This window comes from Nymphaea colorata, chromosome 6 (assembly GCF_008831285.2).
Source record: "Nymphaea colorata isolate Beijing-Zhang1983 chromosome 6, ASM883128v2, whole genome shotgun sequence".
Taxonomy (NCBI): Eukaryota; Viridiplantae; Streptophyta; class Magnoliopsida; order Nymphaeales; family Nymphaeaceae; genus Nymphaea; species Nymphaea colorata.
In genome coordinates, this window is record NC_045143.1 from 22,781,310 (window position 1) to 22,853,398 (window position 72,089).

The window sequence follows — 72,089 nt, forward strand, 5'->3', positions numbered from 1 at the left end:
ATAAAAAATAACATGGCATGATATAAAGACTCTTCTTCTTTTGAGATTGAGGAAAAAGTATACATGATGCTTTGGAGCATAACCTAGAAATATGCATTTTTCAGATTTATGCTCAAATTTATTTTTCATGTATGTTCGTAGGCATGGGAAACATGTGCATCCAAAATTTTTTTAAAAATTGTAGTCTGGTTTGGTTTTGAACATAACTTCAAGCGGGCTAAGTCCTTCAAAATTTTGGGTGTAAACTCTATTTATAAGATATGTAGCTGTGTGAAAAGCATAAGACCAATACTTGTTTGGTACACTAGCATCGGCCAACATAGTGAGACCTGTTTCAACATGCCAATGACGTCTTTCAACTGCCCCATTTTGTTCTGGAGTGTGAGGACAAGAAATCATATGTCCAATCCCAATTGATTCAAGAAAAGCAGTAAGACCTTGATATTCTTCACCCCAATCTGAATGCAGAAATTTAGTTTTTGCACCTGTGACAAGCTCAACATGCGATTTAAACTTTTGAAAAACTTCATATAAGTCTGATTTGTTCTTGAGAATATATATCCAAGAATATTTTGAATAGGGATCAACAAATAAAGCATAGTATCTATATCGATCAATACTATTTATGCGCAGCCACAAACAAACAATAACCAAGAATCCATGCACTGGTGTAGAAGTCTTGTTAAAGGGTAGACGATGACTCTTACCCTTTTGACAGGTTTCACACACTTTATGTTACAGGAAATAATCATAAGGCAAACCAAAATTATTCAATATGTTCATAATAGTTTTAAGGAGGGATGGCCAAAGCATCTATGCCAAGTGTCAACCAAGTCCTTGACACCAACATCTCTAGTGGTAAAGAAGGTATGTTTTTTCTTGTTCAACATCAACTTGTATAAACATTCCTCACTTCGTCCTTGGAGCAACACTTTCTTCGAGGTCCAAGTCCTTGACACCAACATCTCTAGTGGTAAAGAAGGTATGTTTTTTCTTGTTCAACATCAACTTGTATAAACATTCCTCACTTCGTCCTTAGTGCAACACTTTCTTCGAGGTAAGATCCTTAACATAACAACAAGAAGGGTGAAAATCGAAGAAAATAGTATTATCCTTAGCAAATTTGTGCATTGACATGAGGTTCTTAGAAATGTCAGGCATGTGGAGAATATCACTCATGACGAGGTTTTTCATTGATTTGGCAAGTACTACGAAGGTCTATCATTTTGAGATTTGCCTCCATGACTTCTAAAATTACTATGATTTCCTCTTCCACCATGATAAAGTGATCCTTCACAATTTTGATTTTGAGAAGTGAAATTAGTCTTGTTTGTCAAATTAATCGAAGCATTCAGTTGATCGGATTCAACACCAGACCTTTCTATTATGTTACGTTCTTGAGTCAAGAGCATACCATGAAGCTCTTCCAACATCACTGGTGTAGATCGGGTCCCCATTGAAACCCTGAAGGCATGTCATTTGGCAATCCTTTCAACAAATGCATGATAAGATCATCCTCATCAACAAATTTAGAGACAATAATTAATTGATATGCAATAGATTTTGCATACTAAAAATATTCGTCTACTGTATTGTTTCCCTTTTTCAGATCCTAAAGTTGGCCTCTAAGATGAATTATGTGTGAACGAGAATGAGAAGTATATGATCTCTTTAAGGATGACCAGACTTCAAATGCAGTTTCCAAACCAATAACTTAACTCGAGACATTTTCACTCAACGAGGTAATAATCCAACTCAAAACAAGCTTATCATGCTTCAACCATAAAATGTAATCAAGATTAACATCATCAGATTTTCCAACAGTTTTGGACAGACAATTGTTTGTTCTATCAATATATTCCATGAACTCATAAGTAATCAAGATGGGTATGAATTGAGCATCCCAAAGTATATAATTATCTGCTATAAATTTGATTGAGAGAAACTAAAAAAGCTTGATGGCACCTGTTTAAAGTTGAAGTTGGTGCTCAGAAATCTATTCGACATTAAAGAGTCGATGATGAAGAAGATGCTGCCATAGTTGCCAATGGATGAAGCTAGATGTTCAACCGTGTTGCCATAGATGCTAATGGATGAAATTAGATGATCAACCATGCAGCTCTGATACCATAATAAAAAACAAACAAGAAAACAAATTAATGAGGTTCGGTGCTGAAATCACCTACGTCTTCAATCCTCTCTATTCTCTTCTCAACTTGATAACAAGAGATAGAGATTCCACTATTTAAAGAATATTAATTACAACTTGAACTCTTAAAATGATGGAGTTGATTTTTACAATTTGTTTCATTCAAGAAATCACCTCCACTTGTAATGTCTATTTTATCTCTTTCCTTAGATAAAGAGATTTGATGACATTCTTTTCTTCTGATTTTACATCTGAATTCTTGGCATAGATTTTACCTTTTTCGTATGACCATCCTTCACCACATGAGTTGGTTCTCTAACAGTCTTTTGAAATAAGACTATTGTTATACCTGTCTACGGGGGAAGTCCTTGCTCTGGCTTTATACTATTGAATACGCTTCCTCTTCCACACCCCTCTTTTGCTCTCCAAAATTTGTTAGAAAACTCCTTTTCTCAATCTACCTATAATATATTGTGTAACTCCCCAAAAGTTTAGTCATGTATCTAAAATTGTAAAGAATCTTAGAGGTCTTACAACCTTTTCTTGAGTTTGGAATTAAAGTTACTAAGGGGTGGGTTGAGATCCTCAAACTAGATTGTAATAGTGGTATTAGAGTCAGTTCAACACTCAATTTGAGGTCTCACATGCACAGACGTGTTTGCCTTAAGGAGGGTGGATTGTAACATAACAAAAGTTTAGTCTTGATTGCAAAAAATCTTAAAGACTTACAAAGGGGGGTTTTTGAGAAATTAATTTTTAGTTTCTAGCTTTTTATGGTTGGAATGGAAGCTACTGAGTTTAGGTTGGGATCCGTGAAATTGGGTCCTTACATATTTCGGCCAATATCAAGCAATTGCTCCAAACTGTTTCATATTGAAGTGGACATTTTCAGTTGATGGTTCCTGAGCCCAGCTATGGTAGGTTCTTAAATGTAACAACAATATTTCTAGGTGAACAAGAATTTAACAACCCACAATGCAAGGTGGCCCAAAGGCCCCTCATTCCCCTTGCCTATGGGGTTACGCTGCAGTGGTGTATCCTTTGACTTAAGTATTGTGTTCCTTCACCTTAAGATGTAGAGGCATAATGCTTATGTGAATCAAACTAGAGAAAGTATGTCTAATTCTTATCTATTCATTTATCGTATAGATCTTTCCACTTACAATGTCTCATCACATCTACTAAATGAACATCAAGATTTTTGACATCTGAAAGGTGCCAAGTTTTTTTTTTCTCGACGACTGTGTTCTATTGAAGGGTTCCAGAGCTAATACTCTTCAGTTGGATCCATACTTCAACAAGTAGTGTCTCGGTTGCTGGAAGACATGCTGAGCATCAATTTTTTGTCATTATATTTTTCAGAATATAATTGTTTCTCAAGTAAATTTCTTCTTTTACTTTCATTAGATAAATGATCCTCATTCTATAGTCAACCGTGCACAAGACAGGATAGCAATGACCACTGACAACCCCATTTATGGGTGGCCCACATACATCAAAATGCAAGAGTTGGAAGAATGAACTTCTCGACTCACCATGAGGGAATGCGGTTTTTCCATGCTTGAACTTTGCGATAAAATACAACTCATTTAGTTCAAAATTGTTCCATTTAGAATTACTCTACCGCATTCTGACTTACAGGAAAATAAAAGCATATTGAATGTATGCTATCATAGTCTTTACTCTTTAATTCACCACTTAATGTAAATTACCATTTAAGCAGATAAGAGTGAGGATGATTGCAAAGTGGGTAACTGTTAACCTCTCCTTTGGATGGTTCTTTCGTTTCTCCTTTAATATGGATTGCATTGAAAATCTAGATGGTTGAATAATAGTGTGGTATATCTGAATGATATAAAGGCTGTTGATTCTTAGACTAAGTTTCTACTTTGCACACTAAAAAATGGGAAAAATATGGTAAATTTTTAAAAAATTAAGAAGAAACTAAGAATGGGGAAAACATAAAATAAGTGAAAAACTAATAACAGAAACGTCAAGTATATTTGCAACAAATAATAAATAGAAAATGAAAAAACAAACTGTTTGGCATTAAAAAATGAAAAAAAAAAGTGAAAAAAAAAACGAATTAAAAACGCGTTCAAAACGTTTTTTTCATTTTTTATGTTTTTCCAAAAAACACATTTTTTAAGTTTTAAACGGCAATTTAATTTATCACATTTTTCGAAAAAAATGCTTTTTTGTGACTAACTGTACATGTACCCTTGTTTGTCAGAGTAGTAGAGCTGTCAGCCAGTCTTACAGGTGTGTTGGGTCAAGGGAATGAACTGAAAGAAGCACCTATGATCCGATCATTAATTGTTGCTTGCTGAAATATAGAATTCATCCAAAGAGAAGTTTAAAGTTGATTAGCTTGAGCGACATTAGAGGTATGAGTATACTTCCTCATCCAGGTCTCAACTTGGATTCTTGGAGCTCATATCTGCTGCTATCCAACAGTAAATTTGGAAAAAGAAAAAACCACTGAAATGTTTGACAGCCACAGGAAGCAATTGGTAGATGGTAGCTGATACAGAAACAACAGCCCAGAGTGTGCTTTCTTTTAAGTATGTCATGAATAGAAAGACAAATGAACTCAGAATATGTCCCTTAAGGACATGAAAAGTATAAACGAGCTTCACCAGCAGCTCATATTGTGCACCCAAAGTGATTTCAGCATGTTCAGCATTCAACCACTTCTCCAAACAACAGAAATTTGAGACCTCAAAACGCTTCAACAGATTTAAGATAACCAAGACGCTCAATTTTCAGAGAAAAGGGGTAAGTATGCAAAAACAGGGAGAAAAATGAGGAGAGGTACAAATTTAATCCAATCTTCATAAACTTTGTTTCTTATTAAACTAAAGATGGTCCACAGCAAATTCTAGTTCAAGATGATATCCTGAATGTCCAGAGAAAGAGACGCACAAACAGAATGAACTGTTCAATTACGTCAGCTTATATTTGCCATTTTTTTTTCTTGATAAATTTTTTTTCTTATCCTTCTCAAATGGCTCTAGTGCCATGTTCAAATTTTCATATTACGTACACAAAGAACACGTTGGAAAAGGGTCTCTCTAAGTGTTTACAACCTCAGCCCTAAACGGTAACAATAGATGCAGGCTTAAAAAGTTTTGAATTGTTATATGCCTTATGCATAAACCTGTTAAATGCTTAAAGAGAAGTACCATTTCATTATTAACCCTCATCAAAGTCTTAATATACTATTTCGTGGTACAATGGTTTAACTTTAAACTGATACAGTTGTCTTTTGGTTAAAGACTAGCTGCAAATATTCACTTGTTTTGTCTCCCGTGATTGACTGCGTATAGGTACAAGAAGGCCCCAGCTGATTCTGCTGGATCATGGTTCTGTAGGCTCTTATATTTGCAGATATAAATGGAATAAAATTAAACAGTGTTAAACTGGGTGCTGGAGAGGATTTGTACACCCTTTTTGCAGGAATTTTGATGATGCGACTGTGGAATAGAGTCATTGATCGAGCAGTTGATCATTTGTTTTTGAAGGGGAATGCTAGCGACCCTGAAGAACTCCAGGTTAGTAATTTTTGGTTGTAGCATGTGATCATAAATATTGACTAGATTTTTAACATTCTACCTTTGAAACTGTAAAAAAATGGGTAATAGCTGGAGATTCTTCCATCTGAGCTACATATTTGAAAGTTCGTGAAATAATTCAATTATCTTCTAAAGGAGAGTCAATAAGAAGAAAATAACCTTCATAACAATACCCAATACAGAAAGCTTCACAAGATTAAATGCATCAAACATGCAGAAAACACATGCCAAACACAGAGAGACTGAATATGAAAGAGGACCTTTATTAGGAAAAAGCCATGTGAGAAATGGGGCCAAAGTCTCCAACAAATATATAAAGGATAAGGTGGATCTAGTTGCTGGGCTAGCTTCTAGGTTTATAATTCAAGCTGTTGGGGCTGTCAGATTACAGTAGAGCTTGTCAACAGATGGGAAAGAGAAAACACAAAGATGTGGGCTCAATCTCATCACAATTTCCAAAATGGGTCATGGCTCATGATCTATATGTTGTGAATGTATTGCTTCATTGCTAATTCAGCTAAGAAAATCATTGTCAACTAACTGACGGGACTCTTTCAAGTACAAGGCTGCAATAATGGTTATTAGAGGGACTCACAAGCTTGAAATGGAATACCCATCAATTTTATGTTGTTACCTATTCCAAGTAATTGCATGTGCCTTCAATAGGTGTACTCCAGAATTGATTAAACAGGTTCATATTTGTATACATCTTTTCCATAATAACAAAACTGACTGCACATATGATGTTTCAAACACAAGTCACTTTCAATTGTGTAGTCCCCATAGCTGGTTTGACGTTCAACAGTTACTTTCTGGATGTATACTCAGCTCAATTTAACAGGTGAGGTTAATGCAATAAATGCGAGAACCAAGGTGCTCTACCTTTAACCCACAAGCTTCACAGCATGAAAAAAATAATGACTCATCTTCCCTCCCAATCCTGCGTTTCCAACTCATCAAGAATGATGGCTTTGGCAGTTGGACTTCCGTACCTGCAACATGCAGCACATTTGATTCATAAACCTGATCAACCTTCGTATTTCCAACTTGCAATTGAGTATTACCTGAAGATTTGTCATCCTTTGGCTTGTACGATTTAAGAAGAAATGATAGCGTCTTTACCAAATTGGGGTATTGCTTTACATCTGCAGCAAATGTCACAATAGAGCAACTTAAAAATAACTTAGATGATGCATAAAGATCACTTAATGGTAAGTCATGTAGCCTTACAAAGTAGTATGTCATTCGCAATGATCAAGTTCCAGTTTGGCTCTTCACAGGGAAATCTATCACCCCATGAATCTAACAAAGACATTAGGAAGACGATACAGGAAATACATCAATTACATAGGCCAATACTCAAAACTGTAGACAACGTTTTTTCATAGATAAAAAGATTTAAGAATCTCCAGAACACAACCAAAAAAATTCATGCTCACTACGGTTTCACACACACAACAGTCAGTTCAGTCCCAAAAAGGAACAGCACTGTCAGGGAGGAAATGCATACGTCTTATATGTGGCAGTACAGGAAGACCATTAGCTCTACAGTTATGGGCGATATTTTCTTCAATGTCCCCATCATCAAAATCTGAAGTTGTGATATCCACTTGAAGCAATTTTGCCAAAAAGATAGCCAACGCTCCAGTGCCACTGTAAATCCAGAACATAGAATGGACAAAAAGCCATCTTATAAATGTCAAAGGCCCATGTGTAACTGACCCACTATACATCTCCAAATTGCAATGGAGTAATAAGTTATTCCAGGAATTATATCAATCAATGTTAACGTGCTGTACTACTCCTGCATAACGATGAAAGTAGGGTCTCAAAGCAAGGTGGAAGTAGGTGTGCCAATTTGGAACTGAACCTGCCCATATGTACACCAATTTCCAAAGCATTTTTCATGGTCAATCTAGACATTATGGACAAAGTTGGCAACACAGAGTGAATCATAAACTAACTGCAGAAAACGCGACACTGTGTCGTCCAAGCAATTGAAACATAAAAATAAATTCAGCTGTCAAACGGGGGCAAACTTTCCTGATTCAACGATACACGACACTGTGTTGTCAACACAAAAATAAATTCAGCTGTCAAACAGGGGCAAACCTTCCTAATTCAATGATACGGCAACCATTCAAGTAAGTACCATGCTGAACCAACCATTGTGCAAATGATAAGCTGCCAGGCCAAAGCAAGTTTGCATTTAAATGATGGAATGAGAACTCTCGGACAAGTAAATTCTGCAATAATAAAAACACTTGTAAGGTTAAACACAAAATGGCATCTTTTAAACAAATATCATATAGACTGGTGAGAAGGCCAGAGTAAAGCCAAAACACTTAAGAACAACCTTCTTTTCCTTTTTTGAGCATTGAGCTGGGATAGGCAGACTCATGGTCATTCACTAAAGGCTCATCTGTACAAATACAATCTAATCAGACTATGAAAGAAATCCCTCAGCTGGAGGCCTCCATAAAGGAGGCTTGTGTATCCTTCCAGCAGAATGGGAGAGAGGTATGATTGGACATAGCAAGAGTAAGCTATGCATGCTTATCTTTCTAAAAGATAATCTGCACTCTGTCAAAATTGAAATGGATGCCTTCTCATGAAATTCTTCCATTAATCTGTCCACAAAAATATTGAATCTAAAACAAGACAGAAGCTCACCCTACTTATCTCAAAGATACATATGGGGCTAATGAATCTATTTAATCATCAAAATGGCTTCCCAACTAGCTCAAATGGAGGAACCAATATAATCTTTTACAGTGTAACAGATCCTCCACTGACCACTGAAAATGCTGACTGTTAAAACTTTGATCTACCCCTTTGCTGAAGTGCCCACCCATTATGAGTTTTCCATCCTCTACTGATGCAATTTTTGCTTTTCTTTAAACAGGAAAAATGATACCTCATATTTACAAGGATGCCACTTTTCCAAATACAGAAGCATGTGTTCATTGCTAAGCCTCCACCGAACCAATTGTAGTTTGGAATGCTAGATCTATCTTCTATACGCTTCTTTATCTCTCAACTTAACTTGCTCCTGTCTCCTGCCATCTCTTCTAGTGGGCCATGAAAATTAATGGACACACCAGATACGTATCTCATATGGTTCCAACTTCCAAAGGCTAATTAGACATGAACTAGTTTTGATTGCTGACTTGCAGCTGCTAAACGGCTGCTGTGTTAAAATGTATGTATCCCATATGTATACATATATACATTTATATATATCACATATATTAGTCATCTAATATATGCTTTATATATATATATATATATTTTATATTTTGGGTACTTAGGACACCTATGTAATTTTCACTTTCTTTATGTATTTTTTCTTTATGTATTATTTTCTGTTTTCCCCTTTTATCCCTCTCCTTTTTCTATTTTTCATAGAGGGAGACTAGTCCCAACGGCTAGATTTCTGGCCGTTGGGAGTCGGGACTGCCTCCTCCTTCTTCTCTTTGGCCCTCTCCTCTATAAATAGGGCAGCTCTCCCATTGTTTTAGGTATGGCTTTTTAGCCTACTTCTTGTATCTCTTTGTGTGATTAATTTAAGTTCTTCTTCACCTCTTGTTTGAGGGTTTGTGAGATTGACTTGTTGGTGAAAGCTTCAAGGCTGATATTACTTGAAGAGGTTGTTTCTTTGGGCCTGATTTACATGGTATCAGAGCCTCGTCTTTGGCTCTTTGTCTTGCTGCCATTCAAGATTGAAGGTTCAGTTTTTATTCTTGCGTTGGAGCTGTGAAGCACTCCAAGTGTTCGAGATATTGCTTGCTGCAGTTTTACACAAGAAGAAGAGTGTTTTTGCTGGCTTCTTTTTGGTGATTTCTTGACGAAATCTAGCTCCCTTGGTGGTGAGCTCGTGGCTGTTGAAAGGGTGACTGGTTTCTATCATTGTTGAGTTTTTATCCTTGCTGTGGACTTCTTTTCACGTGGCTGCCATCTTCTTCATAACTTGTAAGTGGATCTACCTTGTTGATTGTGCCCATGGATGACAAAGTCTCTTCTCTTCCTTTTCCCAAACTCTCATCAACAAATTACATACAATGGGCTAGAACTATGGAACACTTTATTCGTAGTAAAAGCCTTTGGGGACTAGTTGATGGGACAAAACTTGAACCACAACTAGTCTTTACGAAAGTTGTTGATGGAAGGGCTATGGAATTGGATGCAACCGAAAAAGAGAAGGTAATGGCTGAATACAACAAAAAATGGGAAGAATGGAGTGTTGGTCATCACAAAATCATTACTTGGATCTTGACTTGTGTTGACAATGCTACTAGCGGGCAAATCTCTAAATTAAATTCTGCCCTAGAAGCTTGGGAATATCTAAAGAAAACTCATACCATGAGAGATGTTGCTTATATGCATCATGTTCAACTCAAAATTCACAATCTTCAACAAAGAGATAGATCCATTAAAGATTATGTGGCTGAAATGGATCAATTGTATGATGAATTGAGTATTTTTGAACCACATTGGACACAAGATCTTATTCTTAGAGAAAAGCAAATACAACGTGAGAAGTTTTACAAGTTTATCATAGGTCTTAGACCGGAATTTGATGGTGTCAAAACCGCTTTACTTCATCGTTCTAAAACACCATCTATGAATGAGGCTATTGCGGAACTTCAAATGGAGGAAAATCGTCTTTGTCTTGATAAAGAGAAAGTCAACAATGTGCTTGCCACATCTAGGCCGGGGGCCCACTTGAGACCTTATAGACCTCCTCACTTCAATCGTACAAATGAAGGAACAAGAAGAAAAATTATTTGCTATCATTGTCAAGAAGAAGGACATACCAAGCCAAGATGTCCAAAACTTAGAATTTTTGATAAAAGAAGCAATGTTGCGGCTCAAATTCAAGAAGAGAAGAAAGAAGCAAGTTCATTCCAACTTGAGCAACTCATAAGTGCTCTTCAACCTTTTCTAAAAGGAGGAAGCACACCTTCGACTTTGGGAGCGACCGTGGCATCTACTTCTTCAAGTAAGTACTCTTGGATTATTGATTCGGGTGCATCTTTTCATATGACTCCTTATGAATCCCTTCTCACCGAATGCACTAAAAATGATTCTTATTCCTTTGTGAAAACGGCGGATGGTACCTCTCTTGAAATTGATTTTATTGGAAATCTTGACCTAGCTTTTGGATCCAAAATTTTAAAAGTACCTCAAGTAAGACATATTCCTAAATTAAACTTAAATTTATTGTCCGTTTCTCAAATAGCCGACCTTGGTTTTGATGTAATCTTCTCACAATCCAAATGTTTGATACAGGATCGGATATCCAAGAAGATGATTGGGGAAGGTTTTAGAACAAATAATCTCTACTACATAGACTTTTTGGACCTTTCAAGACCATCTTGCAATATCTCCAAAGAATGTGACATTCAAACTTGGCATCAAAGACTTGGACATTCCAATATAGAAAAAATGTCTCATCTTCCATTCATGGAGAATTTTTGTCAAAAGAACTTTGATTGTAATGATTGTATTAAGGCTAAAATGAAAGCCTTACCTTTTGATAATAGAAATTTTATTGCCCAAAAATCTTTTGATTTGGTGCATTCGGATGTGTGGGGACCCGCTCCTATTATGTCAAAAGGAGGATTATTGTACTATGTGATCTTTATTGATGATTATTCTAGGCATACTTGGGTTTATTTTCTCAAGCACAAATCGGAAGTATTCACAAACTTTAAGAATTTCTACAACATGATCTATACCCAATTTGGCTCAAATATCAAAGTCTTTAGAAGTGATTCGGGAGGAGAATTTATGTCAAATGTTTCAACAATTTCTAAAAGAAAAAGGCATTGTTCATCAAAGATCTTGTCCTAACACTCCACAACAAAACGGAGTGGCAGAACCTAAACATAGGCACATTATTGAAACTACTAAAGCCCTTCTTTTATCTAAAAATGTTCCCAAAAACTTTTGGGCCGAGGCTGTTTTGACTTCAACCTATTTAATTAATAGAATGCCTACCAAACTTTTGAAACATATTTCTCCTTTTGAAAGACTTCATCATGTTAAACCTAATTACAATAGACTTAAAGTCTTTGGTTGCAAATGTTTTGTGTTAAGTGACAAAGACGATAAGCTTTCCTCCAAAGCTATTTGTTGTGTTTTTATTGGGTATTCCGAAACTCAAAAGGGTTATAGATGTTATGATATTAAAAAAGATAAAGTTTATGTTTCTAGAAATGTGATCTTTTTAGAAAATGAAGATGGTTTCAAAGATGAACCCAAGAAACTAGAAGATTATACTTTTCTTTGGACTAATGATATTGATGATGATGATGATATTGATGATGATGAACCCGATAAAGGTATAGAGGTACCAATTGAAGAAGTCAACAATGATAATTCTACTCATATCATCCCTCCAAAAGAGATCTTAGTTTATAGAAGAAGAGACCCCCAAAATCAAGAAACTAATCAATCTCTTCCTAGGAGATCCCAAAGGCACATTAGGCCTCCTCAAAGATTTGTCTCTTATGAGCCTTTTTCTCCAAAATTTCGAGCTTGTATTATGGCACATCATTCTTTTCATGAGCCATCTTCTTACCTTGAAGCTAAAGAAGATCCCAATTGGATTGAAGCCATGAATCTTGAGCTTAAAGCTCTTGAAAGCAATGAAACTTGGGATATTGTGCCTCTACCAACGGGGAAAAAGACTATTGGTTGTAGATGGATCTATAAAATCAAAACTAGAAGTGATGGAACCTTAGAAAGATATAAGGCCAGACTTGTTGCCAAGGGATATGCTCAAGAATATGGGATTGATTATGAAGAAACCTTTGCTCCTGTTGCTCGCATGACTTCTGTTAGAACCCTTATTGCCATTGCCTCTGTTAAACATTGGACTATTTTTCAAATGGATGTTAAAAATGCTTTCTTAAATGGTCACCTACAAGAAGAAGTTTTCATGAGTGCTCCCCCTGGTTTTGATCTACCCCAAAACAAAGTTTTACGCCTTAAGAAAGCCCTTTATGGTTTAAAACAAGCTCCCAAAGCCTGGTTTGACAAGTTTAGTAGTGTCATGTTTAATCAAGGTTTTAAATCTTGCTACTCTGATACTGCCATGTTTGTAAAAACTACCTCCGTAGGTGTAATTGTTTTATTACTGTATGTTGATGATATGGTTATTACTGGGAGTGATGATGAAGGGATTATAGAGGTAAAACACTTTCTTAGCAAATGTTTTCAAATGACTGATTTGGGAAGACTAACTTATTTTCTTGGAATTGAAGTTGCTTATAGCAAACAAGGTTATCTTCTTTCTCAAATGAAGTTTGCTAGTGAATTAGTTGACAGAACAGGTATCTCAGATGACAAAGTTGTGGATACTCCAACAGCACTGGGAGTAAAAATGAAAATTGATGATGGAGAGATATTGGAGAATCCCACTTCTTTTCGGCAAATAGTTGGCGCTCTCTCTTATCTCTCCATCACCAGACCTGACATTGCTCATGCTGTGCATGTGATAAGCCAATTTCAACAAAGACCCACCTCAGTACATATGGGAGCGGCAATGCGGATTGTCCGTTATGTGAAAAACACTATCAACAAAGGACTATTTCTGTCTTCTTCTTCTATATTAGAATTAGTTGCGTATACAGATGCTGATTGGGGTGGAGATCCCAATAATAGGCACTCCACCACTGGTTTTTGTGTGTTTTTAGGTGACTCCTTAATTTCCTGGCGATGCAAGAAACAGAATAAGGTATCGCTATCATCAACAGAAGCTGAATATCGAGCAATGGCAACTACAACGATGGAGATAGTGTGGCTCAAAAGCTTACTGAAAGATATGGGAATTCATATTACGAATCCTGTCAAGCTTTGTTGCGACAACAAAAGTGCAATCTATATTGCTAGCAATCACACATTCCATGAAAGAACAAAGCATATAGAGATGGACTGCCATTATGTTCGTGAAGAGTTCCTTCAGAAAAACATAAATCTCTCCTATGTCCAATCAGAGTATCAACTTGGCGATTTGTTCACTAAAGCTCTCGCTGCTACCAGATTTAATTTTCTCCTTGGCAAACTTTCGGTTATCACACCGTAAGTTTGAGGGGGGGTGTTAGAATGTATGTATCCCATATGTATACATATATACATTTATATATATCACATATATTAGTCATCTAATATATGCTTTATATATATATATATATATTTTATATTTTGGGTACTTAGGACACCTATGTAATTTTCACTTTCTTTATGTATTTTTTCTTTATGTATTATTTTCTGTTTTCCCCTTTTATCCCTCTCCTTTTTCTATTTTTCATAGAGGGAGACTAGTCCCAACGGCTAGATTTCTAGCCGTTGGGAGTCGGGACTGCCTCCTCCTTCTTCTCTTTGGCCCTCTGCTCTATAAATAGGGCAGCTCTCCCATTGTTTTAGGTATGGCTTTTTAGCCTACTTCTTGTATCTCTTTGTGTGATTAATTTAAGTTCTTCTTCACCTCTTGTTTGAGGGTTTGTGAGATTGACTTGTTGGTGAAAGCTTCAAGGCTGATATTACTTGAAGAGGTTGTTTCTTTGGGCCTGATTTACATGCTGATCCAAGTGTTTCCTATCTCTCCTTCATTAGAAGTTGATCTTGCATCGCAAAGTAAAGGAACAACATCCTCAAAGGATAGAGGAAACCATACCAGACCAGCCTAGAGGGAGAATATTTGGGGTTTAGCATGCAGTTCATCCTCTGACTTCAGCACATGAAGATTCCTTATTTCCTCACCAAACCATTAAGTCAGCCTCAAGATTCCAAGGTACTGCTTCAATTGCTTGGATGATAAAGGAAAGGACATCCAACAAGTCACATTGCCATTCACATTAAAGCCCATAAGACTGATCAATGACTCAGCTGACAGGGACGAGGTGAAGACCTCATGTAGCACACTTTTGCCCAAAGGTCAAACCCGACTTATGTTATTAATCCGAACCTTCCACTCAATGCTATTGATAAGAGCTTAGCTCCTGTCTAATGCTGCACCAACCATGGGAGCCAATGAAATACCTAGAGGCAGACCAAAGGTAAATTTTCTTTTATACATTTAACATGAAAAACCTCCATCCTTACCCATCGGTTCTTTATCTCCTTCATCATTTTCATGCTAACCTAATGAGCAAGGTCGAGCTCGTTTTCCTCAAAGGCATCAGTCACAAACTGTAAATCAGGCCTGAACTTAATGATAGAAACACTTCAAGAGTGACACTCTTGAAGATACCAGCCACTCCAAGAAATCACACAAGGAGAAACCTCAAACTAGAGGTGAAAAACTTGTATTCAATCTCAAATAATACACAAAATCAGGTCTTAAAGTCCATACTAAGCAAGGGATCCAAGTCCCTTATTTATAAAACAAAGAAAGGAAGAAGGAGAAAAAGGAGCTAACTGTTGGGCAGCTCCAACGGCTAGATTTCTAGCCTGAGAGCAGCCAACAGCTAGTTCCCTTTGGTAATAAAATAAAAAAAGGAAAGGAAAATAAATACAAAAAGGCCTATGCATACATACTGTAGAAACAAACACCACACACGAACACATGATGTAATGAGGAAAAAACCCTCAAGAATGAGGGTAAAAAACCACATGAGACAAGAAGGTAGTGGACGGTGCTCACTAGCTGCCGATCCACCCTTTCAAGGCAGTCGATCTGAAAAATCGGACGGTCCAAGTAACACCCAAAAAGGTTCTCAACTGCAACATTCACTCTCTCTCTCTTTTCCCACTCCATCTTCCCCTTGCCCTCCCCTTTCTGTGCACAATCAACTGGGGCTCCACGACAGGATGCCAACAACTGGAATGGACACTAACAACCAAAAATCTGGTGCACATGACTACCTCCTCCTCCTTTCCACCAAAAAGGGCACGCCCTTTTCTTCTTTTTTTTAATCTCAAAAACAGCTTGCGTTTTGTTTATTTGACATTAATGATGTTTTAAATTTCATCCGATGTTTTGCAAGCATGCCTCTCCCTTCTTCCCCTTCTAAAGGGCATGCCCGTTCATTTTACATAAAAAATCAAACTTCTTTGTTGGCTTCCATGTCTGCACTTTGCAAATCAAAGAATGAAGCTCTAGAGCATTTGTCCTTAGATGCCACAATTCTCAGATTATTTGGAGGTGGCCAATTTTGGCTTGAAAATCCAAAAGCACACAATGATCCCAGCCAGAATTTGTCTTTCGCAATCGAGTTCAAAGTATCGCCCATATTTATGTTTATCATAATCATCAAATTCAAAGAATTAGCATATAGCATACTCATTAAGATGAATGACCAAATCATTAAACTAAAATGATTACAAACTATAATGAAGAAAGCAAAATGTGAAAAAAATGATATTTGCTGACATAGATGACTGAAAGGCCAAAGTTTTGCTAGTTATTAGTTATTACACCAACAATGAGATCAGTTCTTTGCAAACAGGGAATATGAACACAAAATCTCATATATTTATTGAAATAAAAGTCCTATGGTACATGAAAACATGGTGATCACATATTTGCATTCCAATAATAGTTGTTACGTGCAGCCAAGGGAGAGAAGAGATGTGTTGACATATGGTGTATTGGGGTCACCTATCCGGGTCTGGATCTGGACCCGATCCAATGTGTTACTGTTATGACCTTACTTAACCCATGTAAACCCTAATTTCTATAGGTTAATGAAAAGTTTACGAGAGAGAGTGTCTGGAGGCTAGTGGGCACCAGTCCTCCTCACCCGTGGTTTTTTCCCTCTAGTTGAAGGGTTTTCCACATTAAATCCGTGTTGTTCTTTGTCGTACCCGCATATCCACAATTTTCAAAATTGTCGTACTCGAACCCACACCATCATACCCATATCGTACCCGCACCCATGTGACATAGGGGGAAAGTAATGATGGTCATTTTAGTTTCTCGAGCCGAGTCAAGTTATATGAGCAGTGTTTAAAGAACTTGAACTCAACTCGGCTATATGGACGAGTCGAGTCATTAACTCAAACTCGGCTCAACACCATTTTTTCTCTCTTAAACTTCACTCATAATCATAAAATTGGGGTTACAAATCATATTTAAGAGACAGTCACAGGTCGGGTTTGAACCTGAACCCGACCCAGTCTATGTCACATAGGTATGGCCAGTATGGGTATGGGTGCGGTTATGGATACCAGTGCGGGTACGGGCACGAACCATTTTTAAAAAGCTTGGGTGCGGGGGTACGGACGTACACACACAAGCATATATATATATATATATATATACATATACATGTCAAAAAATTTCAAACAGAATAACATATTCACACATATATGTATATCAAAAAATTACAAACAAAATAACATATTCATACATGATCCAAAATTTATAGATACTATCATACTACTAAACCTGGTGCTTTTTTTCCTAGTTTTTTCACATAGCACCAAAGAGGCTGAGATGGATTATCCATCTCTACTGCAATAGTATTAACACTACTGCTGCTTGCCATATTTCCAGTTCCACTTGTAGGCATCGTTTATTTTCCTTTATCAGCCATTACAACTTATATTTGAAAAGAACCTAGCAAGACATAACCAAAGCCATATAAGGGGGAGATCGCCAAAGAGAATTAACCAAGCATGTAAAATCAGCATAGAAGATAGAACAAGGATTAAGAACTAGAGATCCTTCTGAAAATCAGCAGTCTCTGTCACCTCTAAAGAGGAAAAACAATTGAAAGCTGCCTAAACAACGAAGACCAGGCATTTCCCAAGAATAATAACAAAACCACGTACTTAAACCAACATAATGAGGTCAAGAAAGTCTATGACTATTGACTACGAACACGAACATCATAGTCAACAAATTTCTAGTTCAAAGTAGCAACCGTAAACCAACCTGGAGACAAGAACGATAGACTGCAACAATCAAGCATGTAAAATCGGCATAGAAGATAGAACAAGGATTAGGAACTAAGAATCACCAAGCAATAAAACAAAAGAGGAAAAAAAGTGAAGAAAGAATCGGGAAAGAAGTCAAACAAAGAATCGGGAAAAAAGGGTCAAACGTATTCCTCAGACGAGAGAAACAAAAGCCATCCCAAAGAGAGAGAGAGAGCATTGTTCCTCGACGCCGACATTTGGTCCACCGACACCAGAAACGATGGAAGGCTCAGCACACGAGAAAACGATAAAAGCAAGGAAATACCAAGAAGAGTATAGGGCAGGAAACAACGTGCAGTTGCCAGATCGAGCACTGAGGGCAGAGTATAAGGCAATGGCTGTCGGCAATGTTATCTATATCGTACGATACACACGTGTATCGTACGATACGTATCATATAGGTCGAAGAAACCTATACGATACGCATTTGATACGTGATACGCGTGCGTATCGTATGCGTATCGCCCGTATCGTACGATACAGGAGAAAAATTAAAAAGGAGCCCCTTTTTTGCGAGTTCTTTTAAAAGCTATGCTCCTCTCTCTCTCTTTTCTTGTTTCTTAACACTGCAAGAGACATGGGAGGAAGAGATTTTCTCCATTTGCATCAAGTTTTGCCGGTGAAGAAGCTTTCTTTCTCGTTGTGAGGACGGTGGGGATGATTGACGAGGATTATTGTTGAATCATGAAATATGATAACTATATGTATTGACTTTTGAACTTATGAATTGTGATGTAATCGAATTCTCTTCGACTGCTTATTATGTTATTTTGAATGTTTCATTTCTTATTTTGGAATGTGTTCTTCATACTTCATAATTCATATACATGAATGTTCCTTTAAATACATTTTTCTTGATTTTTTATGATTTTTGTTTTTTTTCGGATTTTTTTGGATTTTTTATGATTTTTTTGGATTTTTTATGATTTTTAATATTTTTAAAAATTAAAAAAATTAATTTTACGATACGTTACGATACGGCGTGTAGGTCGGCCCGACCGATACGCGATACGCTACTCCTTTGATAACATTGGTTGTCGGCACGGCTGAAGCTTCATGGATGCATCATCTTCTTTGGGAACTCTCTGTTCCTATTGCTCAATCATCTCTATTTTGTGATAATCAAAGTGTCATCAAGATTGCTTTCAATCCTATCCTACATAATCGTACTGAGCATATAGAAATTGATCAACATTTGATTTGCCAAAAGGCTGAGGAAAATGAAATTGTTCCTACTTATATACCCACGTCTCAACAAGTGGCTGATCTATTTACCAAGGGTCTCACAGGACATCATTTTTTGGAATTGAAAAACAAGTTGTCCATGATCAAACTTCATGCACAACTTGAGGGGGGCTGTTAAAATATGGGTCGGGCCTAGTTAGATCAGACCCAACCCGACCCATCTTAACCACACGCATGGGCAGTGGCATACTTATAAACTTTTATTTTGTGTATTTTGTTTGTATACTAAATTTTGATTAGTATATAATGATAACAAGAGGCAGATGTCAAGATTGCTGCCCTCTTTCTTCTCTCTTTCTCTTGCACGAGCAGTCTATTCCTCTTCTCCTCCTCTCGTATCTACTAAAGAATCACTAAAGAGTCCATACGGTGGTTTGGGTTACATACCAAAAATCTTACACTTATGACTTGCTTATGAGTTATTATGTAGATCATCTTATAAATTATGTTTCTTTTCTTGATGTCTTAGTTCACTTTGTGTTAATATATGATATTATCACCACTTATTAATGTTTGTGAAGTAACTTCATACCTATAATAAGTCCGCCATTATGTGTAACATGTTTTTTCATTAAAAAAACGTAATTTTTATTTTTCTTTATTTATCTGATTTTTCTCTTTTTTTTATTTTTTGAATTAAAAAATAAATTTACGATACACATAGATACATTACGATACTTTACAATATAACATAGCTATTGGCCTGACCGATACAGCTTACGATACGCTTTCTACAACATTGGATATCATAGTGATTATGTTTTTTTATATGTTAGACTCCATATTTGAGCCCTTACCTTAGAGGGTTAGGGATTGATCTGGTTTGTCGTCATACTAAAAAGGCTCAGTCTTCTGTTGCTTATCTTTTTCAGGTTTTGGCGAACCCGGGGAAGCAGGTTGATCAGATAGCTTCAATCACATCCTACTAGGGAGAGTTTTAGTCTATAGTCGTGTCGGCGCATTACATTTTGTATCATTGATGTATTGTTTTTGTTTCATCTTGTCATGTGTGTCATTGATAAATGTGAAGTCATTTTGTATGAATTGATTTTGCTACAAAATGGATGTTTGTCCCATTGTCATCTTGAGCTCCATTTTCAATGTTGTGTCGTCGCACCTCAACGTGTTATATTGAAAAGAAAAAAAAAAGTTTGCAGTTAAACTAGGTCGGAGTGTGATAGAGGACCTTTGGCCACACAATAAGGTATCTAAGGTTCTAAGTATCCTCGTGCCACAAAAAATTAGACATGAGTCTCTCCATCCTTTGAATTTGAATGATGTTATTTGAAAGATAAAAGGCAGACATCCACCCAATAGAATATGCATACTCTTGATCAGAAATAACTAACCAGCCTGAGATAAAAATCTTGTTGCTCCAGTCTGACTTCCTCTAAAACTTTGTCCAAAAAGACATTCACTTCAGTGTGACTTCAATTTTCCAACAAAAAATTGGAAGACCTAGGTATTTAGTGGGCAAGTGTTCTTTATATCGGCTTGATAAGGATCCTAAGATGCTCTTCCAATCTTGAGAGCACTTGAAGCCAAAAGAAAGATTTATTGGGACTGATGTTGATTCTATACATTGTCTCAAACTGCTGGATGAAAGGGGGGACATTCTCAGTCAACCTATTCCTCTGAGCCGATGACTAGGAAATGGTTTCCCAGAAAGCCACTAACTTCTGTTGCTTATTTATTCTTGGGAGTTCCAGTTTCTGAATGAATCTTGACAGCATTTCCATGGACATGATGAATAATAAAGGGATAACCACAACAACCCCGTAGAGGAGGACAACTATTCTGTTGGTTCCTCATCTATTAGCACAGAGGAGCTAGTCAACATGCTTTCCTGAATCGAAGCCATAGAGTCTTCCTTGAAACTAAATTGTTGAGAGAAGTATTAGAGAATCCTATTCCAGTCGATCCTAGACCTTCATTGAGTTGATTTTAATGAAGAAACATTGCTTCTTACTGTCACCCATGGCGTCCACCAGCTAATGGGCTAAAAGGGTATTGGATCACATGCACTTAATAAACACACATTAATTCCACAATGTTATTCTCCGAAGGGCCACTTTATTTGACCTGTGGTGATGACAATGATGATTTTACAGTTAACATTCCAGAGGCTGATGGGCCAAACAAACTCCATTAGCTAGCCCTTTCTCTTTTAGGGTTTAGTACTATATTAGGCATGTTAATGCTTTCTAAGATTCTCCCATGCAAAACGTTACTTAGAGATATGTGTACATCTTTGCCAATGAGGTCACTCCCCTACAAAACCATCTAGCACTGGAATGCTTTCCTAGTCCATGAAATTCTTGACCACTTTGTACTTGCAGGCCTTATTCATTCCTTCAGCCTCTTCCCAGAAGATTCTAAGTCCTAGAAAATCTAGCCATATCTCATTCTGTCTACATTTAGAGCCCATGATCTTTGGGAAAAAAAAAAAAAAAAAACTTGGGCCATCCGTTTAACATACCTCATGCTCTGTTGGCTGTCAAGATGGTTCTCCATATTAGTATCATCATGTATTTACATGACAATGAATTCCAATGTGTGCAAATGAATTATAAAGGCGTTCATGATGTTCATCTAAGAAACACAATGCAATTGATAACCCAAATCCATATGCTTGAGATATTGCTCCTGACACAAAAGATCATGACACATAACCCAGCCAACTCATTGAGACCCAGTGACCCAACCATCAGCCAATCTGGGCCTGAGTCATGGGCTCGCCAACTATGAGATAGACCTAAGGGGGAGGTCAATGTACTCTACCAATCGGGAATGACCATTGACTGGCAAAAACTTGGGGGAGTTTGGGGGTGAATGCTAAAGTAGGGGTTCCGAAAGAAGATTGAACCACAAGACGGGTATTTTGAATGTTTTGACTAGAGCATGCTAAGGTTGGTTTAGGGGAGTAGACCTTGGAGGAAAGTTGAGCTTGCTTGCAAAAGGGCTGCATGAATTTGGCCCATTAACTGGCTTTAGAAGGGGGATGCCAATGATAGGTCTGTGGACCTTCCTAACTTTGGTCAGATTGGAATAATGTGGGTTGAGGAGGTTGATCTAGAGAGAGATAGAGGGAGACGTGTCCAGGAAGGCTTGACCCAAGTTTTGTAGAGGTGAGGGCTTCAAAACAGATCAAACTAGTGGAGGGATTCCACTCATTGGATTTAAGGGAAACTTGATTAGAGGCAGGGTAAGAATTTCCAATTTGGGTCATGGAGTAGCATATGCTGCTACATCTAATCCTCCTTTCATAAAAAGGTGTCCAACAAGCACATTGAGCTTTCGAAGGTTTTCATTTCAAATAAAAGCAGACGCTAAAAATTAAGACGAACTACCAGTTTGATTCTGCCAAGCTTTGGCACTTGGCAGCCATGAACTGGTCAATTTATATGAGGAGTGTGCATAGATAATCTGCAACCCCCATAAGATATGTCCTTTGTTCATAGTTGTGGAGACAGATCGAGAAGTCTGATACATAAAGGAACACCCCTGCTGAGTTCTTTGGCTGCACTATGTGATTCAGGATCTTTTTTTCAAAATGTATACTTTTAGGCTTTTAACAAAAAATCCTTGAACAGTGCATTCATAATAATAGTAATGTTTTTATATACATATATGTGGGTGAAAATTTGAATGGTCTGCCAAAATGGAACCTGACACTCACTTTTCCTTTGTAAAAGGATCACGGGTAGAGCCAACATTTTATAAAGGAAGAATGAATAGTGGACATGGTGAGCACAGTTTTGCTGAGAAGCTGAAGCACACACATTATAATGACTAGGACCAGTAATACAAAAGCCGCAAGAATTTGACTTCTGCCATTGCCACAATATAAAGAATCAAAGGAAAAAGAATATGGAAACTATAAGCAGCAGCAAGCAATATCATCCAACCAAACATCATCGGGCAATTTCTGACGGCGAAGCGAATTGTTTTAGGGATGACCTCTCCAGAGGAAAGGATTGAGGGATGTGGGAAAGTATGAAAACTGATTAATCACCATCTTCAAATCTAAGTGGGTTAGCGGCAGCAGTTCTATCGCAGCCAGCAGTCGGAGAAACGGGAGTCTGCGGGTCATCGCGTAACACTAAAAATATTGCAGGGTATCAGCAAATATACGAGTCGAATAATGGTAGTGTTTCGTTTTCTAATGATGGGGGAGGGAATCGCAGATCTGTATGTTGTTCCCTGTTTGGATGCCTCATGGAAGTGAATGCAAATGATGGCCTAAAACAAAAAGTGGCATGGAAAATTGAATACCATCCCAGGGAAAGAGTGACTTCTCTCGACAAACATGACGCTTTTGCTGTTGTTCGAAGTACCAACACCTGCACCAAACAGCCGTCCATCATCGGGAGAGAAAAAGGTTGGCGGGGTATGGAACAACCAACAATCACGGTGAGAAGTGGGTGTCTGTTGGTCTTAATTACCAGGAGAATGCTGCAGCTTATCATCGTCATGATCATCATCCTCACCGAAAAGTGACGAGGGAGAGAACAGGGCAACGTCCATTGCTCGCCGCTTCTCGGCGTGGGGATGGATACTCGACCGGCGCTGAAACGGGAGAGAAACACTTTGTGTACTTTAGCGGCAGTTTCTGACTCTCTGTAGAAAGCAGGGAAGAAGAGTACCTCTGGCCCGAGTCGACTCGAAAAGCTCGGCTGGAGCTCGACTCATTTATAAACAAACGAGTCGAGTTCGAGTTGCAAGACTCGTTTAAACTCGACTCGATTCGTTTATATAACCAGTTGAGTTAGATAAACCGGTTCGCGAAAGCGGTTCACCGGTTTAGGATAAAATCAATTTACAGAGGTCTTCTCTTGGCCTTCGGTCTTCACTCTTCCGTCTGTCCTACTTTCTGCGGCTCGTGTGCTCTCTCTCTTCCTGTCTTCTCTCTTCCATCAACCACGACGACCAGACGACCACCCTTCTAGGCTCCTTACTGGCTCACACTGCACGGCCTGCACAAGCACAACAGCACCACCATCCGGCCAACGGTCCACCGGCATCCCGTCTATCTTTTCTAACTGGTGACAAATGTCCAGGTTGGGCTCAGTTTTTTTCTTAGATTTGAACATGGATACTGTGAGTCACGGAACTGTGTCATTTGTTAGATATACAGTACGTGTTCTCATTTGAAAGAATTGAACATAGTATACATTATTATTGTTATTTGTTTATTTTCTTAACATTGTGGTTATAAATATTTTTTTTTCTAATTTTAATATGTATTTGGTGCCTCTAACTTATACTTCTGGCTTTGCCACTGACTGTGGCATTTTTCTTGCCTGAAATTCTTTGATGTAGCTTAAGGAACTAGGAACATCTATAACTTTTTTGTTTTTTGTTTTTTTTTTCTTTTATGTACCTTCTCGGCTTCTCCTATATGAGAGTGACAGACAGTGACCAACTGTAAAACTTTGTTTTTTCTAACGTAGTGCTTTTTTATGAAGGATTGAACAAGAAATGTGCGCAAGTCTTCTTTTGGACATGAAGAACGGTATAGATAACTGAAGACTTCATAAAACTTTTAAACAGTTTTTTATATGAAATTAGTGAGTGAAAGTAATAAATAACTAACCCATGAGGTAGAGTAGCTAGCCACTTATGACAAAATAATAGGTCACGTGGATAGTTGGAAAGTAAAATGCTAATAATGATTACATGGGAGGTCATTCTATTGTTGACAGGAAGGTATGCAGCATCGTTAATGGTGATAGCCATTAATATGCCCTATACTTTTGAACATGGAAGGTATATTTGTTCATGAGCACTTGCAGGCACAAATTGTTTTGAATTCTCACCATGTTTGTCATTTCTAGTTTAAGAGCTTGCATTTGTGTGCATCTTATGTTTGTCTGGTTTTGTGTACTTTCTTCTATTGTTCCCTCTATGCATTTTGATAAACACATAATAGATGGAGTTATTTTTTCTTTAGGGGAAAGTTGCTAAAAAGTTAAAGATTTAGAAGACTTATGATATTGAGTCTCTGCTTTGTGGTGTTGAAACAGGCTCATTGCTTGAGCAAACAAGCTTAGCAATCACAAAAAAGTTCCAAGCCTATGTTAAAGAAAAATATAAAGATTATTGAATAACAACAAATCCAATTACCAGTTACTGATAAAGGCCTTAAGAAGTCTGCAAGGCAAGCTGCCTTTACTAGAGGGAAGCCAAAGCAACAATGGAGTGAGGTTAGCTACACTTTCTCTTTTTGAGTCCAAAGGCAGTAGAAGAATTAGTTTATGCAGGCGATTGGATAAAACAGTATGGCGACCCTATGAATCTTGTACCGGTATTGCTAAGGTAAGTACTAAAATGAATGTATATCAAAGTTTATCATGTTTATATGTGTTTATATGTTGTAGAAGTTGTTTATTGATCAATTATTGTTGGTTTTTTTTGTAGGGTGCTGCTGAAGATGAGATAGCATGACATGATTCAACATCAATTCAAACATATTATGCAGTAACTACTAACAAAATATTAAGTATTGTTCTAAGTTCGGTAGTTGTTTTGTTTTTAAATGCTTGATTTTACCTTGATGACAACATTATCAGCTGAATTTCTTTGGAACACAGTCAATATTGATTTTTTTTATGCTAACATTTTTATTTTTTGTTAGGTTCTATTGTTAGAAACTTGAAAGGAGATTTGCAGAGTGCTTTTTACTGACAGGCATCAATCTTATCTATCAATATGAAGTGAAGGGACTATTTTTTATTTCTTTCTCCTACAAATTTTGTGTACACAACTATTAAAGGCTCAATTATTGACCTATTAATGTGGAATAATTTTATGTACATCAATCTCATACTTTTTAGTTATGAACATTTTTATCTCATTATATGTTGTTCTTAGAGTTGCCCAGATGTTGAGTTGATTGTTCATGTGGACAAAAAATACCAATTTCAGATTATTGGTACTTTTTGCCTGCAAAATTTCTGGTCTTAGGCTCAATGGCACGATGGGATATGCAGTTGCAAACTTCCCCTCCTTGAGAACATTGTGAGTATCTTTACCATGGATTTTATTCAACCTTGCTTTTGTTGTTGTAGTACTGCATTCTTTTAGATGATATTGTCACACATGGAAAATATGGGATTTATTGAAGTGTAATTGTTGGTAATCCTTTTGGGAGAGTTAAGGGTTTTGGGTTGCATGTGCAGCTTATAACAGGTTACGTTGAATAGAAAGGGAAAATGCTGTAAACCAACCACCATCAAAAGGCCTCAGTGCAAAAAAGAAGAGGAAGACTGCGCATTATTTCTGCTGCTTCACTCTGAGCTCCTTTTCCTGTTTCATTTTTCCTGGAATAATCTTTGTTTGATGATGGTTTGTAAAATGGTTTTATCCAAATGACTTTGGTATGGTGTTGAAATTAGTATTGGTCACTGATCAGCACAAACGATAATACTCACACCAAAAATATATTCTCTTCCTACAGTTATGCCTACAAATTTTTCTGCCAAGAGTATGACAAGGCATAAGGCACTCAGTGGGGATACCATGATTAAATAAACATAAAACCATGACCTACAAATGTATCACTGATTGCTATGAGATGCACAGTAGGAAGTTTAATCTATTTAGTCATTTGGTTAAAGTCTTGAAGCACATCAATAGAATGGTGTCTTATCAATCTTGAGGATTATTTATCATGTTCTATTGGCATATTCTAGTCATAGAATACTTGTCTGCGGTTGATTAACTTGCTGCCATTAGGTTTTTGTGGAGTGAACCGCATAAAACAGTCACTGAACTTTCTTTTGCCATATGAATCCACCATGGAGAGTTCAGGCACATCCATCCTCATGGAGATCTTGTTATCTTTATTAGCAATCGGAAGAGTGACTAGTTCATGCTCATCACAGGGATCATGGTTCTGTTTCTTTTTTTTTTTTGTGTTGCCAGCTAAATGGCCTGTTGTGCTTTCTCTTTTTGCCTACAGTCACTTTGAAATGTTAATTGACAATTGAACTAGTGAGATGTTGGCATTTTGAGGTTTTGACTGAACTGATATGCACCATTGCATCCTTATGCACTAGGCGATGGACAGAAACTTTAGCTGCAAAATGCACTCCATTAGAGAGCTACAAAGTTGGCAATCTTGCGGCGAGGGTGAGCACTGTATACTAAATTATGAATAGTTTCTCCTTAACTTTCAAAATCAGACGAATAACTTGTGCCCATCTTCACATCAGGGGCAAAGAAAGCTTTTTGAGATGATGGAGTTGACACTTTTTATTTGGACTGAGTTTTAGGTGAGGAGAGAAAAGATCAGTGAGCGCATGAAGTTTCTTCAAGACTTTGTTCTTGGGTGCAGTAAGGTAGCCTTACTAGATTTATTACTATGAAAATTCCTACTTACGATTGCTTTCCATTGATTCAATTCCTTTTTCATATGTCATTGATTCAATTCCTTTTTCATTTTGCCCCCCAAGAGTCATCCCATGACCTGCTTGCCTTCTGGTTCGGATTCTTCAGTCGCATGGTGCTTCTTCAACTGGTTATGTACATGACATGAATATGTTCATCACAACCTCCAACAAATGCAGCAAGGACTAATTCAAACTGCCACAGCTGGGTGAGGAGCGAAAAGATCAGTGAGCGCATGAAGTTTCTTCAAGACTTTGTTCCTAGGTGCAGTAAGGTCGCCTTACTAGATTCATTACTTTGAAAAATTCCTACTCACGATTGCTTTCCATGGATTCAATTCTTTTTCATATGTCATTGACTCAATTCCTTTTTCATTTTGCCCCCCAAGAGTCATGCCATGACCTGCTTGCCTTCTGGTTCGGATTCTTCAGTCGCATGATGCTTCTTCAACTGGTTATGTACATGACATGAATATGTTCATCACAACCTCCAACAAATGGAGCAAGGACTAATTCAAACTGCCACAGTTGGGTGAGGAGCGAAAAGATCAGTGAGTGCATGAAGTTTCTTCAAGACTTTGTTCCTGGGTGCAGTAAGGTAGCCTTACTAGATTCATTACTATGAAAAATTCCTACTCACGATTGCTTTCCATTGATTCAATTTCTTTTTCATATGTCATTGATTCAGTTCTTTTTTCATTTTGCCCCCCAAGAGTCATGCCATGACCTGCTTGCCTTCTGATTCAGATTCTTCAGTCGCATGGTGCTTCTTCAACTGGTTATGTACATGACATGAATATGGTTCATCACAACCTCCAACAAATGCAACAAGGACTAATTCAAACTGCCACAGTTGGAGTCCCAAATGTACCAGATTCATTGAGGAGAGCTATTAGTTCTCATTTAACTTTCATTAATTGATAGAGTTAAATGCCTAAACGGGCTAAACAAGTAAATGCCTAAACGAGCTAAACGAGTTAACGTTAATGAGTTAAACGAGTCAACGCTTAAACAAGCTAAACGAGTTAAATAGGTTAAACGAGAAAACGCTAAACAAGTTAACGAGTTAAATGGGTTAATCGAGTCGAGCTCGACTTTGTGTAGTCGTGTCGAGCTCAAGCTCGCTATAAGAAGCTCGACTCGAGCTCGAGTAATTTTAGCTGAGTCAAGCTCGAGCTGGCCAAGCTTGGGTTCGGCTTGTGCGCAGATTAAGACTAGGGTTTGAACGTTGGTAAAGGAAAAAAGGATACCTAGGCATATTTTGGGATGGGGCGGCTCCAAGTGAAGTGGACTTCTGTGGGCGGTGGTCCGGTGGAGTACAATCTTGGACCCCAACTCTATTTTAGGGATGTAAGGCACTTTGATCGGCGTCTTAGTTTATTCATGTTGGCCAAGCATTCGTCAAGCAATAAGATGGTTGGCAAAGCAAGCATATGCTTGTGCATATGTATGCCTCAAAGATCCAATATGAGTTATTTTTTATCAATTGGTTTCAAATTTACGTACGAGCGTGGGGAGAGAGAGTTGCTTTGTACATTTCATGGGGTTTGTCCTTCTCGATTGTTATACTAATTTCATCCCCTCTTATCAAGTGAATTAAATCATAATATCTGTTTGGAGGGGACCTCTCACTGGGTTTGCCTTAATTTGTCTAGATTGCAATCGCCGGTGGTGGTGGACTTGCTGCATAGTGGAGAGCCGATCGTAGTCGCCTGATGAGTGACGACATCCCGGTGCATTCTCCAACAGTGGTATCAGAGGTGGTGGACTTGCTGCATAGTGGAGAGCCGATCGTAGTCGCCTGACGAGTGACGACATCCCGCTGCATTCTCCAGCAATAATTTGACTGTAATGGGATTAACATTGGCCCCTAAAGTTGGAGTTGAGAGTGGTTCAATTGCAAACCAGCTAAATAGATTTGGAGTTGAATTCGGTTTGGCACCAGCAAAACACTTGAAAGAGAAAAAACTTTTATGCTGTACGTGGTCCATTTTTCAGATCCTCGGTAAGGCTGGGCATTCGGGGAAGTCTAGCCCAGTATTATAATTAAGTATAATAATTAATATATAAAACAATAAATAATATTAAATGTAAGTTATTGGGCCGAGTCGGATATCGCATGGTCAACTATATTGACTGGCCAGACCCGATCGATGGACCAAGATGGACCCTCAAATGGCTTCCTGGAGGTCTTCGTGAGTCAAGCGCGACCTTCCACAACATACAAGTTGGTGGTTGGGTTCATACTATAATAATTCAATTAAAGTAAATTAAGAATAACAAAGTTGATAAATCGTACACTAAATCAAATAAATTTGTCATGGATTTGACTCAAATCTCTATAAAAAATGTTGGTATTTTCTAGCTGGAAAAGAAAGGCCATCACATTATCGTGGAGGTGGTTGGTACGATAGAGTCATAGACTGGTTAGGGGATCGAAAGTGGTTAGTCTCCTATTCAAACATGGAGGCATTCATTCCTTATGTTGTAAAAAGGGAACAACCTAGAGATTTTGAATAAGCTGATTAACAGTTGACAAGTTATTGACATGTAAGTTGAAACATATAAGGGCTTCATCCGGAAGCACCATAAGAGGAGAAGAGGTGGCTTTGACTTGCACTCCAAACGTGAGATTGTCATCCTGCTCACCTAAAAAAAACGCTGGCATGACATTAGCATAAAGTGATAACAAAACGCTCACCTAAATCACTGTAACTTACTGTCACACTCCACCCTATGAGGTAAGAACATAACGCCTATTAAAAAGGAATTGAGAATGTTTTTTTTTCCGCGCCGCTAACTCAATCATCCAAGCTATGCCCTTAGGCACTAACGTTTGATATTTTCTAATTTCAAGTTGTTTTGGTGAAATATTTTATATTAGACATTCGATCGATGTGTTAACATTTGTTTCGGTTTTCCGTAAAACTTTTGTTATTTTGTACATTTTCTCTCACTTCTCAAAATTATAAATGTATACTAACTCTATTTGATAAAATTTAGATTCTTTCAGAGGGCAACCCAAGAGACCACGAGAAGACATTTATGTTCCAGCAAAATAATGCAAACATTGGAATACTGTGGAACAGACACTCCACCATATTGTGGAGAGCTAATCTTGTTCGATGGAAGGCAACTTCTTTCAGGACAGCATTCTTTTTTATGTAATGCCAACAATCCATTCTATTCCCAAAAGAAAAATTAAACAAATTCATCCATTGCCAAGTTTCAGCTCATGGATGCCGTGTCCAAGATGTGTCTGTCTTGCGCTTAATGCCTAGCGAATATACACATCCGTAGAATGGCTTCAAGATCTTATACCTACACTAGGGGCAGCAATATTTCTGCTTGTACTGACCTAAATTTCATCTTAAAAAGCTATGCATTTCTGCACTTTTTATACTAACACCTGCTTATCTGATATATGTATATATGTTAGATGTAGATGAAGATACCTGTTAAGTGGTCCCAGTTTTCTGCATTCTGAGCAAACTTGTGCATAGTTTTTCTTCCTTCTGCTGCAATATTACTCCTTTTCTTGGCCTTACTTTGGCTTTAATATGTGTTCTATATGTACCTTTTATTCACCAACCTGTCCTTTTTTGTTCGTAAGGTCTGCATATGCTATGTGATTTGACATGCTAACTTGTGTAACCGTCGTATTGTTGTGCAGTCTTCGGGGATGCATGTCACTGACAAAAAAATTAATGATAGCCAAACGGGGTTGATCATTGTGAACATCCATTTTCGATATGGTCTGTTGCATATGAACAGAGAGAGAGAGAGAGACAGAAAGAGAGACTTCCTGCTCTTCCTGCCTCGTTTCGGCCTCTTCCTCGATGCTAATGTTCCTAATATAACGATAATGACTCCGATGGTCACGATGGCGAGATGGAAAAAGTTTATGCCTCATTCAGAGCTAGCATTCTTGCTCGACCACTGTAAAGGTAGCTTTTCCCACATAACTCAAACACATGCGTTCATGGTCTTAAGAGGCCTTGACCAAGATAACACCCTCCTCAGCAAACTCATCGACACCACATCCTCCTTGGGTTTCTCGGACTATGCCTACTCCATCTTCCAGCATAAGAAGGATGCTAACATCTATCTTTGGAACACCATGATCAAGGGTCTCTCTTCCATTCCTCATTCACCGGAAGCAATTTCACTTTACAATACAATCCAGAACGTCGGGTTACGACCAGATAGCTATTCCATACCTTTCGTCCTGAAGGCTTGCGCTCACCTTTCTACCACAACAACTACCATGGCAATCCATGCTCAGGCGGTTAGGATTGGTCTCTGTCAGGATGTTCACGTCCAGACAGCCTTCATCCAAACTTATGCTGCCTGTGGCTATTTGTCGTGCTCTCGCCAGATTTTTGACCAAATGCATGACAGAGATTTGATCTCATGGAATGCCATTCTTGCAGCATATGTCAAGTTCGGTGACATTAAAACTGCATGCAAATTGTTCGATGAAATGCCCCATAAGGATGTCATCTCTTGGACGGCCTTGATAGCTGGTTATGCACAGATCAACCAACCTAATGAGGCTATCATTCTCTTCAGGAGGATGCAGTTTGTGGATATAGAACCAGATGAGATCACCATTCTATCAGTTCTCTCTGCCTGTGCTCAAGTGGGTGCTTTAGAATTGGGTGAATGGATACATGCTTACATTGATAGGCATAATTTATGTAAGATTGTTCCACTTACAAATGCTCTAATTGATATGTATGTCAAATCTGGTCGCATTGATAAGGCTTTGGAAGTTTTCAATGGTATGATCCACAAAAGCGTGATAACTTGGAGTACCATTATTGCTGGCCTTGCTTTCCATGGCTTAGGTATGGAAGCTTTAAAGATGTTTTCTAGGATGGAAGGAGCTGAAGTGATGCCTAATGGTGTAACTTTTATTGCTATTCTGTCCGCATGTAGCCATATAGGATTTGTTAAAGCTGGCCGCTGTTTTTTTGACAAAATGAGAACAAAGTATAGTATTACACCCAAGATTGAGCACTATGGTTGCATGGTTGACTTACTTGGGCGTGCTGGTTACCTGTGTGAAGCATTTCAGTTAATAAGCGAGATGCCATTCATAGCAAATGGGGCAATATGGGGTGCTTTGCTGTCTGCTGCGAGGATTCATGTTGATGTTAAACTAGGTGAGCTAGCACTGCAGCACCTTACTGAGGTGGAGCCCCATAACAGTGGCAATTACATACTTTTGTCGAATATATATGCTTCTCTTGGAAGATGGGACGATGTTAGGAATATAAGGGAGTTGATGAGAGACAAAGGTGTGAAAAAGCCTCCAGGCGGGAGTTATGTTGAAGTAGGGAATAGTGTCCATGAGTTTGTTGCAGGAGACAATTCTCATCCACATGCTGAAAGAATATATGAAATTGCCAGTGAGATAGATCTGCAACTGAGAATGGCTGGTTATGTACCAAATACATGTATCTTGCTGGATTTTGATGAGGGTTGAAAAGGAAAATTCTTTTCTATTCAACTCTGAAGTGCAAGGTGAGCTCAAATGCATAATTTATGATGTATAGCATATTTGAATTGCGATAGTTGAGCATAGAAGTCAAAACATGCATGGGGTCTCCAGTCACAGGGTTGAACAGGTGATGACCATCGCAAGTGAGAGAAATGTGAAGATGTTAATTAATCCCATCAAGTCTCAGTTCTGCCATTTTGTTGTTAAGCTTTCTCTGTGGTGGTCTCCTTGTGGTTAGAGCTCACTGCAGTTGAAAGAATATGAAAATTAACTGCAGCTAGTTGTTGGTGAATATGAAAACAAAACTAGGGACTGCCCTATCGGCCATTCCTGCAATATTTCAGAAATTGGTTAGATAAAAGTAATGAGAAGCATCTTATCAAATAACCGGGACTACTGACTAGTATCACAAGTTGGACTGAGACATAGTGAAATTGCCTGTTGGGCCTTATGTCATGCTTTAGCAGTGCTCACAAGGTTATTTTTACAGTACTTTATTATTTACTTTTTCCCTTTAACATTACATAGAGGGAGGAGAAATTTTGTCAACCACACATGACACAAGGTCAATCACCTCGGCTTATGCTAAAAAGGAAAAAAATCAGCTTACTGTTCTAAAATATGTTTTTCTTTTTTTTTCTTTTTTGTTTCATCTTCATGAATTACATTGCCTTCTAGCAGAATTTGTTGAGGGAATGATGTTGATAAATAATTATACTAACACATGATACACAACATGCATTAGAGGGTTATATATTATATGGCATGTGAAGTCGCTCAGAATCTTCTAAAAAGGGTATGTATCTGCATATAAATCTAAATGATCTGTTCATATGAACATATGGAGCATTATGATTGCATGAACTATGTTGGGCCCATAACCCAGAAGGTTGAGTTGGATTCAAGGAGTGTAAGCAGAGATGTAAAGGACAAGTTGTGTGAAAAACTTTAGCAAGATGTAGCGTGAGAACAAAATGCACTAAATTAGCTATGGACTATGGTTTTGTAGCTCTTTTTCATGAATTCGTATGTTGAATCTGCATCGTGGATCTATGATTTTTTTTTTTCTTCGACATGTCTATGTCCATCCTAGTTTAGTTAGGCTCTCCCATTGTCATAATTTAGATTTCTGGCTCCACCTTATTGGTTTTCTTAAACTTAATTTAAATGTCTAGCTCTGCTGTCAAACCTAATTTAGATTTTTAGCTCCATTAACCAAAGGGGATGGAAAAACTTGGCAAGTTTTGGAGTCAACAGTATCCCCAAGGGGTTTGACCTAGCTGGTTGGACCAGAGATTGGTAGAAGGCAAGTCCCTGGTTCAATTCTGGTGGGTTGACTGCTAGCTGATGCAGCCCTAGGCCCTGCTCGTTCCTCACCAAAAAATAAATGAATCAATGGCTTGTATATGCAACTTCAAATGATGGTCTTCATTTTAGTTGGACTTTATTTCTCCATCTTGAAGTTACAATAAAGGGCATGAACATTACCTTTTTTGATGACTCATTCATGTGATACTTCTCTGTAATGATATGCATGAAGCGGTTATTCATGTGCGCTGGTGTAGGTAGTTTCTAAAGGATGACAAGGGAGGGAAGCTCAGAATGTAGTCCAAGTATGTTTTTATCTTTGGATCTTTTGTGTGTATTTTGTTTGGATTTTTTTGCACTTCTTACTTGATGAAAATAGTTGAGTATTGGTCTGTTATCACCTAATGCAGGTATATCTAGCAAATTTTCACCTTAAGGCTGTCGGTACAGATGTGCTGGTAGTTGTATATAAAGCAATACTAATAAAGTAAGTTTCTGCTTCTCTTTTTGCATTTATTCCTAGACAAATGGTTAGGGATCTACAGAAACTACCTACCTAGTGGAGGTCCTTTGTTGTGATAATGTTGGGCAAGGGAACTGAGAATGCCAGTTTAATGGACTTTATTTTTTGTAGCTTTGTGAGTGTCTTCATTAGAAATTCCTTTGGTCTTTATTTTTTGTAGCCCTGTGATCGCCTTTATTAGAAATTCCTTCACATCCTTGACAAGCAAGTGGAGCTTACCGAGTCAGATGGGAGATTGCCGCTCCTCTGTATTTTGTGACCCAATGTTATGTATTTGAGTGCCTTCTTGTAGGTAAACAAGGTACTAGCAATTGACTATGACTTAGAAAGTAGTCAATCTGCTGTCCTACTTTAGCAATTGAAGGACCTCACACTCATGCACACGTGTTTATCATTGCCATGTTCTTTGATCTATGTCATCAAAAGCATTACGCACTGTCTAGGCAGTAGATCCTGCCTAGGAACAGTACACCAATCTAAACAGAAAACAAATAAAGATTAAAAACTAATATCTCTATGTTCATTACATAGTTAACTCCAAAAACAAGATAAAGACATGAACATTTAACATTTAAACAGTAGATAATTGTGTTAACTCTAACAACTGTATTACACAAAAGTTTAACTGGTATATTATATTAAAGAATACCATAACTGGATACTATTAGCAAATGAATAACGTTCTTACTTAACAGCAGCTACACAAAAAATGCAATTTCAGAAAAAGAAATAAAGAGGGAGTGCCAAAATCACAATCACAAGGAAGTGAAAAAGCAGCAGTGTCTTGACACAGAAGAAGAAAAGTGGCTAGAAAAATGAAAAGACGAGAAAGGTGTGGGGGGCAAGGTTTAGGCACATTAAGCGAGAACCTACGGCAAATGGGGCTGTGTGCCAAACCTGACTTCAGCACAGGCAGGATGTCCGTTGGGTGTAGCTGTTAGTAATTAATGGTTTTTGCTGTGAGAATAACTTGTTTTCTCTTGGTAAGGGACAAATTCTAAACTCATTAAAATTAATGATTAAAGTTTTTTCTTTTGGGGGCAAATCTAACCTTATAAATATGATCGTAAGAGTGATTTGGTGAGAAACATATGTTAAAGTAGTATTTTTTATTTTAGTAACTTTTTTAATAATCTGAAGCAATGTTGTACGTATCGTATGATACGACCCCGTATCGTACGATACGTATCGTCTCGTTTGAAAAAAACGGTACGATACACCCCCCGTATCGTAAAAAGGGGGTGTATCGGCCCTGTATCGCACGTATCATACGATACAGGGCCTGTATCGTACGATATGGCCTAAAAACGCAAAAGGGGGCCGAGACCTACTTATTCGGCTTCTTTTTCAAATTTTTCTTTCGTTCTTCATTTCTAACGCTTGGATAGTGCCGTAAGGGAGGGCGATCGTTCATTTTCACCATGAAAAACTTGATTTTCATCGTCAAATCGAAGATTAAGTGGTCGATTTGTGCGTGGGTGCTTGATTTTCGTGGGAAGGAAAGGGGTTTTCTTCATTTCAGACATTTCTTCTTCGTAAGGTATGAAATCTCATGTTCTTACCATGTATTCTTAATTTTTTACCGTATAATCGTAGATTGGAAGACTTTGAGTGTTTTTCATTAAGTTTACCATAGGATTTCGTTTTTTTTTTTGAAGATATGGATCCTACATGGCAATGGTGCGAAAGGGTGAAGGAGAATAACCGTTTGAAACTCAAATGTGGCTTCCGTGGGAATACACTTTCAAGAGGGATTATTATAATGAAACACCATTTGGCAGGGACCTCCAAAGATGCGTCTCCTTGTGTTGGAGGTCCAAGCAAACCTTTGCCTCCATTTGTGCGTCAACAATGTTTAGATATGCTTCATGCTTTACGTCAAAAGAGAATACAAAAAGAAATTGAAGATGCAGATGTAGGCTATAATGTGCCTTTGGAAGATGAAGAAGAAGAGGAAGAAGCTTATGAATGTGATGATGAAGACGATAGCAGTCTAAGAACAGATTTGGAGACCTCAAGAGGTAGAGATCGTAGAGGAAAAGGGATTATGTATGAAGGAGGTCGATCTGGCATAACGGGAAGGAAGAGGAGAGGCACAACAGATGTTAGGGCCAGGCGTGGTATGCGACCACCTAGTGGTAGAGTTCCTACTAGTAGGACTAGTGTTGACTCTATTAAGAGTTTTTTCCCTTCATATACCAGCCCAGGTGGTCAGCCGCAGATTCGTGCTGCTATGACATCTAAAGATATGCTATATCATGCACAAAAACAGGTAGGGAAATGGTTTTATGATGCATGTATTCCATTTAATGCAGCTAATTCTTTTCAATTCCAAGCCATGGCAGATGCAATTACTTCTATAGGCCCCGGATTCAAAATGCCATCATATCATCAATTGAGGGGCAAAATTCTTCAGGATACAATCAAAGAAGTGTCTGAGCATTGCGATGAGTTGAAATTATGTTGGAAGGAAACAGGTAGCTCCATTATGTCAGATGGTTGGACTGATACAAGGTCAAGAACACTTGTAAATTTTCTTGTTTATTGCCCTAAAGGTACAATGTTGTTGAAATCTCTTGACTTGTCTGATGTTCCTAAGACTGCTGAGATTTTATTCAATGTTTTTGATAATGTCGTACAAGAAGTTGGACCTGCAAACATTGTACAGTTTATTGCAGATAATGCTGCAAATTATAGAGCTGCAGGAGATTTGTTATTTCAAAAGTATAGAACATTTTATTGGAATCCATGTGCCACTCATTGTGTTAATCTAATGCTTCAAGATCTTAATGAGATGCATGATATGAAATCAGCCATTGACCAATGACAAGAGGTAACAAAATTTATCTATAATCATGAGAAAATTTACAAAAGGAGTTGAATTAATACGACCTGCACAAACTAGATCTGCCACAAATGTATTGACTGTGCAGAGTGTGGTGAAACAAAGAACTCATTTGAAACAGATGTTTGCTAGTGAAGAATGGGCTGCATATCCACATGCTCATAAAAGAAATGTTTATTTAGTTGTGGATATTATATTCAATAACGTATTTTGGGAATCATGTGTGAAGCTATTGAAGGTTTGTGTTCCATTAGTTAAGGTTCTCAGGTTGGCTGACAGCGAGAACAGACCTTCCATAGGGTACTTATATGAGGCTATGGACAAAGCAAAAGAGGCAATTCGAGACAACTTAAAGGAAAAAAAAAAGTTATATATGCCCATATGGAAGATTATAGATAAAAGGTGGACTGGACAGCTTCATCAACCTCTTCATGCAGCAACTTATTATCTAAATCCTGCAATTAGTTTTTCTCCTACATTTAAGAAGGACAGAGAAGTCATGCATGGTTTGTTAGATTGTATTAATGTGTTAGTGGAAGATTCTACAGAACAAGATGTTGTGCACAATGAGTTGGATCTATATGATAGTTGTTTTCGGAACATGAGACTACCTGCCGCCGTTCGAGCCAGGACAACGATGCGTCCAGGTAAATACATAGAAATTTTTAATTTACTTTGCATTTGTTACATTTGATCCTTTTAAAACTTTCACATTGATTTGTTATATTTTTGTTTAGATTTGTGGTGGAATAGGTATGAGTTTGATTGTCCAAACCTAGCACGTTTTGCAGTCAAAGTCCTCAGCCAGACATGCAGTGCTAGTGGATGCGAAAGGAACTGGAGTGTGTTCCAACATATCCATAGCAAAAAAAGGAATAGGCTCGAACATAAAAGGTTGAATGACCTTGTCTTTGTTCGATATAATATGAGGTTGAAACAAAGGTAATATAGGCATATAGCTTAATTAATGTTTACATTTTTTGTACAATATATTTATATGAAATTATATACTAACAAATTTTCTCTTATTTAATGTAGAGAATTAGAAAAATCATTAGCAAGGAAGCACACATCTCAGTACGATCCTATCAGCTTGGAAAATTTTGACGATCTAGAGCCATGGATTGAAGAAGAACTAGCTACAATATTTGATGATGAAGATCTTGAATGCTTCAACCTTGAAGCTGAAGAATATTTGATGATGAAGATCTTGAATGCTTCAACCTTGAAGCTGAAGCAACAGAAGGCTTTGTTGATGAAGGAGAGTTTGCTACTGCTGGTGCTGGTGCTGAATATGTTGGTGAAGATCTTCCAATTCTTGACGAAGAAGAAGAAGAAGATGATGAAGATTATGAATGATGAATCATGAATGAGAGTCAAGTCAAGAGTGCTTTCATTTTATATGTATCAAAAACTTAAGAGTTATGAATCTATGGTTGTTGAACACTTGATTGAATGTTTTATGACTTTATCACTTTATGGCTTATGGCCTTATGCTTTGTTAAATGATATTGTATTATTGTTATGAATTTTGATGTTTATGAATGATGAACGCGTAAGTTTATAGCAATAATAAGTCTATCATTATCTCAAACATGTTTTCTATGAACAATTTATTATTTTTAATTTTTTCTGATTTTTTTATGAATTTTTCGAATTTTTTAAATTTTTTCTGATTTATTAATAATTTTTTAAAAAAATTTACTATACGGTTACGATACGTTACGATACGGCTTATCTTAAAGCCCGACCGATACGGCTTACGATACGCGTTTTACAACATTGATCTGAAGAACATCTTTTTTAACATCAAAATTTTGATAGTAGAAAGATCGATTTCTTTTACAAAAATAACTTGAACTAAAACATGGTTTACATGAAATTAATGTTTATAAACACATTAGCAGATTTTGTTTAAAATATTTTTTAACATAATTTAAGAGGTCTTGTTTTTGTCCCCTACTTAAGTGGTCTGGTATTTACCAGTTACTCTCTCTCTCTCTCTTCATATATATAATATATATATATAATGTATTAGGGGTTTTTGATGATTGAAAAATCAATGGCCAAAAGTGCATCAAAGTTTATAAACTCAAGAAAATTTCTTTCAATGCTGAATACATGTATGCCATCAAGTTGGATCAAAAGAATGTGGATGCTAGATCTGAACTAGACTGCACATATAGAGTGACAACACCCACACACATCATTCACAAATTTTGTGTATGCTAATTGTTAGAATGTTTGTTTTTTAATCAATTCACAGAATATGTATCGTTCATGTTTTTTATATATGCTAATTGTTAGATTTTTTTTTCTTGTATCAATTCACATAATATGTATTGTTCATATTTCGGACAATTTTCAGTCTAACAAAGAGAAACATCTGTTGACTATCTTTCTCAGTCCCTTTGTTCCTTCATTTCTTGGCTTGTGTTGTATAAATCAGGGCTTCTTGCAATGCACTTTTGATATTCGAGTATCATTACGTTTCTAAACTTGATATCCATGACAACAACCTAGTTGTTTGTGCAGATGTCTGCTTCACAATATTTTGTTCAGATATCAGAGCTCTTAAGGAGACTCCCACGTGTTATTCTATTAATGCTCAAGACGAATGACTGCCTGTGAGCTGTCAACCATTCTCTGGTATGCATGGCTTTTATTGTTTATAAACTTGAATTGCTGCCCTATAAATGTTATAACTTCAACGCTCACACATCTTGGAAAAGTTGCTCGTTTTTTTCAGAAATATTTACAGCCCATGAAAGTGCAGTATGTTTGGGACCTTAAAGTGTTGACCGTACCAATGCACGGTCACATTTAGATTTTTTGGATATTTCTATTTTTTGAAAATGTTTAGGTATTTATCATTTTTCTTGCGATTAAGGGTGTTAACTTATCACCTTTAGAATAAGAAGAAAAAGGCAAGACCGGAGCATAGTAACAAATCCTGAAAATTAGGTAATTAGTAAAATAAATTAAAGACTAGCAACTTCATTTTCCTTTTCAAGATCGGGAATATAGTCTGGCAATGAAATTGGAACTAGCCTTTTGGTGATCATGACCTTGAATGCAAGTAGAACAGAATAAATTGTTCAATAAATATACGTGAAATTCATCACCCCAGTGAGCAGGAATGCAAGATATTAATGAACCACTCGTGAAGAAGGAGGATCAGATATCTGTTTTTTCACAAAAAGTCCGCAACAGGGGATGAGGTTTCTGAGTTCACGGGGAAAAGATGGGAGCAGATTCATCTTCGAAACATTTATCCCTTCCAATATTTTTCTAGAAAGAAACTTCATTTCTTGTGAAAACAGCACATCAAGTGTCATATGTGGCATTTATAACACAATGTTTCTTGTCTAGCATAAAAACAAAATAAGGGTGACTATACTTCAAGTGGACATTCTATATGGTTTATAAGACTGCTGTGAAAAGTAGATAAAAGACCAAATAAGGTTCGAACAATCTAATTGAACAGTCTATATGGTTAGTGGGACAGCTAGGAAAATTGAAAAATACAGGTTCTAGATGTGACTTGCAAAATGCGTAATGATACACGTCCTTGGCTTGTGCAATAGATAATTTTCATTTTACATGTAGAAAATGCTTTACCTTGCGCAATCATTTGTGACCTCTACGAGACATTGTGATTGCTGGGATCATCTCTTGATACGTTTTTTTATTATTTGAAGAATATCATCATCAGCGGTTATTGAGAAAAAGAAGCTACTAAAGAAGTCCGTTCTGTCAAGAGTAGGCATCGTACTAAAGTAGATCCAGTTGGAAGTTCGATTACTCGGTCTGCATATTGCTTCATGGCTACTTCAGCTAAGAAAATCATTGTCAACTAACTGACGGGACTCTTTAAGTACAAGGCTGCAATAATGGTTATTAGAGGGACTCACAAGCTTGAAATGGAATGCCCATCAATTTTATGTTGTTATCTGTTCCAAGTAAAACTTTTTGCATGTGCCTTCAATAGGTGTACTCCAGAATTGATTAAACAGGTTCACATTTGTATAAATTTTTTCCATAATAACAAAACTGACTGCATATATGATGTTTCAAACACAAGGCACTTTCAATTATATGGTCCCCATAGCTGGTATGACGTTCAACAGTGTGAGGTTTTCACGCTAAACAGCACTCCGCACACCAACTCTCAGTAAAAGCCCAGCCTTCACTTCGTAACAGGGAAAATTCATTCATATTAGGGTTATAATCCCTGTTCATCTTTATTCAAGCACTAATTGATTAAACAGGTTCACATTTGTATAAATTTTTTCCATAATAACAAAACTAACTGCACATATGATGTTTCAAACACAAGTCACTTTCAATTATGTGGTCCCCATAGCTGGTATGACGTTCAACAGTGTGAGGTTTTCACGCTAAACAGCACTCCGCACACCAACTCTCAGTGAAAGCGCAGCCTTCACTTCGTAACAGGGAAAATTCATTCATATTAGGGCTATAATCCCCTGCTCATCTTTATACAAGCACTAAGTGGGTTGGGTTAGGCTCTCTAATTCCTTTCCCGACCCATGACTGGGTCCATTAACCGACCCGACCCATTAACCACTCACTAAAACAGACGGAAGCAAATTACTATGCTCAGACAGACGCCTAACAAGTCGGCTCAGACCGACGCCTAACAAACAGTTACTTTCTGGATGTATGCTCAGCTCATTTAACAACAAGTGGGGTTAGTGCAATAAATGTGAGAACCAAGATGCTCTACCCTTAACCGACAAGCTTCACAGAATTAAAAAGACAATGACTCAACTTCCCTCCCAATCGTGCGTTTCCAACTCATCAAGAATTATGGCTTTGGCCGTTGGACTTCTGTGCCTGCAACATGCAGCACATTTGATTCATAAACTTGAGCAACCTTCTTTGTCATCCTTTGGTTTGTACGATTTAAGAAGAAATGATAGCGTCTTTACCAAATTGGGGTATTGCTTTACATCTGCAACAAATGTCACAATAGAGCAACTTAAAAATAACTTAAATGATGCAGAAAGATCACCTTAATAGTAAGTCATGTAGCCTTACAGAGTTATGTCATTCTCAATGATCAAGTCCCAATTGGCTCTTCACAGGAAATCTATCGCCCCATGAATCTAACAAAGACATTAGGAAGACGATACAGGAAATACATCAATTACATAGACCAATACTCAAAACTGTAGACAACGTAGATGTAGCGTTGTCAGGGAGGAAATACATACGTAGTATATGTGGCAGTACAGGAAGACCATTAGCTTTACAGTTAAGGGAGATATTTTCTTCATTGTCCCCATCATCAAAATCTGAAGTTGTGATATCCAGTTGAAGCAATTTTTCCGAAAAGATAGCCAACGCTCCAGTGCCACTGGAAATGCAGAACGTAGAATGGACAAAAACCCATCTTATAAATGTCAAAGGCCCATGTGTAACCAGTAAACTGACCCACTATTCTCCAAATTGCATGGAGTAAAGAGTTGTTCCAGGAATTAGCTCAAACAATGTTAACGTGCGGTACTACTCCCGCATAACGATGAAAGTAGTCTAGAAGCAAGGTGAAAGTAGGTGTGCCAATTTGGAACTGAACCTGCCCGTATGTACACCAATTTCCAAAGCATTTTTCATGGTCAATCATAGACATTATGGACAAAGTTGGCAACACAGAGTGAATCATAAACTAAGAGCAGAAAACACGACACTGTGTTGTCCAAGCAATTGAAACATAAAAATAAATTCAGCTGTCAAACAGGGGCAAACCTTCCTAATTCAATGACACGGCGACCATTCAAGTACCATGCCGAACCAACCATTGTGCAAATGATAAGCTGCCATGCCAAAGCAAGTTCAAATTTATAAAAACACTTGTAAGGTTAAACACAAAATGGCATCTTCTAAATAAATACCATATAAACTGGTGACAAGGCCAGAGAAAAGCCAAAACACTTAAGAACAACCTTCTTTTCCTTTTTTGAGCATTAAGCTGGGAATAGGCAGACTCATGGCCATTCATTAAAGACTCATCTGTACAAATACAACTAATCAGACTAAAAAAATCCCTCAGCTGGAGGCCTCCATAAAGGAGGTCTGTGTATCCTTCCAGCAGAATGGGAGAAAGGTATGGTTGGACATAGCAAGAGTATAAGTTATGCATGCTTATCTTTCAAAAAGATAATCTGCACTCTGTCAAAACTGAAAAGGATGTCTTCTCATAAAATTCTTCCATTAGTCTGTCCATGAAAAGATTGAATCTAAAGCAAGACAGAAGCTCACCCTACTTATCTTGAAGATAACTATGGGGCTGATGAGTCTGTTTAATCATCAAAACGGCTTCCCAACTAGCTCAAATGAAGGAACCAAAATAATCTTTTACGGTGTAACAGATCCTCCAAGGACCACTGAAAATGCTGACCGTTAAAACTTTGATCTACCCCTTTTCTGGAGCCTCCACCCATTATGAGTTTTCCATCCTCTATTGACGCAATTTTTTCTTTAAACAGGAGAAATGACATCTCTTATTACAAGGATGCCACTTTTCCAAATTCAGAAGCATGTGTTTATTTCTAAGCCTCAACAAATCAATTGTAGTTTGGAATGCTAGATCTATCTTCTATAAGCTTCTTTATCTCTCAACTTAACTTGCACCTGTCTCCTGCGATCTCTTCTAGTGGGCCACGAAAATTAATGGACACACCAGATAGGTATCTCATATGGTTCCAAAGGCTAATTAGACATGAACTAGTTTTGATTGCTGTCAGTTGGGCCATCTGCTAAATGGCCATTGATCCAAGTGCTTCCTATTTCTCTTTCATTAGAAGTTGATCTTGCATGGCAAAGTAAAGGAACAACATCCTCAAAGGATAGAAGAAACCATACCAGACCATGCTAGAGGGAGCAAATTTGGGGTTTAGCATGCAATTCATTCTTAGACTTCAGCGCATGAAGGTTATTTCCTCACCAAGCCACTAAGTCCTCCTCATGATTCTAAGGAACTGCTTCAATTGCTTGAATGATAAAGGAAAGGACATCCAACATGTCACATATGTTTCTTCCATCATTGGGTGTGAAAGAAAATCAATCAGACATAAAATGAGAAGCAACATACTCATTGGGGTTCCTAATCGGGTGATTAAAAAAGAAACTAAGCATAATGACATGAAAATGCATATTAACATGTACATATTCGTGAGGCTTTCTTGGGTTGGACAAATCTCAACTTCAAAAATTAACATAAGAATAAAGAGATCCCCAAACCATACCCTCATTCTCACTGTGCATTCATATATAAATGAAGAAAATCAATTAACTATGCATGAAAAATATCTCCAAGCAGATCAACATTTAAGAGAAAAGAGAAACATGTTTATCTCCTAAAATGAAATCATATTTCACATTCTCATGCTCTCGGTGCACTCAAGAATAGCTCTTGACTCCGAAAGAAAGATTGAAGAGCTATCTTACATGACCATGGGGAGATGAAGAGGGAGAAAGAAAAACAAAATAAGAACTATATACCTCTAATATCTTCTCATGTTCTCTTTGAAGAGTTAGAACTTGGAGAGGAGGAAGAAGAAAAGAAAAGAAAAATGGAGAGAAAAATTCTAAATCTTTAAGTAAAGAAACATTAGAAATTTCCTAAGGGTTAGCTCATGCCCAAGAGAGAAGATTGTAGGGGTATTTATAGGGAGTTTTGGAGCCAAAACTCAAAATTCAATTTTTTTTTTTAATTTGACAAGATTTTCATGCGAATTTCAAATCTTTTTGGTGCCAAAATTCAAAATTTGAATTCAAGGAAAGAGTTTTGGAGCCAAAATTCAAAATTTGAATTCAAGAGTGAAGAGTATTGGAGCTAAAATTCAAAATTTGAATTCAAGAGGGAAGAGTTTTGGAGTCAAGATTCAAAATTTGAATTCAAGAGGGAAGATTTTTAGTATTCTCAATTTGGATCTAAACTTGAATTTTGGATCTAATTCGGATATGATAATTGGATTTTGGATTTGAATCTCGCGTTTAAGGTTGGGTTTTGAATTTGAATTTTGTTTTTGGGTTTGGACAATGGTTTAGAAATTCATTTTAGATCGAATAGTCGTAAATTTGTTTTGGGTCTAAAATTTAAATCCAAATAATAAAATATAGTATTTTGAGAAAAATTTGGGGTGATAACAATCGCCAACTTCTAAACATGGCTCGCACCCTTATGTTCCACACTCATCTTCTTGCAGGCTTTTGGGAAGTTGCCATACTTACTTTTTGTTACATGATCAATCGTTTACCATTCTCAACTATTCAAAATGAAATCCCCATCCAACAAATGTTTTTAAATTGACATGTATTTCAAATTCCTCCAAAGGTATTTGGTTATACCTGTTTTGTTCATGTTATTGGTCCATATAGGGATAAACATGTTGCTCAGTCCATCAAATATGTTTTCATTGGTTATCCTTCTCATAAAAAAGCTACAAGTGTTTTGATCCCTTAACTCATAAAGAATTTATAAATGTGGATGTTACATTCTTTGAGTCTCAACCTTACTACACCTCCACTCGTCCTCCTGAAAAAGTGTCACCATCTGTTCTTCTTCCTATTCCTCCATTCCCATTGGAGTCAATTCCTTCTCACTTTGAGTCTATCTCTTCTCCAGTAGTCGATTTAAGGATCCTCCACAGATTTATGTCCATCAACATAAACATGCACTGTAGATATAACTTCTTCCTACACCAAATTCCTAATGAAGTGACAATCAACCTCGATATGATTTGTCATCTCGTGATAACATGATTGTTAGGTATGTATGTGACAGCCTTGTTATTACAATACATCTTCATTGGAAGTGTGACAGAGATGTCCAAATTGTAAGCATAGACCGAACCCAAGTCATTTCTGCAATAGTTTGGAACATAACCCTATATTCGGATTCAACACTAGACCTAGCCACCATATTCTGTTTTTCGCTTCTCCAGGATATAAGATTTCCTCCAACAAAGACACATAATCATGTAGTAGACTTTTTATCTTCTACATATCCAGCATAGTCAACATCACTGAATGCTTCAACTTCAGAAGTTGAACCCTTTTTAAACCACAACCCTTTCCCCGGAGATGAATTTAAATACCTAAGAACCATCGTGGCTACTTCCCAATGTACCTTCCTTGGTTTCTCCTTAAATTGGCTCAAACATCCCATTACAAAACTTATATATGGATGAGTGATTATTACATACAACAGTTTCCCAATGAGAGATCTATATGATCGTGAGTCTACAACTTCAAATTGATCTTCATGCTGATGTAGACGAGGATTCATAGGCAAATTAGCAGCTTTTGCTCCAAGCAGCCCGATCTCCTGTAATAAGTCATCACATACTTTGATATAAATTATTCTTTTATTACTTATGGTAATCTCAATGCCTAGTAAGTATCTCAACACTGACCAAGATCTTTTGTTACAAAGTATTGTTGAAGAAACTTCTTTGTAACAGAAATATCTTGATCATTATCTCCCGTAAGAATAATATCATCCACATACACAACTAAAATAACCATACTTGAAGCCCTTTTTTTATAAAAAGAGAATCATCCAATGGAGACCTCCAAAATCCACACATCGACAAAACCTCAGACAGTTTATGAAACCAAGCACGAGGACTCTATTTGAGCCCATGTATAGACTTTTTAAGTGACACACCTTTAACACTCCCCCTAACTTTCAAAGCTAAGTGGTTGCTGCATAGCCTCTCTCTTAGATAGATCTCCATATAGAAATGCATTTTTCATGTCGAGTTGATACTTAGGTCATTCGCACTACATGACAACAGAGATGATAAGCCTAATGGTCCCAAGCCTAGCCACAGGAGAAAAGGTTCCAAAGAAGTCAACTTGATATGTTTGAGTAAACTCTTTTGCAACTACGTGTGCCTTATACCGCTCAATAGTCCCCATTAGAATGTTACTTGATAATGAATACTCACTTGGACCATACAACATCACAATTAGGTGGTAGATCCACCAAGTCCCATGTGATTCTAGACATCAATGCACCAATCTTTTCTTGCATTGCTTGTCTCCACTTTGAGTCCATAAGACCATGTTGATAACTTGGAGGAATATAATGAACAACTATAGCATGAATGAATTGATCGAGGCTAGTACTTACATGGTCGATACACGTTATGTGAGATAGGATGCAATGTACACTGCCATTTTCCTTTGCAAAATCTATGGGAAGGTCATCAACCCCATCAGTGCCATGAGTACCATAATACAAGTTTTCATGAGAGCTTACCTCTTAAAGAACCAAGCAGCAAACTTACTTACTAAGGCATTACCTATTAGCGAGTTTACGAGAGGTTGTAACAAGCTGAGCATGATTGACATCTATGCTCTAACTTGAGGGGGGAGTGTTAGAATATTATTTGATGGGTTAGGTAGTTTTATAAAATTTTAAGAAGTTACGTATGTCATTATTTGTTAATTTTTATATTTCTTGAGGACCCATATGTAACTTTTGTGTTAGCCGCCTCTCCCAAATTTCTTTTAATCATAGATTAGGGTTAACAACTATTAAGGTTTTTGCTCTCACCATCTCTCTCTCTCTCTCTCTCTCTCGACCTCGTCTCTTCTTCCTTGGTCTCACGCAACAAACATCAATCTAAATAAAACTTTCTTGTGGCTTCAAGTGTTCACTTCAAGAGTTACATTCTTGAAGATGCCAGCCACTACAAGATGTCATACAAGGTGAAACCTCAAACTAGGGGTGAAAAACTTGTATCCAATCTCAAATAATATACAAAATCAGGCCTTAAAGCTCATACTAAGCAAGGGACCCAAGTTTCTTATTTATAGAAGAAAGAAAGTAAGAAGGAGAAAAAAGAGCTAGCTATTGAGAGCAGCCAACAGCTAGTTCCCTTTGCTAATAAAAAAAAAAAAAATATATATATATATATATATATACAATGTAACCAGCCTCTTGTTCTCTAAAACATTGTCCAAGATGACGTTCACTTCAGTGTGACTTCAATTGTCCAAAAAAAGTTGGAAGAACTAGGTATTTAGTGGGCATGTTTTCATTATATCGACTTGATAAGGATTCTACGATGCTCTTCTAGAAGATAAAGCAGGTCTTAGGATAATATATGCTCATATTCTGCCTTGCTCAGGCTAAGAGAGAAAGACTCAAAAGTAGTTGGATTCTCTCCAATGGTTGTTGCCTGGATGTACGGTGGATGATAAGTACCTCTGACTGTGGGAGTCTTAAACCCTCTTCCCTGTGAGCCTCCATATGGCTTACCATAGATATCCGAGTGCCTATCCATAAGATGACCCATTTTCCCACAATGGGTATATTGAAATCAGCCACATCCTCCAATCCACCGACTTGTGCCTCTTCCCTCTAGAGACAGAGGAAGAACTTGACCCACATCCATTGAAAGTTGCCAATGCTGATGTTGGTGTGTCACTGACCGACTGAGATAGAGTGATAGTCAGACGACTTCGCCTGTGTCATTTCTGCCACTCCCAACGAGCATTTGTGCCTTAGCCACTAAATATTCTAGAGAAAAACATGCCAAAAACTTGGAAACCATATTTTGCTCATAATGAGTCTTATATCACAACTTACATGGGGGGCGAAGGGATTTGAGTCGCTCAAAAGTGGCCTTGAAAGTTGCAAAATATTAGGGCAAACTCAAATCACCATGTTGTAGTTTGTATAATTCTTCCTCTACCTGGAATACATTTTGGGTAAGCGAGAGGTTCATTCCACCGCCCGAAGCGATGCCGAAGGCCCCCCTATTCCCCCTACCTCTGGGGTCCTAATGTCACACCCCAACCTTTTGACCCTCAAATAATTTTTTTTTCTAAACATAAAGCATTAAGGTGCGACGACACAACAATTCAAAAAGGAGGGAGCTATACCATTAAAAACAATGGGGAAAACTTTCATTTATATAACAATTTCAATTAATACAAAATTTCATCAATGTATATGACCAAAAATGCCCCAAACCATATGATTGATGCCTAACAACAAAAAGACATCAATATTACCCAAAATACGATGCGCCAGCACTACAAACGACCCAAAACTTCCCCAGTAGGATGTGAGTGAAGTCATCCGATCAACATGCTGCCCCGGGTCCACCAGAACCTAAAAAAGAAACAACTGAAGGCTTAGCCTTCGCAGTATAACAACAAGCCAGGAAAATCTCAGACCCTCTTAGGTAGGGTTCAAATATGAGATAATCACAATCATAACAACAAATTATTATCATATCGTGATAGGACATAGTCACATCATTTGCCAAGAAAGCCCCTCACATAGACCACGGCATGTAAAAGCTACTCAATGGCCACAATAACACAATTTCAATTCACATGCACATCATTCATATACACTTCATTTATATACTTTCATTTTCATTAACTTCAGTGAATTGACAGTTCCTGTGGGTACAAACACAGACACGTGCACACCGCAGGCAGCCTACAACTGAGAGACAACCCCCGTGGTGGCCCAGAATAGTATGGATCCATTCACCCACTGCAGCGGTAGAGCACTCATCCATAGGTGTGTGAATTCCAAAGAAAGATACTCAGCCTTCCCTAGGACACCCAGGTTGGGAAGGCGGGAGCCCAACGCTCCAAGCACATCACACAACAGTATCCTGGGGCCTTGCACTGCCTGCACTCTGAACAGGCGAGACCAGTGGCGAAGGCGGGACAACTCTCAAACACATAGCCACATCCCACTGGCCTCTCATCTCTTATTCTTTCATTATTATCATTATAATTGTACATTCACAAAATGACTGGCTAGCTCATGAGGTTGGTATACTTCATGAGTGCACCAACACATCCAATTGCCTCCACATGATGGCCACACATATCATTACATTTTTAGCTAGCCGTCATACTATATGGGTATAACTACCCTCCAATTCATTCATTTGCATCATTGCCCGCGGCAATGCATATACAACAAATCACAACATTCACATTCATAAGCACTCACATCTTATCAAACACATCATTTACGTCTTTCAAAACTTAGCCAAATCCCGAAGAGTAGTCTCGATCTGTGATGGCTCGTAGTTGTCCTATGCAATTATCATTTTATGATGCTCTCTAATGCACAATCGTGGTCGAGGAGACACTCGACTTGATACCCCACCTCATCTATCCTAAACAGTTATCAATTCAAGCATGCACATGCAAATGCGTAACCAAAACGGGCTTTTAATAGCTTTTCAAAACAAAACTTGTCACATGACAAATCATTCGCAAAATGACTGGCTAGCTCATGAGGTTCGTTCACTTCACAAGTGCCCCAACACCTCTAATTGCCACCATACGAGGGCTACACATAATATTAACAGTCTTAGCTAGCCGTCATAACAATACGGGTACAACTACCCTTCAATTTATTCAATTGCATCATTGCCCATGACAACGCACATGCAACAAATCACAACATTCACAATCACACACATCAGTCACATATTTCAAAACTAATCTTATCATATATCAAATCATTTACATGCATACATACATTCAATCACATCACAATCCTAGGATCCCACGATCCTAGGAGTACACATTCACACGTTGACCCCAGGCAAGGATTTGCTTGGAATGCCACCATACCTGTCGCGCGTCCACTAAACACCTCGAACTACAACCCACGTTGCTCAAGGCCTACTTGACGTGCCCGGTGTACCTGCAACATAATCAAATGGTAAGTTTTCTACTCGTTTCGCTTTCCGATTTATACAAATCTAAAAATACAATCATTGAGGCATGTCATTGCCTCAAGAGGGCGTCGACCTGCAAAGCCCTCAAGAAAGTCTCATCCTAACCCTCGAGGTTGCCACGAACGATTAGAACTCAAAACTTGTATTTGATTTATCACATGTATGATTCTCACTTGTTTTCCTTAGTTGAAGTGTCTTCCCCACCATAAGATTCTCAACATACAACGTACATGCACATCAATAGAAGCATATTTCTCAAGCTCCCTAAAACGATTCTAACGTTCTCCACAACAATACAATCTCTACCATGCTTCCTAATTGATTCGAAAATCAACCCATCATACTTATAAGATCATTGTAGACATGGATAATTGTCCCTCCACATGAGTCCTAGACCTTCTCCAAAAAGCAAAGTCACAAACATGCATCCCAAATCATCAATTCTAAATTCTAGCATGCTCAAACAATAATTATACATGCTCCAACAATAAATATTCGACAATTTAAGTTCCATTAAGCCTTGCTCACCTCAAATTTAGTGTCCAAACTGCCACAATATTCTTGGCAGCCACCTCAAGCATTCGATCAAGTGCCAATGCCCAAAATTGATCGCTGCCTCCACCACTAACACCTTCACTTCACTGATATAAGGGAAAGATGTGTCCCCAAACTGCGATAACCAACCAAACAGCCACCACTAAGAGAGAAAAATGAAAATGAGCTCAAGCAGAGGAGCTCGGCTGAAAGGGATTGGTTCGGTTGGGGGAGGCAGGGAACAACAAGGTTGAGGGAAGCTGGAAATGAGAGAGAGCACGAGAGGTACCAGTGGGAGGAGGATGGCGATAAGGAGAGGGAGTGCATTGAGAGAAGAGGGTGCAAGAGAGAATGCAGAGAAAGAGGGCATGCATAGAGAGAGGGCGAGCAAAGAGGATTCAGATGGAGGGGAGAGGGCTCGAGCAGAGAGCATGGACAGAGAGAAATGTGCGGGCAGAGGGTGCTGATGGAGAGGGGAGAGGCTGCGTAGGAGGGAGGAGGAGAAGAAGGACGAGGAAGAGGTGGAGAGAGATCAGATGCTTACCGGTGCCACCGCCGTCGTCCTCGTCGCCGCTCTGCACCACCTCCGTCTTCTTCTTCTCGGTGTTGTGGTCGTAGCAAAGGGAGAGACGAAGAGGGGAAACGAGGGAGACGAGGGAAAGACGAGGGAGAGGAGGGCGACGTCGGGCTCCCACACTGGTGGATTCGGGTCTGGGTCTGGACCCGATCTGGCCCACCTGCAAAAACAACGAGTGTTACATCCTACCCTCCTTCAATAAAATTTCGTCCTCGAAATTTAGATCATACCTCAACGCAAGAACAGATGTGAATACTTCTTTCACATATCCTCCTCGAGTTCCCATGTGCTCTCCTTCAACCCATGGTATTGTCATTCCACTTTCACTAAATGAATTCTCTTCGTGCAAAGTACTCGCTCTCTTTGATTCACAATTCTAATAGGCTTTTCTTCCACTATCAAATCATCTTGCACTTGAATACCTTGAAAGGGTGTCTATTCTCAATTGTGGCCAGATGTTGACATGCCCTTTTCAGGAATAGCAGGAATACGACCTAATCTCGTATTCTGGAGAACATCTACGTGGGGGGTAGGCCCCCAACCTTTATTTCAAAGAAAATGAGATGACATACAATCTTATCTCGTAATCAACCCACACACTTCCATCTAGGATGACAATTGCTATGCTTTTGGAATCCATAGCTGCAAAGGTATGAGAAGATGCTTGCTTCTGCTAGACCTGATTAAATTTAGTTGATCGATGACACATTTTAATATTTCACCAATTATATGTAAAGCATATGCATGCTAACCAATAATTTATTCATACACATACCTTGTTCTAGAGACTTAATGCTCTTGAAGCTTAGCATAGGTTGATATGGTTGCCACAGAATTTTTATCGTTGTGTATATAACTTTATGAGATTGATGATTGGATGTTTAAGCTGTACGTTATTTTTACAATGCAATCTTATGAGTGCATATGGACGGGTAAGGATAAGTGCACTGATGATTAGCTTATATGCGCGTGGCCACAATAATTCTTTTTATATCTCTCTGTGTGGCCATCAGAATTGTAATTATAACAAGTTAATTGGTCGATAATTTCAATTGTCTGGCCTTTTTGTGCACTTCTTGCTAGATTTCCTCATCACATTCCTGATTTTTTGACAATTTTCATGGCCTTTCAAGCACTATTTTTAGATTTTTTTATAATGCTATTTTGCATAACGCATACTCCTTAATTTATACAACTACTATCTCAAAAGTTTGTTTCTTTAATTTCTACAACTATTTGAAATGTGTGTTGCATGTCTCAGTGTGACAGTCTCGTAACTTAGGTTATCCACTGGTCTAAGATAAATTCCACAAATAAATTGGTCAGTCAACACAGGCCTTGTAGTAACTTATGCAACATTCTCCCCTTCCCCTTCTCAAGGTGTGTATCAGAAGGTTGAGCATGCAACTCCTAAATGCAGTTGATTCATGCTTCCAACAGTATATTGGTGCATGGTAGATGTCCTCCAAGTTTTAAAACTGACCTTATTCCTATCTTGTGTTGTTTATGGCAAGCTGGTAGCCTAAAAGGAACTTTTGTTGATGCAACCTCCTTTTCTAGATTATTGAAGCTAGTGGTGTTCGATAGTCGGCTGCGGAACAGTCGACAGTGGAACAACGCCCCTTCTCAAATCTATGTCTTCGCACCGGGATCACCATTGGATGCTCCAAGATGAATACACGAGCTCACAAGAGGTAGAAGCATAGGTAGTGATAGAGAAGGAGAAGAAGAAGAAAAGGAAGCAAAGGATTGTGATTATCCGAGTTTGCTTCTATGAGGCACTAACTAGGGCAATCAACTAGTAACCCTAGACCATAGAATCACTGGACATATATAGTGCCACCTCACAGGGTTGCCCAAAGCACAGCAGGCAGTTAGGACGTGTGAGAGATTGACAGAGAGAAAAAAGGTAATGTAAATATTTGATTTTAATTGATAAAATCTTTTATTTGAGAAATTTTTGCAAGTCAAGCTCGTAATTGCGAGTGGGCCCCCTCACAGTTACGAGATAAATGAATTTGGCTTTTGGCCAATATCCAACATTTTCTACTTGGCCATGAAACCACGAGTTTGCTTCCACTATTTATGGATTTCTTTAATCTTTATTATGTGGTTTTCTATTCATTAGTTTTCCAGCGTAACTCAAATATTCAGTATATTTAACATTAATTACGAGGTTTTCTTCAAAAGGTTTTACCATCGTACCATGTTAACAAAAAAAAAAAACTTAAGTCTCATGTGGACCACAAGCTTTACATATAAATCATCAAGAATTCTTTTATTAAAAATGCTGGTAACCATGTAAGAATTTCAAATGTACATGAATATACTTTTCTTGTTCAATTAATGAAATCAATCTGGATACTCTTCAACCACCTCACAAGAGGCAAACCAAGACGTTCTTAATATCGAATGACAAGACCAACTAGAAAGCTTGCAACAAGACTTGCATATGACATAGCACGTATTAGCTTTCCAACATAGTAAAGTGTATATTTAAGTGTGCCCCCACTTTTCAAATGTTTACATAGTCATCTACTAGATTGACAATAAGCCTAATCTTTATTATGACAATATAAATGTATAGAACAACAATTCAAGTATTTTCATTTATATATAAAGGATAGAGGAGTTGGAACTCAGTTGGTTATTTTCCTAACTGACCCATAAATAAATCCACAAGATTATCAGTGAGATCACTAATAAGCTTCAGTCGATTCATTACCAAACCGATCCTCAGTCGATTCATTGTCTGACTGCTTATTAACATATCAAATCAACCAAACTTGATCATAAGAATCATTATACTTGTACTATTGAAATAATTCCATCTCATGCATAAAAACATTATATACCCTACTTTTATTTGGGTATCCAATGCATATGTATTTGCAAGCATATTCTTTAATTTTTAGATCTGCATTTTGACATGCATTATAGATCTCCAAATGTATTTGCATGGAACAAGTTAGTGTGGATCTCATTATATTCATGAGTGTTACCTTACACTGCATGGGCAAATAATGAAATCAAATTCATTTTCAAAGAAAAACTTTGCTTAGTGGCTTACTAGCATAATTAGATACACAAGTAATCAAATAAGTTAACATGTTTGGATCTAATACAAACAAGATATGGATATTTAATCATATATCTAAATAAATATATTCACATTTAAATCAAGGTTGTATGTATGGTGGATCTTAAGCAATAAATAGATTCAATCCCAAATGCTACATGAATATAAAGATTCAGATTATATTGGCATTGATCCAAACACAAAAAATATCATAAATGCAACTTGATATGAATTTAAAACATAAATGATCCATAGGAAGCATTATACAACATGATTCAACAACCATGTTTGGATCCAAACAATAGCCCAATTCTTAAGCAATGTGAAATAAAAAAAAAAATTACCTTGAGATGATGCAAGTATGTATTCATACTAATCCATTACCCTTAAGAGAAAATAAAGTTATCATACGCTATTGCTACAAGTCTCCAAATAAAGGCATTCAAACCAATATGGATTTCAGTTCAGGAGTGTTGCATTACAGCTCTTGGGCATACATTTAAAAACAAGTTTAGCCTCAACAAAAGAGTAAATAAAGCCTTGTTCAATAACATTCTAGAATGATTAGTAGGACAACAGATATCAAATTATTATTGGATCCGAAAAGCAAACTTTATAACATATATCGAATCTAATGTAAACCTGACAAGGATTTTTAACCAACATCCAAATAAATTATAGATCTATCATGAACCAAGCCTATTACAGGTTGCTTTATACCTCTTAGCATAACTAGCAAATAGTAATGTGAACATTCCTTTTAACTAGGATGAACATAGTAAAATCATCTTTAGTATTTGTTTAGATAATATTCTTTCATAATGAATAAATTCATCCTTTAGCGCTCTAGTGTTACTCACATTGAATGTGTTTCAATTTTTACAATGTGGTAAAATCATTAGATTTAAAAAATCAATGCATATCATAATATGTTTAGTTTTAGTATAAACCATATATAGATCTTGAACAAAGAAGTGTAAACAAATCAAATCAGATCATGCTCCAAAAGAGTGCAACGTTTGTTGTGAGATCCAAATTCAACAGCTAAATGGATATAGAAAACAAAATTTTGGCATATCTAATATCAGCATGGACCCAAAATGACGACGAATATCTAAGAAGCAAGCATGATCATAAATATTTGACCAACATAAACAAGATATGGATTTTTAACCAATATCCAAACAAATTAAGATCTAAATATGACATGAACCAAAACTGAATATGAATATGGATCTTAAGTAACGATTAGATCTGAAGCAAAAAATCCAAATGGTTATCTAGATTTAGATCATACCAATGTGGATCCAAACACAATGATATCAACAATAGAATCAATATGTAGTTAAACAACAAAAGAGGATCCAAATTCAAAATACAATATGAACAAGATTCAACATAATATCCTTATCCAAATAAGATTTTGGTTAGTGTCAGAAACACAAAGTTTATACCGCCATTGGGTCATGCACACACAAAATAACAAAATTGCTTAAGTATATATGCATGGTGCTAACCATTGAATCACAAATATCAGTACTTCTTTAAGATCAAATGAGTCTTTCTATGTGATGTTCTTAGTTTTTACCTAAACTTAGAGACTTATTAGTCTTCTACCAATATCCCATATTTTCTTTCCTTTTCCTTATTTTTAATTTATTATTATAAACCAGATGCTAAGAGATCCGACCACATGCGGCATGATTATGTTTGTCCCTCAAAGCATATAAACAGTCTAGCATGTCATAAAAATTTTCAATGGAAAGAAACCTTTAAACCGATTTATATACTATATTCATCATTGCAAATTGTTTTAGTGTATGGCTAACTTTAATAATGCATATAAATCTCGCTAGACTCAGTATCACCATTTGCTACATATATTCTGACATGTAGGCGCAAATATACGCTCAGAAAGCAGCCAAATACTTGATGGAGCTTTTGCAGCGTAAAAAAATGCATATCAAGTCAGGAATACTCTGACAATATTCTAAAATGTCACTTAGAAGCAAGGAGATCTCAATTTTAAATTTTATAATGAGATTTACCTCCTTCATTTTCAAAGCTAATTTTTGGAACCCTCTTTTAGCAATTTTTAACAAGTCTGAGGGTATTTCAATGCAATTTTAAATAAAAATCTGGTTTTAAACTGAATATAACTTTCTCAACCCTCTTTCTGAAAAGGTTTTTAGCAAAAATGTTGCAGAATTAATTTCCATAAAATGTGATCGTGTTTTCGCAAACACACTGATGAAGTTCAAACTCACATTCAGAACGGATCCACACCCCAACTTCTGGTTCCTGCTCTGAGTTCTAAAACTAGGCCACCAAAAAGACTCTCAAAGGTAGCACGAAGTTCTCAAGGTGGAACACCGGTAGAGCTTACCCGTCTAGTACTGTTCAAAAAGAAGAGACATCTGGTAGAACTTCACATGACCTGGAAAATGATAGACTGCATGATAGTGCCAATGTTCATAAGACTGGTAAGTCGGTAACATGATATTCTAGGCTTTCACCTTTGTTAAGTATAAATTATCTGCCTCTATTTGGTACCCAATTTAACTGCTTTACGCATATACAGGTAAAAAAAATACAGAGACCTGGTTCCTGTTATACGTAGTTCTTCAACTCCTTGCACTATCCGTGTTCAGCCATGCATGCAAATTTCCAGCCAACACAAAAGAAAATTGAGAAGCCTTGCTCTAAACCCCATTAGAGGTCAACTCTTTGCAACAAGGTGTATGTTTATTCTTCTTCAGTGAAACTTGATGCAATTTATAACAGATAAAGGTTGCTCGCTTGTTGGTGCGAGGCGTTATGAGACCCAAAGCTATATAATATTCATGAGTATTTGCTAATGAATATGAAAAGTCAAGGTAAAGGCCTTTTAACTGATAGTGTGAAAAAGAAATGTTGTATTAAGTGCTCTAAAAGGGTTAGAAAATCAAAAGTAAAACAAAAAAATATTGGCCCTCATAATTGATCGGCGTGAGCATTGCAAAAGCACCTTCCTCTCTTTGTTTATCCATTTATTAAGGTGCTTATCAAGGTTCTCCAACAGTTTGCATTTCTATCTCCTCTGGATCAAGCACTCAGGCAGGGTCTGGTTGCTACTTGGGAAAGTGGTGGCTTGGGGAAAATCATACGACATCTTGAAAAATTTCAACATATTAACACATACAAAAGCACATAAAAGCTTGAGCATTAATTTTTTAATAAAATGTTCAAAAATAATCATGGCAGTAGTCTAGGTCCAACTTTGTCACAAGGAGTTTTTCTAGTTGAGTAGTTGAATTTGCAGGGGCATTCTGTTCTTATTTCTGCATGACATGATTACTGCTAAAGGGACATCTAATTATAGAGAAATTTGTCCTTCCTGATGTTTTTGTTAGTGCTGATGGGACTCGTTTCGTTCAAGAAATGTACATGCCCATCTTTTGGAAAGTGAAGCACTGTTTTTTTTCCTCCATTTGAGTTGTGAACCATAGCAGAACCCTGACTATTTTCTTCTCTTAGACTCCTCTTCCCCTTCTATTAGACATTATCATTACAAGAACATTATCTTCTTTTGTCCGTCCTGTTTCCTTCTTTTTTTTTCCTTGGAGACCTAACATTGGACCAAACACCTACGCAATGAGGCTTTGGTTGTGTTTTGTAACTGATAACAATGTTATGTGTTCAAATTTTGGCTGAAATGCTTGAATGAAGCTGAAAAGGGTTTTCTCCTTCAGTTGCTTTGCCTCATTTTATTAGCATCCTCCCTTTTATTTTCAAGCAGTACAATTTCGTCTCTAAAGGGATGTACTTTGGCCAAATATTCCTTTTATAGCAAATTTCCTTTTGTTAAAAACTTTTAACTTTTGTGTGTAGAATCTGTAGATAAACTTGTGATACATGTCCTCTAGGTATGCATCCTCTTCAGATGGCTCCATGTTTAATTTGCTTCTTTAAATTTAAAGATATTGGTACTGTTTCCTGTTTCTATGGCCTCAAGGATGCATCAGAGGAACATGAAATCCTTCATTTTTCATTCTTCTTAGCCTAAGTCACATGGGTGCCCCAACTATGGTGGCACACCCACATCGGCGCGGGTGATGGTGCTAGTGCGGCCCGAGATGGCGTCAAATGAATTTTGGCCATTCTGAAAAATGTTTTGGCCGAGTTTTCACTAATATATTGATTCAAGGTAACATTGATAAAAAAAAGTTTAAACAAATAACATATATATATATATATATATATATATATATATATATATATATATATATATATATATATATATATATATATATATATATATATATATATATATATATATATATACTCTCGCCGCACCTACACCCGATTCTTTTTGGGACTTGCCGCATCCTGCACCCGCACCTATGTCACATGGGTGCGGGGTGCCGGTGCGGGATGCGGTAAGTTCCCAAAAAATTAGGTGCGGGTGCGGCGAAAGCATATAAATATATATATTGTATATATACATTATTTGTTATATAAGTAATTTTATTTGTCTATATTTTTTAATTTTTTTTATCAAGGTTACCTTGAATCGATGTATCAATGAAAACTCGACCAAAACATTTTTCAGAATGATCAAAACACATTTGACGCCATGTCAGGCCACACCAGCACCCTGGCCGAAGTGGGTGCGCCACCATAGTTGGCGCACCCGTGTGACTTAGACCCGCACCCTTGTGACTTAGACCCGCACCCATGAGACATAGGTCTTAGTGTCTTTTGTCTTTCCTTAGTTCACCTTCAGTCCGTCTTGTCTTCAGACAGGATAGAATCTTTATCTTAGCTTGCCTGTAAGCTTCTATACATTTGATTGGTGCAAGGTAGCTGGTGCCCTTGAGGTTGAATCCATGTGAGAATTGTGTCTTTGCTGGCAATAATAATCATGAGCAATATCAAGGAGGTGAGAGAGATGAAGAGGAAAATCCACTGTGGGTAGATGACTTACAAAATATAATGGGTCAAAGGCAGACAACGACTCTGGTACCTTATAGAATTATACAAAGAAAGCAGTAATTGCTGCTAAGAAAACCTGAAGCTGAGGTTTGGAAGAACTTTTGCAGATTATGGCTTACAAAGAGCAAATAATGGTAAAATGTGCACTCAAACAAGAGACATTAAAAAGTAAGTAATTTATTGATGAAAAATGCTTAGAACTTAGAAGAACAAATACAAGAGAGAGGCTAAACACAAAATGGCAAAATATGTGTAAGGGAGAAGCAGACTAGCTCTTGAGTTGGTTCCAACAACTAGAAATTTAGCTGTACAAAGTAGTGCGTTAAATGATTTAGAATAGCCACAAATATCGTGATATTTTTGAAAATGTCACGATATTAACGATAAAAAGAAAGATAAAAACAGGAAAATATCATGATATATTGAAAAAACTTAAAAATGAATTTATCGCGATTTTATCATATGTTTTTTATTTCATTTTCTGTTTTTATTTTTTTCAACTTGTGTTTCATTGTTTTATTCCCTCTTGCTTTATGTTTTTAACTTGACCTCTTAAATGCAATACAATACTTATTAGTTTTTCATTTCTTGTACATTTACCTAACATTTTTATATTTTTATTTGAAAAAAACTCTGAGATTTTTCTAAAGAGAACAACTTTGCCGATAAATACCCAAAAGAAAACCTCACTAATAAAAACCCGAGAATGATATTTGTGGCTATGGTACAAAGTAGCTTCACACTTGTTTGTTATTTTAAACAATGACCCGCGTGAGGGTGTGCTGTGAGAAGCCAGAGGATTTCTCCATCCAAACTTAGACAGAAAAATCAATATTTATTTTTTATTTACGTAACAAAATAATTTTGGCAAACTGGGAGTAGATGCTGGACTTACGAAGCTTTTGCTTGCCTTCATTGTGCTGTCTCTAACATGGAAGTAGTAGGAGATAAGCTGGTTAGTCTAGTCTAGTTCAACACTGGGACTTTATTGTGTTGATGCTCACCCATGGGAAACAGAATTTGAATGTGCATTAGGATCCCCAATGACAGTAACATAAAATGCTGCTTTTTAACTTATTTCTCTTTCCTAACTTGCTTTTTTGAACATTAATTATGATATTCTCTTTTTGTTTATTTTGATATAACAAGTGACTCCTTTACTTCATAAATTTTAAACATACATGGCTTCTTTCTCTCACCCATCCTTGCAGCTAATAAGCTAAACCTATGCTCCCAATTTTAGTTATTGAAATTTTTTATGTTCAGACCATTGATTTTATGGGACCCACCATTTTTTGGAAATTTTATGTGTTAAGGTCTACTGTCTCCAAGTGGGTTTGAGGTCGTCAAAGCCAATTATCATAAAATGGATGTAAAGTTCATTTAAGTATGAATGGCAAGAACTTCACAAATATGTAGGTAGCTTCCCTTCTAAGGAAGTACTCTGTGCATCACAAGTTCGCCACCATATCATCCGCAGGCCAATGAACAGGTTGAGGTGTCCAACAGAGATACTAAATGGATCTTGGAGAAAGCAGTCCAACCAAATTGAAAGAACTGGTCTGATAAACTAGATGATAAGCCTGTAGACCACAGGACCCCATTTAAACCTGTCTTGGTATGTCTCCATACCACCTTGTCTTTGGAAAGACATGTCACCTACCCACTGAATTGGATCATATAGCACATTGGGCTGTTAAGAACCTGAACTATGAATTTGCCCAGACACAGGAAGAAAGAGAGAGAGAGAGAGAGAGAGAGAGAGAGAGAGAGAGAGAGAAAGAGAGAGAGAGAGAGAGAGAGAGAGAGAGACTTCATTAAGGGCCTGTTTGATGGCTGGAAAATAAATTTCTGAAATCAAAATTCCAGGATCATTTTGCAAGAACTAAAATTCTAGCCCTGCTTTTTCATAGTCGCCAAGATTTTTACAGTGCATTCAGGGTTCACTTGCTTCATGACATGCTGCAATCAGAGCTTTTCACAAGCATCGTTTCATCTTCGACCATTCCCTCCACATCTAGGTGGGTTTGTCTTTGCAACATCCACAACTATCATCCAACCATTAATGATCTGCAATAATAGAAACCATCAATTATATGCTCTTACAAACAAAACAGAACAATCACAGCAGTAAGACACAAGCAATACTTTTCCATTCATCTCTTTCAATGCAGCAGCTGCAGCTTCTTCTGAGGTATATTCGATGAATCCATAACCTTTAGACCGTTTGGATATCTTATCCATGATAATTTTTACTGCAACCAACAGCATGTCATAAGGTGCATGGCAGGTAAACTGGCCTTGTTACGAACAAAGAGCAGATATCATACCCTCAACAAGCTCACCAAAGCCCTCAAAAGCAGCACGTAAGGTTTTCTCAGACGTATAGAAAGACAGCCCTGATACATGCACAACAATTGCATTTATCAATATGATATGTAATGCTCTGAATAGTATGATTTATAAAATGAATGGCTTCGTGCACATTTACCAGTATGGGAAAAAGTTAACAGACTAGAGACAATTACTCGTTATAAAATCAAAGCCGAGACTCAAACCAAACAGAAAAGCTGCTAATCTACAGGAAAACTACATCAGCAACTGAAGATTGGCAGCCTGACAATCTAATCTACATACAAGACTGGGATAATATATCATGCAACTGCAAGCACCATATATATATATATATATATATATATATACAGGTTGGGGTTTGGTTCCATTCTGATGGCGAAACTACCCCCCACAATCCACCCTTTCAAGGCATTCGATCTGAAAAATCGGACGCTCCAAGTAACACCCAAAAAGGTTCTCAACTGCAACATTCACTCTCTCTCTCTTTTCCCACTCCATCTTCCCCTTGCCCTCCCCCCTTTCTGTGCACAATCAACTGGGGCTCCACGACAGGATGCCAACAACTGGAATGGACACTAACAACCAAAAATCTGGTGCACATGACTACCTCCTCCTCCTTTCCGCCAAAAAGGGCACGCCCCTTTCTTCTTTTTTTTAATCTCAAAAACAGCTTGCGTTTTGTTTATTTGACATTAATGATGTTTTAAATTTCATCCAATGTTTTGCAAGCATGCCTCTCCCTTCTTCCCTCTTTCTAAAGGGCATGCCCGTTCATTTTACATAAAAAATCAAACTTCTTTGTTGGCTTCCATGTCTGCACTTTGCAAATCAAAGAATGAAGTTCTAGAGCATTTGTCCTTAGATGCCACAATTCTCAGATTATTTGGAGGTGGCCAATTTTGGCTTGAAAATCCAAAAGCACACAATGATCCCAGCCAGAATTTGTCTTTCGCAATCGAGTTCAAAGTATCGCCCATATTTATGTTTATCATAATCATCAAATTCAAAGAATTAGCAAGATGAATGACCAAATTATTAAACTAAAATGATTACAAACTATAATCAAGAAAGCAAAATGTGAAAAAAATTATATTTGCTGACATAGATGACTGAAAGGCCAAAGTTTTGCTAGTTATTAGTTATTACACCAACAATGAGATCAGTTATTTGCAAACAGGGAATATGAACACAAAATATCATATATTTATTGAAATGAAAGTCCTCTGGTACATGAAAACATGGTGATCACATATTTGCATTCCAATAATAGTTGTTACGTGCAGCCAAGGGAGAGAAGAGAAGTGTTGACATATGGTGTATTGGGGTCACCTATCCGGGTCTGGATCTGGACCCGATCCAGTGTGTTACTGTTATGACCTTACTTAACCCATGTAAACCCTAATTTCTATAGGTTAATGAAAAGTTTACGAGAGAGAGTGTCTGGAGGCTAGTGGGCACCAGTCCTCACCCGTGGCTTTTTCCCTCTAGTTGAAGGGTTTTCCACATTAAATCCGTGTTGTTCTTTGTTCTTCTCGTTTACTGTTTCATCATGGTATCAGAGCCAGGTTCGTTCTGATTTTTCGAATCGTGCTGTGTCACTATTCATCTTGGACGGGAGATCCCGTATTATTGTTTGAGTGGAGATGCTCTGCTGCCGTGAGTCCCGGTGGAGGTTGCTTGTCGTCGCCCGCAGTTGTATCGCTGGATGCCCGCCCGACGCCAACTATCCCAACTCTGCCGCCTCCGTTTTTCCTTTGTTGTCGCCTGAATTCTGACCGTCGCCTGGTTCTGGTCGTCGCCTGAGCTTCCTACTGCCTGCGCTTAAGCAGCTCTCGTTGTTGCCCAACATTCCCGCCTGGTCGCCCGACGCTCTGCTCCTCCAAGCGTCGCCTGACACCCAACGCCTGGTCGCCCGACGCACCTCTCCTCCAAGCATCGCCCGACTCACTGCTCCTCTACCCAGCTCTGCCTTGTGTTGCCCAGCTCCTGTTTTGACAGGTACTGCTCCGTCGTTCTATTGCTTCTCTGACCTCTGTCGCCGTCTTCTGTTCCCTGGCGGTCTCTGTCATTTCTCCCTGTTGACTGTTGCCAGTTCTCTGCCGCTGGTTTTTGGTGTCGCCCGTGCTCCCTTTGTTGCCACCAGCATCGTCGTCCAGCATCGTTCTTCCTGTTGCTCAGCTCTTTGTCGTTCTTCCTACTGCTGCCAGGGGTGTCTTTGCCTGGATCATTGTTGGATTGTTTTTGTTTAGTGGCTGGTGTTGGGGGACGCCTGTCACTGCCTTGCTTGTCGCAGCTTCTGCACAGTTGTTCTTGTTTTTTCTCTCTGCAGTGTTGATTCGTGATCATGGCTGCATCATCCTCCTCTACTGCTACCTTCAATGGTCCGCTGCTATGACTATGGGATCGCAGGTCGAGGCAGAATTGCTTATATAAACGGGAGGAAGATTGAACCGACTGAGACGAATGTTGCTTTGGGACACATGGTTTCTTGAGGACAACCAAGTTAAGACTTGGATTGTCAACTCTTTGTCCCCCGAGATTCAACCCTTTATTCTTCGCAAGAGGACTGCGAGGGATATGTGGGTTATACTTGAGCAGATGTATGGCCAAAAGAAGAAAGTTGTTCGAGTGTATCAGTTGATGAAGGATATCTATTCTCTACGGCTAGGTGAACACTCTGTAGCAGATTTCCATGCTGCCTTGAAATCTAAGTGGGAGGAACTTGACTACTACTCTGATGACACTTGGGATTGTCCCCAAGTTCAGGTGCGTCATTTAGCCAAAGGGAGAATAGAGTATTCCTATTTTTAGGAGGGTTGAATGATGACTTTGAAGGTATAAGGAGTCAAATCCTTAATTCTGACATACTACCTAATATTGAAGATGTTTACTCTCGTGTAGAGGTTGAAGAGCAACGACGCCTTGTGATTACTGGAAAAAAGGGGGATCACATCTCATATAATGAGAGGTCTGCCCTTGTTAGCCGTGGTCCTGTAGGAGCTGCCCGACCTCCTCGCAAGTGCACTCACTGCAAGAAGAATGGTCATACAGTGGATTATTGTTGGGTCCTCCATCCAAAAAAGAAGAATAGTCAAAGGAAACCTTCCAGTGGAAAGAAATCTACTTCTGATGCTACCAACTCTAGTGGAGGGAAAGTCTCTATCTCAACTGAACAGATTCGTGAGCTCCGTGCTTATCTAAGTCAGATTGATGTTAGCCAGGCCGAAGTGTCAGATGATGTGAAGGTTAACTATGTTCTGACCATTTCTGGTGAAAAAGGTAATTCTTGTATGGAAGAATGGATTGTTGACAGCAGTGCCACCCATCACATGACTGGCAATCCTAAGCTCTTTCATGAGTATAAGTTATCTTCTGGAAAAGAACATGTTTCTATTGCCGATGGTTCCTTTACCTCTATGGCAGGAAAATGGAGTCTTTCTTTGTTAAAACAACTTTTTAATGCATGGTGCCTTACATGTTCCTCATCTTCCCTTGAATATGTTATCTGTCAGCAAGATTACTAAGGAATTGAATTGTGAACTCATATTCTCTGCAAATCGTTGTGTTTTGTAGGACTTGGTGATAGGGAAGAAGATTGGGATTGGTTTGGTGTCTGAAGGCTTATATCGACTTAATATTCGAGTGGCCAATGCTCTTATGACAACAGTTAGCAGGACCGTGAAGAAAAGAGAAGTTTGTCTTCAATTATTTTTGTAATGGCATGAACGCCTTGGACATCTCCCTTTTGGAGTTTTGAAACAGTTATTTCTTGAGTTATGTTCTAGTTTGGACATATCTATGATATCTTGCGATGTATGTCAGTTTACTAAACATGTTAGCGCTTCATACCCTGTTTCCAACAGTCGTGCTAATGAAGTTTTTTCCTTGATCCATTCTGATGTGTGGAGGCCTTCGGGAATTCATACCCATTGTGGTTTTCAGTATTTCATAACATTTATAGATGATTACTCAAGAAATACTTTTGTTTACCTGTTGAAAAATCGTAGTGAAGTGCCTCATGTCATAGAGACCTTCATTCTTCTTGTGGAGAACCAATATGGTGGTTCTGTTAAGACCTTTCGGTCTGATAACGCTCGTGAGTATGTGTGTCAAGCTGATGAGGATTTCCTTTGAAAAAGGGGGATTGTTCATGGGACATCTTGTAGCTATACCCCTCTTCAAAATGGGGTCGCTGAGAGGAAAAATCGTCAGCTGCTTAATGTCACCAAAGCCCTCTTGTTTCAAAGGAATATTCCCAAACATTATTGGGGAGACGTTGTTCTTACTAGTACATACTTGATTAACCGCATGCCTACTCGTGTGTTAATTTACAGTTTTTTCAACACGTAAAAGCAATGTTATCACTGTCGTATCGTGTATCGGTCGGGCTGACCTATACGCTGTATCGTAACGTATCGCAAATGTATCGTAACGTATCGTAAAATTAATTTTTAAATTTGTAAAAAATATTAAAAAATTATAAAAAATAGAAAAAAAAATCAGAAAATTTCTAAAAAAACCCGAAAAAACTAGTAAAAATCAGAAAAATTCAAGAAAATGTATTTAAAGAAACATTCATCATTCATGTATATGAATTATGAAGTATGAACTATGAAGTATGCATATGAACAACACATTCCAAAATAAGAAATCAAACATTCAAAAATCAAAATAACATACTAAGCAGCCTAAGAGTATTCAATTACATCACAAGTCATAAGTTCAGAAGTCAAAACTCAAAACATATTGACATAGTTTTCAAAACTCAAAACAAAAAGCTTCATCAATCGTCATCTGCATCATCATCTTCATTATCATTTTCATTTTCTTCATTAAGTGCTTCTTCCCCTCTGTTGCAAATGGAATGTCACCAACATTCCATTGCTCCCCCCAGCCTCTCCTTCTTCAATAATCCCTGTTGTTCCTTCAACGTTCAAAAAATCAAGATCGTCCTCATCAAGTATTGCAGATGATTCTTCTTCAACCCAAGAATCTAATATATCAAAATGGTCAATGAAGATAGGATCATATTGAGTGTGATGCTTCCTCGTAGATGTTGTTTCTAGTTACCTAACAAGAGAAAATTTTAACAAATTGTTAGAAATTAAAATATATATTAGAATTTGCTATTTCGTATATCAAAATACAAATGTTTACTTTTGTCTCAACTTCATATTATAACGAACATAAACAAGGTCATTCAACATTTTATGTTCCAGCCTATTCCTCTTCTTACTATGGATGTGTTGAAATACACTCCAATTTCTTTCACATCCAGTTGCACTACATGTTTGGCTGAGGATTCTAATTGCAAGCTTCCTTAATTCTGGGCAATCAGGCCCAAACCTTTCCCACCACAAATCTAATAACAGATGGAAAGTAAAAATGAGATATAATAAATATATGAGAAGGAAGAATAGAAGCTAAACAACAAAAAGTATAAGGTCTCTTTTTCTAATACCTGGACGCATATAAATATCCAATAGAAGGTCTATCTTCACTATCAACTAATCTGAGGACTTTCACTAGAGGTACACAAATCTTCAATAACTGCACACATGATTCCCAAAAGTCAGCATCGAAGATGATATCCACAACTGTCGTAGCCTTTCTTTTATAGGCAGTGGATATGCAGCCCAATCATCACTTGAAAACATCTGTCTAAGAGGATTTCTTTGCTTGACTATACCCTGCACAGTCAAAACATTTGTAGCAAACCGTGTTTGTGCAGGTCGAATCAAATCAGCCCCATTTGTGAATTTCCTCATCATGATTATAAATAAACTTCGTGATTTCTTAGCATCTATGAACTGTCAACTTCATATCATCTCTTTCACCTAGATCCAAGCACAAGATTTAGACAATGAGCAGCACATGGACTCCAATAAAATGTCTCATATCGTGTTGTTAACATTTCACCTGCAGCTTTATAATTTGCTGCATTATCAGTGATAAATTGCACAACATTTTCAGGCCCAACTTCTTGTATAACTTTATCCAAAACCCCAAACAAAACATCAGCAGTCTTAGGAGTATCAGACAAATCAACAGATTTTAAGAACATAGTACCAAGGGGGCAATATACAAGAAAGTTTACCAATGTTCAGTTCTTGATGTCTGTCCACCCATCTGCCATTACACTGCATCCTGTAGCTTTCCAGCTCAATTTTAGTTCATCACAATATGTCTTGACATCTGTAACTACATTGTTGAGAATTTTACCTCACAATTTATGAAAAGAAGGCATTTTATACCCTCGGCCTACACTAGCAATGGCATCTGCTACAGGTTGAAAATGATAAGAGTTTGTTGCATTGAAGGGAATGGATGCATCATAGAACCACCTTCCTATGGTTTCATCTGCTGCTTCAACAATATCTTTTGATTGCACGGCTATACGAATCTCAGGCTGAGCACCAGCAGCAGTATAATTGGGAAAAAAATTCTTGATCGAACCAGACATATTACTCGACCTCATAGTAGGTGTAGAAACACGAACACAGAGAAAAAGAATACGAAGAACACGATGTAACGTGGAAAAACCCTCAACAAGAGGAAAAAAACCACGGGTGAGGAGGAGCTGGTTGCCCACTAGCCGCCAGACTCTCTCTCTCTTAAGATTTCATTACTCATAAGGATTAGGGTTACACGACTTAAGTAATGCCCAACAAGGGCTACAAAATGGATCGGGTATGGATCCGGACCCGGTCCCGAGACCCGTCTAACATACTTCAACACTCCCCCTCAAGTTGGGCATACATATCAAACATGCCCAACTTGGATACATTCCTCTCGAACAAAATCAAGGATAGAGCCTTCGTTAGAACATCGGCGGTTTGGTCTTCAGACTTCATGTAAGGTTGGATTAATTCCTTAGCATCAATCCTTTCACAAATGAAGTGACGGTCAATCTCAACATGCTTTGTTCTGTCGTGTAGAACAGGGTTGTTGGCTAAATTGATTGCAGACTTGTTATCACAGTACATCTTCATAGGTCCTTCAATCTTTATTCTAATATCAGTCAGCAATATTTTCAACCATAGTAACTCTGACACTCCCATAGCAACGGCTCTATATTCTGCCTCTGCACTAGATCGAGAACATACATCATGTCTCTTGCTCCTCCATACGACAAGGTTTCCTCTCAAGTAGACACAATACCCTGTAGTAGACCGTCTGGTATCAGCACAACCTGCCCAGTCTACATCTGAATACCCCTCGATCTCTACAGTCTCTTGTTTGACGTACAAGAGTCCCTTGCCAGGATTTCTCTTCAAGTAACATAATACTCTGTCCACAGCCTTCAGATGTGCATCAGTAGGTGCATGCATGAATTGACTCAATACATTCACCGCAAAAGTGATATCTGGTCTCGTGAGGGTAAGATAAATCAACTTCCCAACCAGACGTTGATATCTTCCCTTAGCTTCTTCACAGAGCAGCTCTCCATCTCTAAGACTCAACTTGTGTCCGGTGTCAAGTGGGGTAGAAGCAGGTCTACACCCCAATTTACCAGTCTCTTCCAACAGATCTAATGTGTATTTCCTTTGGTTTAGCACAAGGCTGGTACTAGATCTAACAATCTCAATACCAAGAAAGTACCTCAACTTGCCAAGATCTTTGAGATCAAATTCCGTAGCCAGTAACCCTTTTAACTTGATGATCTCCTCCTCATCACTACCTGTGACAAACATGTCATCCACATAGACAAGTAAAAGAGTGACCCTGCCCTCTTTTTTCTTCACAAACAGAGTGTGGTCTCCATTCCCTTGATTGTACCCATGATGTTGCATCACACGTCTTAGTCGTTCGAACCATGCTCTGGGCGACTGCTTGAGACCATATAAGGTCTTTTTCAGCTTACAACATTTCTCTGGTTCTTCATATCCTGGAGGCATACGCATATACACTTCTTCTTCGAGATCACCATTGAGGAAGGCATTCTTAACGTCAAGTTGGTACATCTTCCACTCCTTCATCACAGTTAGGGATATAACAACTCTAACAGTCTTCATTTTTGCAACGGGAGCAAAGGTCTCCAAGTAATCAATCCCATATTTTTGGCTAAACCCCTTGGCCACAAGACGAGCTTTGTATCTTTCAACACTTCAATCTGGTTTGTATTTGATAGTATACACCCACTTGGATCCAACCAAGTGAGCCGCCTCAGGAATCTTCACAACTTCCCATGTCATGTTTCTTCTCAAGGCTTCCATTTCTTCTTGCATTGCATAAGTCTACTTGGGATCACTTTGAACCTCAGCAACATTCTTGGGAATCATAGCCAAAGAAAGAGAAGATACAAAACATTTGTAGTCCTTGCTCAGTCTAGAATATGAAACAATGTTACCAATAGGATGTTGAGTACATGACCTGACACCCTTTCGCAGGGCGATGGGAAACTCTTCACTAGCAATAACAGTCTGAATTTCTTCTTCAACAGGTTGCTTCTGAGCATGACTTGGGTCATCCAGGGAAGGACTAACTGGATTGGGAGTAAAATTCTCACCACCTGTCATCTCATCAGTACAGACTCTTCGCCTAAAGTAAACTTGCCCAAACAGACGATTGCATTCCTCTCCTGCCCCAGTAGAACACTCTCCATTTTTCTCTTGTTCACGCACCTCAATAGAAGGACCAACGGATTCACGCCTGTAGTCCAAAAAATCTGTAAACAGAATTTCCTGACTCGAAGAATACTCTTCCTTTGACACAGAATTCTCCCCCTGAAGAGGATTCTCACCAAAATAGGAAGCATGTTCAAGGAAAGTGACATCTTTGGTAACATAGGCACGACCAGTGGAAGGGTCCCGACACTTATTGTCACACCCCGACCTTTTAACCCTCAAACTATTTTTTTTTTTTCAAAACATAAAGCATCTAGGTGTGACTACCCAACAATTCAAATTGACGATGAGTCAAGCAAAACAAAACAATGGGGCGAACTTTCATTGATATAACCATTTTGTTTCCTACAAATTCACATCTATGTGCATGACCAAAAAGCCCCAAAATCAATAACATTGATGCCTAACAAAAAAAAGACATCAATAAACTCAAAACATGACGCGCCGGCACTACAAACGACAATCCCAAAACCACCCCAGTAGGACGTGAGTGACGCCATCCGCTCAACCTGTTGCCCCGGGTCCGCCAAAACTTGAAAAAGAAAACAACTGAAGGCTCAGCCTTCGCAGTATGGCAACAAGCCAGGAAAATGCCAAACCCACTCAAGTAAGGCTCAAATAAAGGGACAAATATCAACCCATCTATCGTCATGTCGCGTTTGAGTGCGACACGTAAAAGCCACTTGATGGCCACAATAACACAACATCAGT

General features: G+C 37.9%; 2 protein-coding genes, 1 long non-coding RNA gene and 1 pseudogene across 12 annotated transcripts; 2 read left to right on the forward strand and 2 right to left on the reverse strand.

The window, feature by feature from the left end:
• Positions 1–6,403: 6,403 nt before the first annotated feature.
• On the reverse strand, positions 6,404–23,573 carry LOC116256744 (uncharacterized). The gene is made up of 7 exons (XM_031633212.2): positions 23,346–23,573; positions 23,176–23,243; positions 7,837–7,970; positions 7,235–7,377; positions 6,955–7,026; positions 6,789–6,869; positions 6,404–6,716 (listed from the first exon to the last, which is right to left on the reverse strand). Exons 1-7 carry the CDS (start codon positions 23,425–23,427, stop codon positions 6,559–6,561), a joined length of 738 nt encoding a protein of 245 aa, XP_031489072.1. The 5' UTR covers positions 23,428–23,573; the 3' UTR covers positions 6,404–6,558.
• A 148-nt stretch (positions 23,574–23,721) lies between these two features.
• LOC116256053 (uncharacterized) lies at positions 23,722–29,272 on the forward strand. Of its 8 annotated transcripts, none has more exons than XR_004173030.2 (8): positions 23,722–23,960; positions 24,927–25,218; positions 25,321–27,033; positions 27,177–27,242; positions 27,357–27,565; positions 27,680–27,888; positions 28,004–28,157; positions 28,946–29,272. It is a non-coding gene; the product is annotated as an uncharacterized LOC116256053 (long non-coding RNA). The 8 variants fall into 8 exon arrangements; XR_004173028.2 differs by having other exon boundaries at positions 28,038–28,157; XR_007573727.1 differs by lacking the exon at positions 28,004–28,157 and having other exon boundaries at positions 23,723–23,960; positions 25,321–25,920; positions 26,082–27,033.
• A 1,059-nt stretch (positions 29,273–30,331) lies between these two features.
• LOC116256052 (pentatricopeptide repeat-containing protein At5g56310) lies at positions 30,332–41,520 on the forward strand. 3 transcript variants are annotated; one of them, XM_050078491.1, is made up of 8 exons: positions 30,332–30,454; positions 30,964–32,819; positions 34,337–34,409; positions 34,515–34,591; positions 34,788–36,167; positions 36,286–38,119; positions 38,210–38,414; positions 38,511–38,920. In XM_050078491.1, exons 1-2 carry the CDS (start codon positions 30,416–30,418, stop codon positions 32,779–32,781), a joined length of 1,857 nt encoding a protein of 618 aa, XP_049934448.1. In that variant the 5' UTR covers positions 30,332–30,415; the 3' UTR covers positions 32,782–32,819; positions 34,337–34,409; positions 34,515–34,591; positions 34,788–36,167; positions 36,286–38,119; positions 38,210–38,414; positions 38,511–38,920. The 3 variants fall into 3 exon arrangements, with proteins under 3 accessions (XP_049934448.1, XP_049934447.1, XP_031488062.2); XM_050078490.1 differs by lacking the exon at positions 34,788–36,167 and having other exon boundaries at positions 34,362–34,409; XM_031632202.2 differs by lacking the exons at positions 34,788–36,167; positions 36,286–38,119; positions 38,210–38,414; positions 38,511–38,920 and adding exons at positions 40,008–40,121; positions 41,174–41,520 and having other exon boundaries at positions 34,362–34,409.
• Positions 41,521–42,171: 651 nt separating this feature from the next.
• On the reverse strand, positions 42,172–48,808 carry LOC116256636 (uncharacterized; annotated as a pseudogene).
• Between the last annotated feature and the right edge of the window lie 23,281 nt (positions 48,809–72,089).

What these genes read in the sequence shown, in the direction of transcription:
- LOC116256744 (XM_031633212.2), bottom strand. Translation starts at nt 23,427, where the DNA reads ATGGACGTTGCCCTGTTCTCTCCCTCGTCACTTTTCGGTGAGGATGAT. An exon ending in GTCACTCTTTCCCTGGGATG is followed by an intron (nt 7,971 to 23,175) that starts GTATTCAATTTT and finishes TTATTATTGCAG; the next exon opens with AATTTACTTGTCCGAGAGTT. An exon ending in TGCGAATGACATACTACTTT is followed by an intron (nt 6,870 to 6,954) that starts GTAAGGCTACAT and finishes CATTTGCTGCAG; the next exon opens with ATGTAAAGCAATACCCCAAT.
- LOC116256052 (XM_031632202.2), top strand. Translation starts at nt 30,416, where the DNA reads ATGGAAGGCAACTTCTTTCAGGACAGCATTCTTTTTTAT. An exon ending in AGGACAGCATTCTTTTTTAT is followed by an intron (nt 30,455 to 30,963) that starts GTAATGCCAACA and finishes ATTGTTGTGCAG; the next exon opens with TCTTCGGGGATGCATGTCAC.